The sequence below is a fragment of the Rutidosis leptorrhynchoides genome, chromosome 3 (genome assembly GCF_046630445.1).
Source record: "Rutidosis leptorrhynchoides isolate AG116_Rl617_1_P2 chromosome 3, CSIRO_AGI_Rlap_v1, whole genome shotgun sequence".
Taxonomy (NCBI): Eukaryota; Viridiplantae; Streptophyta; class Magnoliopsida; order Asterales; family Asteraceae; genus Rutidosis; species Rutidosis leptorrhynchoides.
This window is the reverse complement of record NC_092335.1, coordinates 520,788,100-520,860,188: the sequence shown is the minus strand read 5'-3', so window position 1 is coordinate 520,860,188 and position 72,089 is coordinate 520,788,100. Positions and strand designations below refer to the sequence as shown.

The following is a 72,089-nucleotide window of genomic DNA, read 5'->3' as shown; positions in this document are numbered from 1 at the left end:
CCCACCTATTCTAGATAAGTGTTCCACCATGTTAACGCAGTACCCGTGAAGGTATGCGTAGCGTACTTTACTTTGTCTTCTTCAGTGCACTTACTTATGGCAAACACCGATTCAACCTTCTCAGTCCACTGTTTTAATCCGATTGGACCCTCGGTTCCATCGAATTCCAAAGGTTTACAGGCAGTGAATTCTTTGTAGGAGCATCCTACATGAGTTCTCGTGGCGTTAGTTCCATTGCTAGATTTAGAGTTATTGTTATTTTGCATCGCAGCCTGTACTACGGCTATGTTTGCTGCAAGGAAAGCACGGAAGTCTTCCTCGCTCATGTTCAAATTCTGACGAGTCGTCGGTGCCATTTCCTTCAAAAATAGCTCAAAAGAATTAAGTTAATCATATAGAATATTAAGAGTAGTCAATAGTATTTCGTAGCATAATATGAACTCATTTATAAAAGATTTTTCTTCATATTAGCTTTTTATAGTTTTAATTCGGGTAGTACCTACCCGTTAAGTTCATACTTAGTAGCTAATATACCATTCAACTACTACAATTCTATATGAAAAACTGATTATAATAATATTTCGCGTTCAAACATTTATACAATATTTTACAAACTTACAATACCGATATAATACATATAGCATGAAATATAGCACACAATAACTTTGATACAAAACAGTTGTGACAAGAATCCTAGTTAATACGCAAGTCGTTCAGCAAAGGCAATAAAAACACGTAATTCATAAGTCCAGAAACAAGTCATGCATTCTGGTTTTACTAAGACTACTTCCCATCCTTGGTCTTGTGGAACATAACCGTTGTGGCCGTTGGCAAGACAGCATGTTGTAACGTCGTCAAAGGTACGAGGGTTTCGTAATGCCCAACAGCCCTGTAATAATCTAAAAACTTTGTTTCTCACCCCAACTACTGAATCCGTCACTTGTGGGAGGGTTTTATTTAAAAGTTGTAATCCGATATTCTTTTTCTCACTTTGGTGAGAAACGAACATCACTAACCCGTAAGCATAACATGCTCTTTATGTTGCATGTTAGAAGCTCTTTCTAACTCACGAAGTCCTACGTTGGGATATGTTGAGTCAAAATAGGTTTTTAACCCGTAGCGTAAAATTGCATTTGGGTTCCCCGCATTTAACGCTTTAAAGAAAACACGGCGTAACTTACGGTGTCCCCAATGTGATATACCCTATCTTTCAAATGAAAGCCTTTTATAAACTAAGGCATGCCTGAAACGTTCTTCATATGTCCTACAAACTAATTTTGCCATAAATATGTAACAACCCGACCCGTAATCCATACGATAAATTTTTTTTTTATACAACACCAATACACGCCAAATAAATATGTAACCCATTTCACGAGTTCCATTTAAAACGCACAACAATTAATTGTTTACAAAAGGCATGAGGGCCACGAATAAAGTTTAGTACAAGTTTGACCCATTACAAATGATAGTTTACAATCCAAACGATACTTCGAGCATGGTTTGGGACTAAACTACCTAAAACGCTAGGCCAACGTCAAAACTCCAACAAAGCATCATCACGGGACACCTAATGTCCGATAACCCCCTTGCCCTTAACTACGCCTGCATCTAAAAAGATAAACAATGAGAGGGTAAGCTAACGCTTAGTGAATGCAATAATTATACATATACATATATAACCTACTTATATGCAATCACATACACAATTACCTCATACACGCTAGCAATTTAAAAGACATACCAACGCAAGGCATAACGCTAATTCTCCAAGACCACAAGCTAGCACAACGATAACATATATAACTCGAATAATGTGAAAACACCACACAACAAACACATAGCCATGGTTAACCAATAGTACGAGGAATGGTACTTCGAATTTCCCATTGGTGTTCCCAACAACCGTTAGTGCACAACAAATTATAACACTAACCCCAGAGTGGTATCGATCGCCCAAACTTTAAACCCACTCATCACGTGTAATGTGGTATCGAACGCCCGAACTTTAAACCCACACTACATGCCCACACACATATATGACAGGCATCGAACGCCCAAACTTAAACCCATTTCATATATTGACCCGATGTGGTATCGACCGCCCGAACTTAAACCCACATCGAATCTCGTACAAGTAAATACATTATATACACATATGCATAATCATTCCACTCACCTCAAGACTCTAAACCTTCAATGTAACGTACCTATTACATTATGCATTTTATTAACATACAATCTAGTTGAATTAAATGCCAACTTCTAACTCTTGAGCATTTAATGACCCGATTGCATTAAATGACTCAACTACCCAAAACCGCCCATTAATGACCATTCCTTGTCATAAATCACTAAAAGCTAGTGATTAGGGTCTATTAACATCAACTAACATAAACTTGGTGTATTTCATAACCATTTCACCCGATTAGGTCAACTAGTGCTCTTTTGACTCTTTGACTCACAAACCAAGTCCAACTTACACATTAAAAATTCTTTCATCCTTTTAAAAGTGCATTAGTGACTAACAACATCACTTAGCACTTACAACCTCAAATCATAAGACCAAACCCTAGATAATAGCTATTTAGGGTTTCCTTTTAACAATCTAACCCAAAATCCACCAATTTAACCCTCAAATGGGTCACACAAGTTCCATATGAACCAAACCCTAGCTTAAAATAAATGAAACTCAAAACTTAGAGTTGAGACTTACCAAAACTATCCTCTTGTAGCTAATAACAAGGAGAGCAACTTTAATTCTTGCTTCTAGGATTGATTCACAAAACTTCACCTTCAAATCTTGCGTTTAATCTAAGTGGGTTTTAGGATTTGAGAGGAAAATGTGAAAGAAAATGGAAAAGAGATAAGAAATGGAGAACAAGTGGCTGATATTAAAAGCTCCAAACAGATCTACACGTAAAAAGACCAAATTGCCCCTAAACCTTATTTAATTTGAGCAGAATTCGGAGTCTGATCTGTAGGGATGCTGCGGCGCGGCGCCATTCGTCGCGGCGCGACGAATCGAAGGAAAAATGATCACTCTTAGCCCTCTTTCTGATAATGGTTTGCTTCAATGGTCGCGGCGCGGACCCGTTTGTCGCGGCGCTTTGTTTGCCTAGGTCTGGTCACTTCGACAATTTAACATGAATCAAGGGTTCAACAACTAGCACACCTCATTCACCCTTCCTATGCATGTCTAAACTTCAACCTTAAGTCTCACACGACTCAACGCCATCACGTCACATTCATATACGCGTACACGCACGCATTCGAATATACCCATATATATACACACATATACATATATGCACTTACACCTAACTAACACTTTAGTTCATTTAATCACATAACGAATAAGTTATAAGCGTACTATTGATTAAGTACGTACCTTTAGACGCGCACGGGAAAACGGGGTGTTACAAAATAATTGTGTATATATATATGGGTATATTCGAATGCGTGCGTGTACGCGTATATGAATGTGACGTGATGGCATTGAGTCGTGTGAGACTTAAGGTTGAAGTTTAGACATGCATAGGAAGGGTGAATGAGGTGTGCTAGTTGTTGAACCCTTGATTCATGTTAAATTGTCGAAGTGACCAGACCTAGGCTAACGCCGCGCCGTGACAAACGGGTCCGCGTCGCGACCATTGAAGCAAACTAGGATCAGAAAGAGGGTTAAGAGTGATCATTTTTCCTTCAATTCGTCGCGCTGCGACGAATGGCACCGCGCCGCGGCATCCCTGTAGATCAGACTCCGAATTCTGCTCAAATTAAATAGGGTTTAGGGGCAATTTGGTCTTTTTGCGTGTAGATCTGTTTGGAGCTTTTAATATCAGCCACTTGTTCTCCATTTCTTATTTCTTTTCCATTTTCTTTCACATTTTCCTCTCAAATCCTAAAACCCACTTAGATTAAACTCAAGATTTGAAGGTGAAGTTTTGTGAATCAATCCTAGAAGCAAGAATTAAAGTTGCTCTCCTTGTCATTAGCTACAAGAGGATAGTTTTGGTAAGTCTCAACTCTAAGTTTTGAGTTTCATTTAGTTTAAGCTAGGGTTTGGTTCATATGGAACTTGTGTGACCCATTTGAGGGTTAAAACGGTGGATTTTGGGTTGGATTATTAAAAGGAAACCCTAAATAGCTATTATCTAGGGTTTGGTCTTGTGATTTGAGATTGGAAGTGCTAAGTGATGTTTTTAGTCACTAATGCACTTTTAAAAGGATGAAAGAATTTTTAATGTGTAAGTTGGACTTGGTTTGTGAGTCAAAGAGTCAAAAGAGCACTAGTTGACCTAATCGGGTGAAATGGTTATGAAATACACCAAGTTTATGTTAGTTGATGTTAATAGACCCTAATCACTAGCTTTTAGTGATTTATGACAAGGAATGGTCATTAATGGGCGGTTTTGGGTAGTTGAGTCATTTAATGCAATCGGGTCATTAAATGCTCAAGGGTTAGAAGTTGGCATTTAATTCAACTAGACTGTATGTTAATAAAATGCATAATGTAATAGGTACGTTACATTGAAGGTTTGCAAGCTCGGTTAGCTTCCACAAGAGTCTTGAGGTGAGTGGAATGATTATGCATATGTGTATATAATGTATTTACTTGTACGAGATTCGATGTGGGTTTAAGTTCGGGCGGTCGATACCACATCAGGTAAATATATGATATGGGTTTAAGTTCGGGCGTTCGATGCCATGTCATATATGTGTGTGGGCATGTAGTGTGGGTTTAAAGTTCGGGCGTTCGATACCACATTACACGTGAAGAGTGGGTTTAAAGCTCGGGCGATCGATACCACTCTGGGGTTAGTGTTATAATTTGTTGTGCACTAACGGTTGTTGGGAACACCAATGGGAAATCCGAAGTACCATTCCTCGTACTATTGTTTAACCATGGCTATGTGTTTGTTGTGTGGTGTTTTCACATTATTCGAGTTATATATGTTATCGTTGTGCTAGCTTGTGGTCTTGGAGATTTAGCGTTATGCCTTGCGTTGGTATGTCTTTTAAATTGCTAGCGTGTATGAGGTAATTATGTATGTGAGTGCATGCAAGTAGGTTATATATGTATGTGTATAATTATTGCATTCACTAAGCGTTAGCTTACCCTCTCATTGTTTATCTTTTTAGATGCAGGCGCAGTTAAGGGCAAGGGGGTTATCGGACATTAGGTGTCCCCATGATGATGCTTTGTTGGAGTTTTGATGTTGGCCTAACGTTTTGGGTAGTTTAGTCCCAAACCATGCTCGAAGTGTCGTTTAGATTGTAAACTATCATTTGTAATGGGTCAAACTTGTACTAAACTTTATTCGTGGCCCTCGTGCCTTTTGTAAACAATTAATTGTTGTGCGTTTTAAATGGAACTCGTGAAATGGGTTACATATTTATTTGGCGTGTATTGGTGTTGTATAAAAAAAAATTATCGTATGGATTACGGGTCGGGTTGTTACAAGTGGTATCAGAGCATGGTCTAAGGGATTTAGGTGACTTGAGATAGGCGCCTAGACTTAGACTTTTGTGTTGTGGAATTATATGCGGGACTTGTAGGACTACGGGTCAGTGCGGGGTTTGATTAGTTCTTTAATGCATAAGTGGACAACTATGCTATGTTATGATGTTACTAATCATGTGTTGTTGTTTTGAACATCGAGCAAGATGGTTGTGACACGTTTGAGCATGTCACGGCATGTGAGCTTAATAGTGAGTCGCGACCACTATTACGGTTGCACGTCAAGTCAAGCAAGGATGTGCGACAAGTATCGAGCTAGATGTGGTGTGTGTGCGGTCATATGCATAGGTATATATGTGTATTAAATTGTTGGTGATGTCTAATCCATTTTTAATCTTTAGAATGAAGACGAGAAACGGAACGAATACGAATGGCAATGGTGGTCCCTCTCATGTGGAGGAAGATGAGATGACTACCAAGATTGAGACCGCTTTAGAAAACTATGTTTCGGTTTTCTCACGAAGGGTTAAACAAATATTCGAAGAGTCGGTTTCGGAACAAATTGTCGATATGATTCAAGAACTGATGACTAATGTCGTTAAAGAAGAAGTTGAAAGGAGGTTTCTTAGACCTCAAAATGTGGGCGAGTTGGAGTTTAGCTATAAGAACTTCTTGGCGACTAAGCCTACTCACTTTCACGGGGATCCCGACTCCATGAAGAGTGTGGCTTGGATTTTCGATGTTGAAGGTTGTTTTTGCACGACCGAGTGCCCTCCAGAAAAGAAAACAAGGCTTGCTACTAGTTTGTTAAGGGGCCATGCTAAAGATTGTCTCGATGGCAAGATTGATATGGTGGGTGATGCGGCTTTTGTGGGGTTATCTTGGGCGGATTTCAAGAAGGAGTTTTTCCTTGAATATCGTACGCAAGCGGATCTTTCCAAATTGCGCAACGAGTTAAGGAACATACTTCAAGGGTCTTTTGACCTAAACACTCTTAAAACCAACTTTCTCGTTAAGGCGCGTTTTTGCCCCGAGTATGTGGGGAATGATCAATTGTTAATGGAAGACTTTCATGCGACCCTTGGAGATGATGTGAAGGGTAAAATTAGTATTGGTCATGTTGAGACCTTTGCTAAGCTTTTGGCGGTGGCGAAGGGGTTTGAAGTGCAAGCTCCGAGTCCGGTTAGTTATGCGCCAAGTAAACGAAATTTTGAAGCTCCTAATTTTTCGAACAAGAAGAGTAAGGGAGCATCCGAAAGTGTCGGTAGCGTGAAGAAGGGTGCTTCTAGTGGTCACATGGTCACTTGTTTCAATTGTGAGCAAAAAGGTCACTACTCTCGTGATTGCCCAAAACAGCGTACTAATGTGATCACATGTTTCAATTGTCAACAAGAAGGGCACCGAAAGTCGGAGTGCCCCGAACTCTGAAATGATCAAGTTAAGAGAATGGAGAAGGCGGCGGGGTAAGCTAGGGGACGTAATTATTTGATGACCAATGATGAAGCCAAGCAATCCAATGAAGTCGTTTCAGGTACTTTCATGGTTAACTCTAATCCGGCAAGGATTCTATTTGATAGCGGTGCAAATTTATCGTTTGTGTCTCCAAAATTTGTGCCTAAACTTAATAAATCCTTAGCTAAGTTAAGTCGTCCGGTAGAAGTCGAAATAGCGGATGGCAAGACGGTGCTAGTGGTTGATGTGTGTAAGAAGTGTAATGTTGTGTTTGGTTCCGAGAACTTTAATATTGATCTCATTCTGATGACGTTGGGTGATTTTGATATCGTGGTTGGTATGGATTGGCTAGATCATAATAGAGCTGATATTGCGTGCCATGAAAAATCTATTCGTGTGAAGACCCCAAGTGGGGGAGAGTTAATTATTCATGGTGATAAACGTAGAAGACTTATACCGGGATGCACTTTTGCACGGACACGTCGTTTCCTTATTAGTGGTGGCATGGCTTTTCTTGCCCATGTTGTTGATACTCGTGATGAGCCACCACCCATTCATGAAATTCCGGTGGTAAGTGAGTTTGAAGATGTTTTTCCGGATGAGTTACCGGGTGTTCCGGCGGAAAGACAAATCGAATTTCACATTGAGTTGGTTCCGGGAGCTACTCCCATTGCTAAAACTCCTTATCGTTTAGCACCGACGGAAATGCAAGAATTGTTGAATCAAATTCAAGAGTTACTTGAGAAGGGTTTCATTCGACCGAGTGCTTCGCCATGGGGTGCTCCAGTTTTATTCGTGAAAAAGAAGGATGGAAGTATGCGGATGTGTATCGACTATCGGGAGTTGAACAAGGTGACGATCAAGAATCGTTATCCATTGCCTAGGATTGACAATTTTTTTGACCAACACCAAGGTGCGACGTATTTCTCCAAAATTGACCTACGGTCCGGCTATCACCAAATGCGGGTCCGTGAGGAAGATATTGAGAAAATGGCCTTTCGAACGCGTTACGGGCATTTTGAATTTATGGTTATGCCTTTTGGTCTTACGAATGCACCGGTGGCATTCATGGATCTTATGAACCGAGTATGCCAACCTATGTTGGACAAGTCGGTAATTGTGTTCATTGACGATATTCTTGTCTATTCTAAGAGCATGACGGAACATGAACACCACTTGCGCGAAGTATTAAAGACGTTGAGAAAAGAGAAGTTGTATGCTAAATTCTCAAAATGTGAATTTTGGCTAAGGGAGGTTCAATTCCTTGGCCATATTGTGAACAAGGATGGTATTCAAGTGGATCCGGGAAAATAGAGACGGTGAAGGACTGGGGACGACCGACTACGCCTACGGAAATTCGAAGTTTTCTCGGATTGGCCGGTTACTATCGTCGGTTTATCCAAGACTTTTCCAAGATTGCTTCGCCATTAACTAAGTTGACAAGGAAGAATACGAGATTCAATTGGGAGAACGAGCAAGAAATCGCTTTTCAATTGTTGAAAGAGAAATTGTGTAAGGCTCCGGTCTTAGTATTGCCGGAAGGTGTAGATGATATGACGGTCTATTCTGATGCTTCTTTGAATGGGCTCGGGTGTGTTCTAATGCAACGAGGTAAATTCATCGCTTACGCCTCTCGCCAATTAAAGGAACATGAAAAGAGATACCCGACTCATGATCTCGAATTAGTGACGGTGGTCCATGCTTTGAAAATTTGGCGCCATTACTTGTATGGTGTCAAGTGTACGATTTATTCGGATCACAAGAGTTTGAAACATCTTTTTGATCAACGGGATTTGAATTATCGTCAACGTAGATGGATGGATGTGGTGAAGGATTATGATTGTGAGATACTTTATCATCCGGGCAAAGCGAATGTGGTCGCGGATGCGTTAAGCTGAAAGAGTCACCACCCGGCGTTACGATTGGGATTGTTACGTATGATTATTACTAACGATTTTCTTGAAAAACTTGGTGTGATTCAAATAGAGGCTTACGTTCACAACAAGCATGCAGAACGAATTATGGGGCAATCTGAATTCATTACGATGGGTTTGCGTGGTTTATTGTCTTTTCAAGAAAGAGTGTGGGTGCCTAAGATGGGTGATTTCCGAAAGGTGCTTCTTGATGAGGCGCACAAGTCTAAGTATTCCATACATCCGGGGGCGACGAAGATGTACCATGATTTGAAGAAAGATTATTGGTGGCCGGGCATGAAACGCGACGTTGTTAAGTATGTTGAGCAATGCGTCACGTGTTTGCAAGTTAAAGCCGAACACCAAAAGCCGTATGGTAAGTTGCAACCGCTAGAAATTCCGATGTGGAAGTGGGAGCATATTACCATGGATTTTATTACCAAGTTGCCAAAAACGGCAAGAACCCAATTTGATACTATTTGGGTGATTGTTGATAGATTGACGAAAAGTGCATTGTTTCTTCCTATTAAAGAAGCGATTACATCGGAGGCACTTGCGAAGATGTTCATTAAGGAGGTGATATCAAGACACGGCGTTCCCGCTGTAGTGACCCGAACTTTTCCATGTTTATATATATATTAAATGAAATTTTTATTTACATGATTAAGTGTTTCCAACATGTTAAGCAATCAAACTTGTTAAGACTTGATTAATTGAAATAGATTTCATATAGACAATTGACCACCTAAGTTGACCAGTGATTCACGAACGTTAAAACTTGTAAAAACTATACGATGACATATATATGGTTATATATATAGTTAACATGATTTTATTATAAGTATGTATCTCATTAGGTATTTTAACAATGAGTTATATACATAAAAATGAGACTATTAATTTAAGAAACTCGAAAACGATATATATAACGATTATCGTTATAACAACGTCTTACTAGGTACATATGAATCATATTAAGATATTGATACACTTAGTTAATTATGTTAAATGATAAGTAAATATATTATTAAGTGTATTAACAATGAAATACATATGTAAAAATAAGACTACTAACTTAATGATTTCAAAACGAGACATATATGTAACGATTATCGTTGTAACGACATTTAACTGTATATATATCATACTAAGATATATTATATATCATAATATCATGATAATATAACAATTTAACATCTCATTTGTTATAATAAATAATGGGTTAACAACATTCAACAAGATCGTTAACCTAAAGGTTTCAAAACAACATTTACATGTAACGACTAACGATGACTTAACGACTCAGTTAAAATGTATATACATGTAATGTTTTAATATGTATTCATACACTTTTGAAAGACTTCAAGACACTTATCAACATACTTCTACTTAACAAAAATGCTTACAATTACATCCTCGTTCAGTTTCATCAACAATTCTACTCGTATGCACCCGTATTCGTACTCGTACAATACACAGCTTTTAGATGTATGTACTATTGGTATATACACTCCAATGATCAGCTCTTAGAAGCCAATGTGAGTCACCTAACACATGTGGGAACCATCATTTGGCAACTAGCATGAAATATCTCATAAAATTACAAAAATATGAGTAATCATTCATGACTTATTTACATGAAAACAAAATTACATATCCTTTATATCTAATCCATACACCAATGACCAAAAACACCTACAAACACTTTCATTCTTCAATTTTCTTCATCTAATTGATCTCTCTCAAGTTCTATCTTCAAGTTCTAAGTGTTCTTCATAAATTCCAAAAGTTCTAGTTTCATAAAATCAAGAATACTTCCAAGATTGCAAGTTTACTTCCAAGTTTTCTAAATCCATTCCAAGTAATCATCCAAGATCAAGAAACCTTTGTTACTTACAGTAGGTTATCTTTCTAATACAAGGTAATAATCATATTCAAACTTTAATTCAATTTCTATAACTATAACAATCTTATTTCGAGTGGAAATCTTACTTGAAATTGTTTTCGTGTCATGATTCTGCTTCAAGAACTTTCAAGCCATCCAAGGATCCTTTGAAGCTAGATCTATTTTTTTCATTTCCAGTAGGTTTATCCAAGGAACTTGAGGTAGTAATGATGTTCATAACATCATTCGATTCATACATATAAATCTATCTTATTCGAAGGTTTAAACTTGTAATCACTAGAACATAGTTTAGTTAATTCTAAACTTGTTCGCAAATAAAAGTTAATCCTTCTAACTTGACTTTTAAAATCAACTAAACACATGTTCTATATCTATATGATATGCTAACTTAATGATTTAAAATCTGGAAACACGAAAAACACCGTAAAACCGGATTTACGCCGTCGTAGTAACACCGCGGGCTGTTTTGGGTTACTTAATTAAAAACTATGATAAACTTTGATTTAAAAGTTGTTATTCTGGGAAAATGATTTTTATTATGAACATGAAACTATATCCAAAAATTATGGTTAAACTCAAAGTGGAAGTATGTTTTCTAAAATGGTCATCTAGACGTCGTTCTTTCGACTGAAATGACTACCTTTACAAAAACGACTTGCAACTTATTTTTCCGACTATAAACCTATATTTTTTCTGTTTAGATTCATAAAATAGAGTTCAATATGAAACCATAGCAATTTGATTCACTCAAAACGGATTTAAAATGAAGAAGTTATGGGTAAAACAAGATTGGATAATTTTTCTCATTTTAGCTACGTGAAAATTGGTAACAAATCTATTCCAACCATAACTTAATCAACTTGTATTGTATATTATGTAATCTTGAGATACCATAGACACGTATACAATGTTTCGACCTATCATGTCGACACATCTATATATATTTCGGAACAACCATAGACACTCTATATGTGAATGTTGGAGTTAGCTATACAGGGTTGAGGTTGATTCCAAAATATATATAGTTTGAGTTGTGATCAATACTGAGATACGTATACACTGGGTCGTGGATTGATTTAAGATAATATTTATCAATTTATTTCTGTACATCTAACTGTGGACAACTAGTTGTAGGTTACTAACGAGGACAGCTGACTTAATAAACTTAAAATATCAAAATATATTAAAAGTGTTGTAAATATATTTTGAACATACTTTGATATATATGTATATATTGTTATAGGTTCGTGAATCAACCAGTGGCCAAGTCTTACTTCCCGACGAAGTAAAAATCTGTGAAAGTGAGTTATAGTCCCACTTTTAAAATCTAATATTTTTGGGATGAGAATACATGCAGGTTTTATAAATGATTTACAAAATAAACACAAGTACGTGAAACTATATTCTATGGTTGAATTATCGAAATCGAATATGCCCCTTTTTATTAAGTCTGGTAATCTAAGAATTAGGGAACAGACACTCTAATTGACGCGAATCCTAAAGATAGATCTATTGGGCCTAACAAACCCCATCTAAAGTACCAGATGCTTTAGTACTTCGAAATTTATATCATATCCGAAGGGTGTCCCGGAATGATGGGGATATTCTTATATATGCATCTTGTTAATGTCGGTTACCAGGTGTTCACCATATGAATGATTTTTATCTCTATGTATGGGATGCGTATTGAAATATGAAATCTTGTGGTCTATTGTTACGATTTGATATATATAGGTTAAACCTATAACTCACCAACATTTTTGTTGACGTTTAAAGCATGTTTATTCTCAGGTGAATACTAAGAGCTTTCGCTGTTGCATACTAAAATAAGGACAAGATTTGGAGTCCATGTTTGTATGATATTGTGTAAAAACTGCATTCAAGAAACTGATTTCGATGTAACATATTTGTATTGTAAACCATTATGTAATGGTCGTGTGTAAACAGGATATTTTAGATTATCATTATTTGATAATCTACGTAAAGCTTTTTAAACCTTTATTTATGAAATAAAGGTTATGGTTTGTTTTAAAAATGAATGCAGTCTTTCAAAAACGTCTCATATAGAGGTCAAAACCTCGCAATGAAATCAATTAATATGGAACGTTTTTAATCAATAAGAACGGGACATTTCACCCGTGTCTATCGTTTCGGATCGGGACACGCATTTTACTTCTCGATTTTGGAAGAAGTTTCATGAAGATATGGGTACGAGGGTAAATATGAGTACGGTGTACCATCCTCAAACAGACGATCAAAATGAACGTACGAACCAAACATTGGAGGATATGTTAAGTGCGTGTATCATTGACTTCGGTGGTAGTTGGGATGAACATTTACCTTTGGTGGAATTCTCGTACAATAATAGTTTTCACTCTAGTATTGGAATGCCACCGTATGAGATGTTGTATGGTAGAAGGTGTCGAACCCCGATTTGTTGGGGCGAAGTGGGTCAAAGGGAAGTCGGGAGCTCCGACTTGGTATTGGAGACAAATGATAAAATCGATATGATTCGGGAACATTTGAAAAAGGCGCAAGATAGGCAAAAGTCTTATGCCGATAAGCGTAGACGTTTGATCGAATTCCAAGAAGGTAATATGCTGATGCTCAAGGTTTCGCCATGGAAGGGTATCATTCGGTTTCGAAAACGGGGAAAGTTAGCTCCTCGGTTTATTGGGCCGTATAAGGTTTTAGCTCGTGTTGGTGAAGTCGCGTATCGTTTGGAATTACCCGAAGAACTTGCGGGGATCCATAACACATTTCATGTTTCCCACCTCCGTAAGTGTCTTGCGGATGATTCTTCATGGATGCCTTTAGACGAAATTGAGCTAAACAACAAGTTAGAATACGTTGAAGAGCTGATTGCTATACTCGATGAGAAGGTAAAAATGTTGCGTAACAAAGAGGTGAGGACCTTTAAGGTCCAATGGCGTCGTAGTAAAGGTTTCGAGTTTACTTGGGAGCCCGAAAAATTCGTGTTGGTTTACCTTCCCTCGTGTCATGCGGCTTGGATCGCGAGGACGCGCTCCGATTTAAGTGGGGGAGAGTTGTAATACCCCGTTTTCCCGTGCGCGTCTAAAGGTACGTACTTAATCAATAGTACGCTTATAACTTATTCGTTATGTGATTAAATGAACTAAAGTGTTAGTTAGGTGTAAGTGCATATATGTATATGTGTGTATATATATATATGGGTATATTCGAATGCGTGCGTGTACGCGTATATGAATGTGACGTGATGGCATTGAGTCGTGTGAGACTTAAGGTTGAAGTTTAGACATGCATAGGAAGGGTGAATGAGGTGTGCTAGTTATTGAACCCTTGATTCATGTTAAATTGTCGAAGTGACCAGACCTAGGCTAACGCTGTGCCGCGACAAACGGGTCCGCGCCGCGACCATTGAAGCAAACCAGGATCAGAAAGAGGGTTAAGAGTGATCATTTTTCCTTCGATTCATCGCGCCGAGACGAATGGCGCCGCGCCGCGGCATCCCCGCAGATCAGACTCCGAATTCTGCTCAAATTAAATAGGGTTTAGGGGCAATTTGGTCTTTTTGCGTGTAGATCTGTTTGGAGCTTTTAATATCAGCCACTTGTTCTCCATTTCTTATTTCTTTTCCATTTTCTTTCACATTTTCCTCTCAAATCCTAAAACCCACTTAGATTAAACTCAAGATTTGAAGGTGAAGTTTTGTGAATCAATCCTAGAAGCAAGAATTAAAGTTGCTCTCCTTGTTATTAGCTACAAGAGGATAGTTTTGGTAAGTCTCAACTCTAAGTTTTGAGTTTCATTTAGTTTAAGCTAGGGTTTGGTTCATATGGAACTTGTGTGACCCATTTGAGGGTTAAATGGGTGGATTTTGGGTTGGATTGTTAAAAGGAAACCCTAAATAGCTATTATCTAGGGTTTGGTCTTGTGATTTGAGGTTGTAAGTGCTAAGTGATGTTGTTAGTCACTAATGCACTTTTAAAAGGATGAAAGAATTTTTAATGTGTAAGTTGGACTTGGTTTGTGAGTCAAAGAGTCAAAAGAGCACTAGTTGACCTAATCGGGTGAAATGGTTATGAAATACACCAAGTTTATGTTAGTTGATGTTAATAGACCCTAATCACTAGCTTTTAGTGATTTATGACAAGGAATGGTCATTAATGGGCGGTTTTGGGTAGTTGAGTCATTTAATGTAATCGGGTCATTAAATGCTCAAGGGTTAGAAGTTGGCATTTAATTCAACTAGATTGTATGTTAATAAAATACATAATGTAATAGGTACATTACATTGAAGGTTTGCAAGCTCGGTTAGCTTCCACAAGAGTCTTGAGGTGAGTGGAATGATTATGCATATGTGTATATAATGTATTTACTTGTACGAGATTCGATGTGGGTTTAAGTTCGGGCGGTCGATACCACATCGGGTCAATATATGATATGGGTTTAAGTTCGGGCGCTCGATGCCATGTCATATATGTGTGTGGGCATGTAGTGTGGGTTTAAAGTTCGGGCATTCGATACCACATTACACGTGACGAGTGGGTTTAAAGTTCGGGCGATCGATACCACTCCGGGGTTAGTGTTATAATTTGTTGTGCACTAACGGTTGTTGTGAACACCAATGGGAAATTTGAAGTACCATTCCTCGTACTATTGGTTAACCATGGCTATGTATTTGTTGTGTGGTGTTTTCACATTATTCGAGTTATATATGTTATCGTTGTGCTAACTTGTGGTCTTGGAGATTTAGCGTTATGCCTTGTGTTGGTATGTCTTTTAAATTGCTAGCGTGTATGAGGTAATTGTGTATGTGATTGCATGTAAGTTGGTTATATATGTATGTGTATAATTATTGCATTCACTAAGCGTTAGCTTACCCTCTCGTTTTTTATCTTTTTAGATGCAGGCGCAGTTAAGGGCAAGGGGGTTATCGGACATTAGGTGTCCCGTGATGATGCTTTGTTAGAGTTTTGATGTTGGCCTAACGTTTTGGGTAGTTTAGTCCCAAACCATGCTCGAAGTGTCGTTTGGATTGTAAACTATCATTTGTAATGGGTCAAACTTGTACTAAACTTTATTCGTGGCCCTCGTGCCTTTTGTAAACAATTAATTGTTTAGCGTTTTAAATGGAACTCGTGAAATGGGTTACATACTTATTTGGCGTGTATTGGTGTTGTATAAAAAAAAAATTATCGTATGGATTACGGGTCGGGTTGTTACATTTTGACCTCTATATGAGACGTTTTTCAAAGACTGCATTCATTTTTAAAACAACCATAACCTTTATTTTATCGGTAAAGGTTTTAAAAAAAACATTACGTAGATTATCAAATAATGATAATCTAAAATATACCGTTTACACACGACCATTACATAATGGTCTACAATAAAAATATATTACATCGAAATAAGTTTCTTGAATGCAGTTTTTATACAATATCATACAATCATGGACTCCAAATCTTGTCCTTATTTTAGTATGCAATAGCGGAAGCTCTTAATAATCACCTGAGAATAAACATGCTTAAAACGTCAACAAAAAATGGTGGTGAGTTATAGGTTTAACCTATATATTATCAAATTAATATAATAGACCACAAGATTTCATTTATTCAATAATCTTACACTCGCAAGTGTATAAAAATCATTCTATGATGAACACCTGGTAACCGACATTAACATAATGCATATAGAATATTCCCCGCATACTCGCAAGTATGTCATAAATTGGCAATCGCAATCACCATATAAATCAAAGTATTAAAGCATTTCAAATTCCAGAATGGGGTTTGTTAGGCCCATAGATCTATCTTTATGATTCGCGTCAATTAGGGGTCATTTCCCTAATTCTTAGGCTACCAGACTTGAAGGGGTAATATTCGGTTTAATAATCCAACCATAGAATGTAGTTTCGCATACTTGTGTCTATTTTGTAAAACATTTATAAAGCTTCATGTATTCTCATCCCAAAAATTTTAGATTTTAAAAGTGGGACTATAACTCACTTTCACATATTTTTCCTTCGTTGGAAATAAGACTTGGCCACTGGTCGATTCACGAACCTATAACAAATATGTACATATATATCAAAGTATGATTTAAATATATTTACAACATTTTTTATTACGTTTTTATGATTTAAGTTTGTTAAGTTAGCAGTCCTCGTTAGTAACCTACAACTAGTTGTCCACAGTTAGATGTACTGAAATAAATCAATATATATTATCTCGAATCAATTCATGACCCAGTGTATACAAGTCTCAGGCTAGATCATAACTCAAAGTATATATATTATTTTGGAATCAACCTCAACCCTATATAGCTAACTCAAACATTACTGCATATAGAGTGTATATGGTTGTTCCGAAATATATATATATAGATGGGTCGATATGATATGTCAAAATATACGTGTCTACGGTATCTCAAGATTACATAATATGTATAATACAATATAAATTAGTTAGGATATGTTTAGTCTAGATTTGTTACAAAATTTTCGTAGCTAAAACTAGCAAATTTATCCAATTTTGTTTTACCCGTCATTTCTTCGTTTCAAATCCGTTTTGAGTGATTCAAGTTGCTATGGTTTCACAATGAACTGAAATTTATTAAACTAAACAGAAAATGTATAAGTTTATGGTCGGAAATACAGGTTACAAGTCATTTTTTAAAGAGGTAGTCATTTCCGTCGAAAGAACGACATCTCGATGACCATTTTGAAAAACATACTTCCACTTTGAGTTTAACCATGATTTTTGGATATAGTTTCATGTTCATAAGAAAAATAATTTTCCCAGAAGAACAACTTTTAAATCAAAGTTTATCATAGTCTTTAATTATCAAACCCAAAACAGCCCGTGGTGTTACTACAACGGCGTATGTCCGGTTTTACGGTGTTTTGTGTGTTTCCAGGTTTTAAATCATTAAGTTAGCATATCATATAGATATAGAACATGTGTTTAGTTGATTTTAAAAGTCAAGTTAGAAGGATTAACTTTATTTGCGAACAATTTTAGAATTAACTAAACTATGTTCTAGTGATTACATGTTTAAATCTTCGAATAAGATAGTTTTATATATATGAATCGAATGATGTTATGAACATCATTACTACCTCAAGTTTATTAGGTAAACCTACTGGAAGTGACAAAAATTGATCTAGCTTCAAAGGATTCTTGGATGGCTTGAAAGTTCTTGAAGTAGAATCATGACACGAAAACAAGCTCAAGTAAGATTATCACTCGAAATAAGATTGTTATAGTTATAGAAATTGAACCAAAGTTTGAATATGAGTATTACCTTGAATTAGAAAGATATCTTACTGTAAATAAGAAAGATTTTTTGAGATTGGATGATCAATTGAAATGGATTAGAAAGCTTGGAAGTAGACTTGTAAACTTGAGAGTATTCTTGATTTTATGAAACTAGAACTTATAGAATTTATGAAGAACACTTAGAACTTGAAGATGGAACTTGAGAGAGATCAATTAGATGAATAAAATTGAAGAATGAAAGTATTTGTAGGTGTTTTTGGTCGTTGGTATATGGATTAGATATAAAGGATGTGTAAGCTTGTTTTCATGTAAATAATTCATGAATGATTTATAATATTTTTTGTAATTTTGTGAGATATTTCATGATAGTTGCCAAATGATGGTTCCCACATATTTAATGACTCACATGGGCTGCTAAGGAGCTGATCATTGAAGTATATATACCAATAGTATATACATCTAGAAGCTGTGTATTGTACGAGTACGAATACGGGTGCATACGAGTAGAATTGTTGATGAAAATGAATGAGGATGTAATTGTAAGCATTTTTGTTTAGTAGAAGTACTTTGATATGTGTCTTGAAGTCTTTCAAAAGTGTACAAATACATCTTAATACACTACATGTATATACATTTTAACTGAGTCGTTAAGTCACCGTTAGTCGTTACATGTAAGTGTTGTTTTGAAACCTTTAAGTTAACGATCTCATTTAATGTTGTTAACCCATTGTTTATTATATCTAATGAGATGTTAAATTATTACATTATAATGATATTATGATGTATGAATATATCTTAATATGATATATATATATATATATATATATTAAAATGTCGTTACAACAATAATCGTTACATATATGTCTCGTTTCGAAATCCTTAAGTTAGTAGTCTTGTTTTTACATATGTAGTTCATTGTTAACACACTTAATGATATACTTAATTATCATTTTATCATGTTAAACATAGTGTATCTATATCTTAATATGATTCATATGTATTTAGTAAGACGTTGTTATAACGATAATCGTTATATATATCGTTTCGAGTTTCTTAATTCAATAATCACATTTTTATGTATATCACTCATTGTTAATACACTTAGTAAGATACTTACTTATCATAATCTCATGTTAACCATATATATATATATATATATATATATATATATATATATATATATATATATATATATATATATATATATCATCATGTAGTTTTTACAAGTTTTTAACGTTCGTGAATCGCCGGTCAACTTGGGTGGTCAATTGTCTACATGAAACTCATTTCAATTAATCAAGTCTTAACAAGTTTGATTGCTTAACATGTTGGAAACATTTAATCATTCAAATATAGTTTTCATTTAATATATAATCATGGAAAAGTTTGGGTCACTACATTGCACTACTTTACCCAAACCACACATTAATCCCGCATGTCAAAGCATAAGAAACTAGCATCATCAATCTTACCACAATATTCTCGTTTATCAAAGCATAAAAGCTAGTAACGTCAATCGTACCGTGATTACCACATATATCAATTTGCACAAGCTAGTATCATCAAAACCGTACAACTAGCTACATCATTAGCATAATAATCATAATAATAATTAAATGCTAACATCAATAATTATAAACCATGGTTAACCAATCGTACAAGGGAATGGTACTCAAATTTCCCATCGATGTTCATAACAACCGTTAGTGTACAACGAAATATATTACTAACCCCTGGGTGATTCGGACAACACATATCCATTCATAGCAACCGTTAGTGTACAACAAAATATATCACTAACTCTTGGGTAGTTTGGAAAAACGCATATCCATTCATAGTATCCGTTAGTGTACAACGAAATATATCACTAACTCTCGGGTAGTTTGGACAATGCATATCCATTCATAGTATCCATTAGTGTACAACGAAATATATCACTAACTCTTGAGTAGTGTGGACAACGCATATCCATTCATAGCAACCGTTAGCGCCCAAAACGGCTTTGGTATACTAAACCCCGAGGTGTTCCAAGACGGTTATGGCATCACCCCCAAGTGTTCCAAAACGGCTATGACATCACTTGATCATCGTATGAGTATAGATGAGCTAATACTCACACCATGTGCACAAAACGGCTATGTACACAATTATTAAGTGTGGATAGAACGGCTATGCCTCACATCTACAGTCACGAAACGGCTATGTGAATCATGGTCAAATAATAGCATTATAATAAATATATCGGGTCTACAAACCTTATGTCGCATGTAGTGCACAAAATCCGGCTATTGTGTCACTATTCCCCAAGGTGTCCAAACGGCTATCGTCGCATCGATGTGCATCAAAACCCGGCTATTGTGCACATCGCGCACAAGCAAATAAATTATATACATACACGTATAATTATTCCACTCACCTTGAAGTCTTGATGAAAGCAAGCCAAATCTGTTGCTCCGCCAATGAAACGTACCTAATCCATTATCATAATAATAAATAACACAATTAGGGTGGATTACAAACCAACCCATATTGACACCTAGTGCAATACCGACCCGATTGTACTTCCAAGCCCAACCAAAGTCCAAACTCACCAATAATCACTAAGTAGAGTGATAAAGGTTCTAGTAACGCCAAACCCAATCATAAGTGTTAAACACCTATCTTGCCCAATTCGACACATAAACCCTAATTTTGACCCAATTCCAAATTTGTCAACCAAATACACCCAAAAGGTTTCCAACACTTCCATAACCACTAAACTAAGTGATTACACCCAAAATCAAAGCCTAATCATGGCCAAAACGTCAACCAACCCAAAACCCGCCAAGTACCAAAAATAACTAGTCACAACAACCCACTTCATCATCTAAAAGGGTTTCACAACTAAACAAGCTCAAACCCTAACTTGAATATCAAATCAACAACATGAAATTCAGAGTTGAGACTTACCAATACCACCAATATGTTGTCGTTGACGAGATGAACAACTTTAATACTCGAGCTTTGACCCGATTCACTCTTCCTCTTCTCCAAATGGAGCTTTCTCTCACTAAAACACTTCCTCTCTCCAGGGTTTGAAGATGAGAGTGTTGGTGGGTGAAATGTGATCCACAAATGAGATTGGATCAGTTTTAGAGGCTCAAAACCGACCCCCAAGTGAAAAGACTCAAATACCCTTCATTAAAATATAAAAAATTCCAACAGCTGGCCTGTCAGGCCATTTGGACGGTGTCCAAAATGGCTGGACGGCGTCCTAATGCACTGGGACTGAAACAACACTTTGTTTTGCTCATAACTTTCAAACCGTAGCTCCGTTTTTTATGAATCAAATATCGTTGGAAACGTAATGAGATTTACTATCCAATGGTAAGGTTTTAGAACATCAAATCTTACTTTATTTGGGATCCAAATATACACTTACATGCCTCGTAATTCGAATGACGTCCAAAACAACGCGTAACAGAAAAACGGGGTGTTACACTTTCAACAAAAATAACACACGTCTTCTTATCTGCACAATCATACTATCCACCCTTCTACCACCACTCGGTGTTTGTCTTCGATACGGTTGTCGCTGCATGCTAAGTACTAATTTCATTGTGCAAATGAACTGTTTGTTAAAATGTTGAACTGAGATTTATCGTTTATTTTCATGTTGAGTTCTTTATTTGTTTAGCGTTGACTATTTTGGGTTTTTTTTCCTGAGATAATTTATGCTCTCTTTGCCATCCTTTGTGTTACTCCATAGCGTAATGGTGATCGTTATGAGGCTCATGCTTATTCATGGTTAATTGGTTCTGTTTGCAAAGGGATATACGTTAATTTTAGTATGTGATTTGTTTGTGATCATGTTTATGAGTCTATTATGATGTGATGTTTGATCAAATTGTTTGCTACTATGGTATGATGTGCTAGTTTTAGCTTCTAAATGTGTTTTTTAATTTGTACATTTCAGTACTTGTAAATGTTTTGAACTTGATGATGAATTGTGAAAGTGTTTATATCTTTTTGTTGTTATTGACTTATTGTGATTCATGATTGATGACTCATATGTGCTGTTATAATTACATCTTTATAAAAGTACTTTTCTTCTCCGGGTTGTCAATAGGGAAAACCGACTGATTACTCTCGCAGCCAATACGAATTAAGTTTCCTCCTAACGTGTGTATGGGTGACATATGATCGCGAAGGTAATTAAGTTCCCTCTTAGTGATGATGATACCGGCGTTCGAAAAAAAAGTGTAAACTTTTTGTTATACTACAACGTGCTTCTTTACTTTTGTATTATTGGGATAAATGTTATATATGGATAATTGGGTCATTCCTTTTTTGTTTACTTGAGACTTATTTGTTGACCTAACTTAGGGTGTGTTTGTTTGCTTCTGAATTGAACCATTCAGATCTGAACACTGAATAGTTAAGTATTTATTATGTTTTATTTGTATCTCCGAATGAAGTGTTGTGCTGAACGAGAGAAAAAAATCCTCTGAACCATTCACCTTTTAATATCTCTCTAAACCGTTCAGTGGTTGCATTTTTCCCTTAATACCCATTTTATTTCTCTTTTCTTTTAATCCTCACATCTCTTCCCTTCTTCCTATCGATTGAACTTTCACTAGGTAAATTCATACTTCCATCATTTTTCTTTAAAACCCTAAAGTTTATTTAGCTCTTATACTATCTACATAATAAGCTTTGATAAGATTGAACAATGGTGATTAAAACATATGAACGAGAACAATTGAACTCATCTGTTTCATTGAAATGAAAAACGTAATTACAGAAAGAAGCCCTAATCTCCTTTTATGACTAACGGGGTTAACTGCCACTAACAGAACAACTAACAAACTAACTAACATCAGACTAATTTACAAAACTGAACCTTCAAGAATTATAAATTATAGAATACCCCCTGAACTCTTGTATAACACTAATACTCCCCCTCAAGTTAGGAAGTAGATGGACAAGATACTCCTAACTTGCGAAGTAAAGAATTATGCTGCTCCACACTAACCACTTTAGTAAATACATCAGCCAGCTGTGATTTAGTGTGAACATAGGTAGGTTTAACAGTGCCATCCTTCAATTTGTCACGCACATAATGACAATCAACTTCAATGTGTTTAGTGCGAGCATGAAAAACTGGATTAGCTACTATTTGTAATGCAGCCTGATTATCACACAAAAGCTGTACAGGACCTAAATCATTTATCCCTAGATCTTTTAATAGAGTGACTAACCAGGTTATCTCACAACATGTCAAAGCCATTGCACGATATTCAGCTTCTACTGATGATCTAGAAACAACTCCTTGTTTTTTTGATTTCCAAGACACATGAGAATCACCTAACAAAATGCAATATCCAGTTGTAGATCTTCGAGTCATGGGACAACTAGCCCAATCAGAATCACAATAGGCTTTAAGTTCAACAGCAGAATTATTAGCCAACAAGATACCCTGTTCAGGAGCAAGCAAAAGGTATCTAAGCACATGTTTAACAGCCTGCATATGTACTGAAGTAGGTGACTGCATGAACGGGCTCAACAATTGCACACTATAACATATATCTGGACGTGTAATTGTGAGATATATGAGCTTGCCAATGTACTTTCTGTACACTTCTGGATCCTAAAGAGGTGTTCTAATGTCAGCTTGCAACTTTAGAGTGGGATCTAAAGGAAGTTTATAAGGCTTATTATGCAACACCCCAGATTCTTTTAATAGATCTAAAGTATATTTCCTTTGTGAAATGAAAATACCCTGTTTTGACTTTGCAACCTCCAAACCAAGAAAATAACTAACTTGCCCTAAGTCTTTCATAAGAAATGTTGACTTGAGTTGACTTTTCAATTTTTCTATATGATCTTTACTGTTTCCAGTAATCAAAAGATCATCAACATACACCAAAATGGCTGTGAATTGTTCACTATCCTTTTTTGTGAACAATGAATAATCAGCCTTAGATTGAACAAATCTAAAAGATAACAACGCACTTGATAATTTTGCAAACCATTGCCTTGGAGCTTGTTTTAATCCATAAAGAGACTTCTTCAATTTACACACTTGATTCAAAGACCTTGTTATACCATTATCATTCTGAATTTGCTCCCCCTTACCAACATATCCCAATGGCATTTTCATATACACCTCTTCTAATAAATCTCCATGTAGAAAAGCATTTGATACATCCATTTGACATATATCCCAATTGTGCATAGCTGCAATAGCAAGTAAAGACCTTATTGTAACCATCTTAGCTACTGGAGCAAAAGTTTCAGAATAGTCAACTCCTTGTCTTTGTCTATTTCCATCTAGAACAAGTCTGGCCTTTTTTCTATCTACACTACCATTTGCCTTAAGTATGGTTTTAAAAATCCAGTGACAACTAATGGCCTTTTTCCCTACTGGTAAGCTAGTAATTTCCCAAGTACCATTTTCCTCTAAAGCTCTAAGCTCAACATTCATAGCTTCACACCATCCAACATCATTGATGGCTTCTTTAAAATTAGTAGGATCAATAGTAGCCAATAAAGCAGTGACATATGAATGAAATACATTATTAATGCAAGGAGAAGACACCTGATTTGCTCTAGGAATATGACTTAAGATGTAATCTTTCTGTCATACAGGTGGTTAAGATGTCCTAGTTGACCTTCTAGGATTCAGTACAGGTGCAGATGCAGATGAAGGAACAACAGGAGGAGATTCTACCTCTTCTGGTGGAACAATGGTGTGTGTAACATCAGGTGTATGTAGAACATCACAATCATACACAACATCCTTATTTGAACTGAAGATAGGCAATGAAGGTGTTGGTTGAAGAAAATGATGAATACTATTACTTGAGAAGGGAAAAATATTCTCATGAAAAATAACATCTCTTGACACAAACATGGAATTGTTGAGAAGATTTAATAACTTGTAACCTTTTTGAGTAGAACGATAGCCCAAAAATACACATGGTACCCCCTTTCTTGAAACTTATCAACAGTTCTGTTAGGGTTATATGCCATAGCAAAACACCCAAATACTCTTAAATGATCATAAGTGGGAGATTGATTAAGTAATACCTCATATGGAGTTTTGTTATTGAGAACAGAAGAAGAAAAATGATTTATCAAGTAAACAGCAGTAGTAACACAATAACCCCAATATTTCAGTGGTAACTGAGCTTGAAATCTTAAAGCTCTGGCAATTTCCAAAACATGCCTATGCTTTCTTTCTACTCTACCATTCTGCTAAGGTCTATCTGTACATGATGTTTGATGTTCTATTCCCAAATTTGCTAAATACTTTCCCAACTGTCCCTTAAAAAACTCTAATGCATTTTCTGACCTCACAACTTTGATATCTTTCTCAAACTGCTTCTTAACAAACTTCAAGAAAGATTTAAACATAGCAAAACAATCACTTTTATTCACAAGAAAGTATACCCAGGTAGCTCTACTGCAGTCATCAACAATGGTGAGAAAATATCTAAACTTACCTTCAGTGACAACCTTATATGTGAAAGGACCCGTTCATATACATTATAAACGATTCACAATAGTTGATTACATCGCGAGGTATTTAACCTCTATATGATACATTTTACAAACATTGCATTCGTTTTTAAAAGACAAACTTTATTCACATCTAAAGTTGACGGCATGCATACCATTTCATAATACATCCAACTATAATTGACTTAATAATAATCTTGATGAAATCAATGACTCGAATGCAACGTCTTTCGAAATATGCCATGAATGACTCCAAGTAATATCCTTAAAATGAGCTAATGCACAGCGGAAAATTTCTTTCAAACCTGAGAATAAACATGCTTTCAAGTGTCAACCAAAAGGTTGGTGAGTTCATTAGTTTATCATAATCATTCATTTCCATTATTTTAAATAACCACAAGATTTTTATTAAACATAATTCCAATAGCAGAATCCTCTCGTCTGCATAAAGGTAAAATCATTTCCAATAATATAATAGACCACAAGATTTTCATTTTTCATAAACATAATCCTCAAGCAGAATCCTCTTGTCTGCATTAAGGTAAAATCATTCATATGGTGAACACCTGGTAACCGACATTAACAAGATGCATATAGAATATCCCCAAAACAGAATCCTTTCGTCTGTATAACAGAATCCTCTCGTCTGTATAAAAATCGAAGTACTAAAGCATCCGTACCTCGAATGGGGTTTGTTAGGCCCATAGATCTATCTTTAGGATTCGCGTCAATTAGGGGTACTGTTCCCTAATTCTTAGGTTACCAAGCTAAAGGGGTGATATTCGATTTCGATAATCCAACCATAGAATGTAGTTTTGAGTATTTGTGTTGATTTCGTCAAACATTTATAAAAACAGCGCATGTATTCTCAGTCCCAAAAATATATATTGCAAAAGCATTTAAAAAGGGAGCAAATGAAACTCACAATACTGTATTTTGTAGTAAAAATACATATGACGTCATTGAATAAGTGCAATGTTGGCCTTGGATTCACGAACCTATATTAATTATATATATTTATATGTTTAATCAATATCTGTCTAACAATTTAGGTCAAGTCGTAGTGTATCACAATCCTAATGCTCGATACTAAATATGCAAAAGTCAACAAAAGTCATATTGACCAAAATGTCTTCCAAAATTTATACATGATTATTATATAGTTTAAATATAATCGTTTTATTTATTTAAATATTTTTAATAGATTTTATTAAAGTGAATAATATAGATCTTTTATTAATAAATAAAATTTTATATTAAAATTTATATAATAAAAATATACTTTTATATATCTTAAGTAATAAAATTTATAAAGTTCATTTAATATCATAAAAATAATATAATAGGTATTATTAATGTAATTATATTATACGTAGTAAAATATCTTTGTATCACATATTTATTTGATAAAATAATATTGATAATAATAATAATAATAAGTAAAAGTTGTATTATTTTGTAATAATTATTATTATTCTACTAATAAAAATAACAATAATTATATTTTCTAAAAATGATAAAATGATAATTTTTATTAACAATAGTACTAAAATGATAATAATAATGATGTTTCATATTAACAATGATATTTTTATTAAAAATAATAATTTTAGTAAAAATGATAGTTTTAATATTAATAATACTTTTAATAATAATAATAGTAAAATAATGAAAATGATATTTTTCCTTTAAATCAATATCTTACAATATCTTAATTTCATCATGATACTCATACTCATTATTTCCTAATCGCTTCGTTTAATAGCTTTTAGTCGTCTTTTATATCGCGTTCATATTAATAATAATAATAGTAATCATAATAATTAGATGTTACTAATATTAGTTTTAATTATAATAATACTAATAATAATAATAATATTAATGATAATAATAATAACTATTTGAATGATAATAATAATAATAATAATAATAATACTAATTATAACCTTAACGATAATAACGATAGTAATAATAATAAAATTAACAATAATATCTTTTATTAATAACGACAATGATAATAATAATAATAATAATAATAATAATAATAATAATAATAATAATAATAATAATAATAATAATAATAATAATAATAATAATAATAATAATAATAATAATAATTAGATTATAACGACGATAATAATAATCATTTTTAATAATAATACAAAAATTCAATTGACTATAACTTCTAAACCGTTCATCGAAACCATTCGATATCTAAATAAAAAGTTCTCAAATTTTTGCTAGCTTTCCAACGACATGCATATCATATACCTCATCTTAATAGCATATGTATTTAATTCAAGATTCGACATAACCTATCTAACGACAATAACGAACGTATAAGCATGCATAATCCTATATATATACTCGAGCACTAGTCAGGGATACACTAATAATATATAAAAGTTAAGTTATGAGTGCTCACGTATCAATATTGAGATTCAATATTGCATGAAAAGTACGTAGACGCAACGGAGATGATAAACACTAGTTTGACTCACGAGCAATACTCCCGAACCATACCCATAACCTCCATAGCTATAACCCATAATTTCCTTAGCTCTATCCCGCTCGAAAAACAATTTCGAAATCACTCGGACAGCACTCCGTCGTAATATTTTATGTATACTAATAATATCTTGAAATAATACGGAGTAAATATATATATGTAAATCGATTGAGAGAGTTTAGAGAAAAATATTTACAAGTTTCTATGAAATAATGAAACCTATTGAATTCTATTTATAATAGACTTTTGAATTATTAAAGTGAATTATTAAAGTATGAATTATTAAAGTGAATTATTAAAGTATGAATTATTAAAGTGAATTATTAAAGTATGAATTATTAAAGTGAATTATTAAAGTTAAAGTAAAATAAAAATAAAGTAAAGGTAAAGTTTAAGTATAGTAAAAGTAGAAAACTATGTACGTATAATACGCGTATAAATATATATAATATTAATTTAAATCGTTATATATATTTAATAAAATAACATATAAATATCGTTATCTTTATCATACTGGTTAAGTAATGAGTTGTCAAAAGTGGTTCTAGATATTTATAAAAGTTATATACGTTTTAATAATAAAGTTCTTTTTAAACTGAAAATAATTTTGTACGTTTGAAACTAAATCAAATAAATATGATAATTTTGTTTTCCAAAACTAAATATATTTAAGAATCATTTTGTTTAAAGGTTAAAATAATGGAAATCGTTATATCATAAAACGTTTTAGAAAAGTAGAATCATATATATTCATAATAGGTTTCAAGTTTTTAAATTATAGTCTGTTAGTGAAGCATGCGATAAAATTCAAAGGTTAAATAAAATTATGAAATCATCTTAATGAAAAATGTCGAGTTACTTAACTTATCGATATCCAACATCTAAGTTATTTACACTCCACGTTCTTACTTATAAATCATTTTACCATTTTCCGAATGTTGTCAAAAAGAATAGATTTCTTAAATCACAGTGGACCTCATAACATAGACCTGTAATCATATCACAATGTATCTAATAAATCACTCATTTGATATTATCTTCTAATTCCATCGATAAACATATTGAAACAAATACGTTCATGTAAAGTATTATACGTTTAATACTTTATTAATATTCTCAAGTTATAATATATATACATATTTATTTATATATAACGGTTCGTGAATCGTCAGAATTTGGTCGAGGTTATAATGAATGTATGAACACAATTTAAAAATTCTTGAGATTTAACTTAACAAGCTTTGCTTATCGTGTCGGAATAATATGAAGATAAAGTTTAAATTTGGTTGAAAATTTCCGGGTTATCACAATATGGCCCCCAAATATCTATGTGCACAAGTTGAAAGCATTCAGTACTATGTGAATCACTTAAACTGTAAGGTTGTTTAGTAAGTTTAGCCATAGGACATAGCATACATACATCAACATTATCTCTTACAAGTTTAGATTGTATAGAAGGAATGAGCTTCATTTTAGAGTCAGATATATGCCCAAGTCTATTGTGCCACAAACTGTAAGGCTTTACAAGAGTACTTGAATTTGCAATACAACCATCCTTTATTGAAAACAAACTAGAATCATTAACAGAAGATGAAAGCAGTTATAGCAACCTCTTATCAACTTGATCAAGAGGTACATTCTCCAGATAGTAGAGATCTTCTTTCCTTCTACCCAGTCCTATCACCTTCTTTGTTTTCAAGTCTTGGATAGTACAAAACAAATAATAGAAAGTAACCACACAGGGTTGATCTCTAGTTAACTTGGACACAGATAGCAAGCTAAACTTAAAAGATGGTACCACTAATACATCTTTTAGTACCATTAGATTCTTCAACTTAACTTTTCCAACATGTGAAATAACAGATGTATTACCATTTGGCTGTCTTATATGAGGTTTAAAGAATAAACTTGTAGAATCAATAAGACTACTAGACATAGGTGTCATATGATCTGTAGCCCCAGTATCTAAAATCCATTCATTATTTAATGAATTTTTAGAAAGTATACCTGCAGCAAAATGATGATCCAGTTCATCATCTGAATTAGCTACAGTACACTGAACCTCATTTTGTGTCATTTGTGGTAAGAACTTCAACAACTTTTCAAACTGCTCACTAGTGAAGATCACATTGTTTCCTTGAACAGCAGCAGCAGTCTTCTTGACATTATTTCCACCTTTTGGTTTAAAATATCCAGACACCTTTGATTGTGACTGCTGTTTATACTTGTAATGCCATGGAGGATATCCAATCTTTTCCCAGCATTTGTCAGGTGTATGATACTTATGACCACAAATAGTACATTTTTGATCAGAACTGACCTTGCTGTATAGGGCAATTGACTCAACAGATGTGAACATCTCTCTTTGTAATTCTTCTTGTTGAATCATTGCACAAGCAGTTTCCACATTAGGTAGAGGATTCATTAGCAGCATTTGACTCCTAAGAGCACTAAACTTATCATCTAAGCCATTTAAGAACTGAAACAAGTGTTCCTCTTCCTTTTGCTTGTTTAAAGCAGTTAGAAATGCCACAACCTCAGGAGTAACATTACTAATTCTAGACAATTCACTCAAAGAGTCTAGTTCTTCCCAAATGCACTTAAACCTAGTATAGTAGTCACTAACCAGGTTTCCTTGCTGCTCATTTGCATATGTATCTTTATGCAATTTGTATTTCCTAGAGCCATTGCTTAAAGCAAATCTCTTTTCTAATTGAGTCCAGATCTCAGAAGCAGTGCCAACAAACATAATAGACTTGACAATAGTCTCAGAAACTGAATTCATAATCCAGCTAATTACCATATTATTGCATGTATCCCATGCCTCAGCCTTAACTGGATCATTTTCAGATCTAACAACAGTACCTGTAACAAATTCGATCTTCCTTTTGGTTGACAAAGCAATTTCCATAGATCGACGCCATGATCTATAGTTTTGAGCTCCAGTCAACTTCTCTTGGATAGATAGAGATCCAGGTCCGTCAGAAGGATGAAGAAACAATGGATTTTGAACCAATTGAGGATCCATATTACACGAGGAAACGAATTATTCTTCAATTTGATTAAGCAATTCACGAACTCAGCAAACACAAGACTGAATTGAACAGCTACGTAATCGAAATTGAATCAACAATCAAAGAAAATCAACCACTGTTACGCTCTGATACCATAATAAGCTTTGATAAGCTTGAACAATGGTGATTAAAACATATGAACGAGATCAATTGAACTCATCTGTTTCATTGAAATAAAAAACGTAATTACAGAAAGAAGCCCTAATCCCCTTTTATGAATAACGGGGTTAACTGCCACTAACAGAACAACTAACAAACTAACTAACATCAGAATAATTTACAAAACTGAACCTTCAAGAATTATAAATTACAGAATACCCCCTGAACTCTTGTATAACACTAATACTACACACGCACTATCCTCTATAGAGATGTATAGACATAATTTTTAATTATTCTTCCACCAAAATCACGATTGGAATATATATGTAATCCATGTACAATAGTGAAGCTTTGATTACCTGATTTTAATAATTTCTTAAAATTAAAAAGTTTAGGTTTTACCCTCTGTTTATTATAAGTTTTTTTCTTGTTTCAATTGTTAAATATGATTTTTTTTTTTTTAATGCTTTCCAAGACTACAAGATCTATAATGTTTTTTCATGCTTTCTGGGGCTACAAGATCTGTAATGGTTTGAAACCAACTGTAGTAAATTATACTTCGTAGTTCACTATTGAGTTAACTTAGTGAAGCTCAGATGGTATTCACATAGTTGAAAGTTATAGATTTATGCCAACTACAGATATGGAATTGTTAATTGATTGCTATTGTATATTTTAAGTACTCCTAAATAAGTTTATGTATATTTAAAGTATATTCTTAAATAATTCATCAATTTAACGGATCAAACAAAAGTTTATTTTTTAACCACTAAATAATAAGGTTATAAGAATTTGCGGGCATAGCCCAACGGTTCTCCCATATACTTTATGTCATGGGATAGGGAGAGGTCATGGGTTCGATCTTTATGGATGACATGATTTTCTTTAAACCAATTGAACACCAATAATGGTGGTATATATTGACCCTATAGGGAGGTTTTACCGGATTCGTTCACGGACCCCTACCCGGAACCACTGCCCGAATGGATGTGTTCTCGGGTACCGTCGATCGGGTTTGGGTTTTCGCCCAAACGTGTGTGTTACATGCAAATGATGAGGGTCGTTGAAAGAAATGATCTACTGATGCCAAAAAAATCGCCGTTAAAAAAAAAGGTTATAATGGTAATTTTATGTCATTGAGAGCATTGAATCAGAGTCATTATCAAACACTAGTTTTTCATTCAGAATAATATTGATTCAGAGCTTTTTAACCATTCAGGACTCTAAATCATTCAGTGCTAAATCATTCAGTGCTATTAAACGCGCCCTTAGCCCACAAATTATTCATAATTAAAAAATTAAATGTATGTTGTCCCCAATATAACTTATCTTTCCAACAAAACCCTCCTCCTCTAAACTACAAAGTACTTCACATAATTATTTGGTTGTCTTTCTCTCCCTATCCTCACTTTATTTTTATTATCACAAAATTTGTATTTAGGTTAATTTCCCAATTTTTACCAACATTATGATAAATACGATTAACCTATTGAGGATCTCTGTGGGTGCAAATCAAAGTTTCACATTGGTCACATGACAAAATAAATTTATGCATATAAGTCTAAGGGGAAGTCTCTCTATTACCAAATGATTTTAAAAAAAAGGATGAAATTTTAAACTTATATTGTAAGACATGTTTTTGAAATATATCAATCCTATTAGTGGTATCAGAGCCAGGCTATAGCCGAATGTGGTGGACAACGCAGGTGGCGCACCTCTCAGCGCATGCATGCGCACCCTAGCGACGATGAGTCGCTCCTGGAGCCTTGTACCGAAATCTCCCTAATCCTGGACCCAATCAGGTGGAGAGTTCCGACCCAATTAGGTGGAGAGTTCCGAGGTTGCGGTTCTAAAGGTTGGACCGGACTATCGTTGGAGGGGAGGCCCTATGGACTTAGGTTTGAGGGGAGGTTTGTGAGAGTGCAAACCAAAGTTTCATATCGGTCACAAGACAAAACAAATGTATGCATATAAGATTAAGGGGAACTCCCTCTACTACCAATTGATTTGTGACAAGGGCTTATGATTTGTATGACTGAATATGTTTTTTGTGAATTATGTAGTTTTTTTGACAATAGAACTTAAACTCGTATATGTGACACTTCGTGTCCATATAACAAAAAGTACTTTCCAACAACATTCAACTGAATTCTTAATTGAGACAAGACCTATTTTCATTAAATTAAGTCAATCTTTAGGACTGCCGTTAACATGTTTAAAATGACTGTACATGAAATAGATAAATAAAGTGTTCGGAGCGACTCGATATTGGGTTTGGAACGTCTTTATCGACGAGCTGGGTTAGATCTTGAACTTAATGTGGCAGTTATTCAATGATACAAACTTCCTTATCTGTGTTAAAGATAGTAGATGGAAATCCAAAAATAATGAACAAAATCTCATATTTAACGGAGTTTGTTGGATTCAATTATTTGTAACCGGTAACTAAAAATCGAAAGATATTTACATATAAATACTGACACGTGTCTGGATAATAAGCATACAATTCGTTGAACCCGCGATTTTCTACAATTTATATTAACACAAAATAAATAAGAAAAATACAAAAACAGATAACTGAAAACCATCATATTCAACTACCGATGGCCGCCACCAACAACCACCGTGAACAACAATCCGGCGAGTCGGAACTTTATTCCGGATGGGCAGATTTAACTCAAGAGATTCTTCTCAACATCCTCAACCGTCTCGATTTCGAAGATCGATGGAGATCAACCATGTTTGTTTGCAAATCATGGTTTCAGGTTTCAAAGGATCCTTGTCTTCATTCTGTTTTTGATCTCGAATCTTCTTTTGAATCGCGTCAATCTGCATCTGTTCGTTGGTGGAATCCTGAATTTGAAAGGAGAATTGATAATATGATTCGATCAGTTGTCAATTGGAGCGATGGTGCTCTTGCTGAAATTAGGGTTAGACATTGCTCCGATCGCGCAATTTCACTTGTTGCTGAAAGGTATATACGCTTTTATTAATCCTAATTTCATCATTCCTTACTGAAATTTAGGGCACATTGTTTGACTCAATTATTAAAGTCAAAGATCCGCTCTCATTTTAGCAATATTTTCAGGATAATAATAATAATAATAATTAATTAGTATGTAACCTAACTTGATGAATTTATATCTGAAAGGCAAATATTTTATTTCCTGAAAATTATAGATGCAACCTTTAAAATTTCATTTCGTCTATATTTAACTTTTAATGTGTAGTGTAACCTAAATTATTATTTTTTGGATTCACTTTCGGCTCGAGTTTCCGGCTCGTTTTGCTAGCCGGCTAATCTCGAGGCGAAAATCTGATTTGCAAGCTGATTGGAGTGGTGCATGGTGAACCTATTACTTAATTGTCAACTTGACAGGTGTCCTAACCTTAAAGTATTATCGATCAAGAGTTGTCCAAATGTTACCGATGAATCAATGGTGAAGTTAGCATCTGGGTGCCCCAAACTTACAGAACTCGACATAAGCTATTGTTACGAAATTTCGCATGAATCTATAGTTATGTTAGGAAGAAAATGCACAAACATTTTAGTGTTAAAACGTAACCTAATGAACTGGTTAGACCCTTCACAGCACATAGGAATTGTACCAACGAGCTATCTAAACGCTTGTCCCCAAGATGGGGACTCGGAAGCTGCTGCAATTGGAAGCTTAATGCCTCAACTGCTTCACCTTGAACTTCGATTTTCTAAGTTAACTGCGCGAGGCCTTGGTTTGATTACTGAAGGGTGTAAAAACCTTGAGTACTTGGATCTATCGGGCTGTGTGAATGTAACTAGCCGGGATATTGCAAATTATACGGCGAATTTGACCAATATGAAGAATCTTAAGAAGCCTAATTTCTATATTCCTAGATCGGTTTTTCATACTGAGAGATATGGCCATTGGAGGCTGTATGATGAACGATTTCAAACGGATGCTTTTCGTATTTGATTTGGCAAGGAAAAGTGATGGACTTCCCTGCTTATATTTTGGTGTTTCAAACTCTCTCTTAGATTATTTGTGCATCTTATTTTTTTGTAATGGTGTTGTAATATATTATATGTTGTGTTAAAAACATCTTCATTATGTTTATGTAATTATAATTATATAACTATATCATTATGTCATGATGATTGTTGACGGTTTGCATAATTTCTGCCCTCTTTTGTTTGTTGTATCTCTACCTTTACATAATTCATGATATCTTTGCTGTTTTGCTCATTCTTGTAGCTTTTATCACCTTGGTCTATTTTACTTAGTTTAACTGTATTTTACTCGGTACTTATTTACTTGGTAATTATTAGGTATTGTTTTAATCTAATTCCTTAAGCTAAGCTGTATATTACATTTAATTTTTTATTTGATATATCCTTGCTGCTTTCTTGTATAAATTGATTTACTCCGTACTTATTTACATTTTATAGGTATTGTTTAATTTTTCGTAACATTAAGCTGTATATTAATTATCTATTAGATATATCCTTGTTGCTACTGTTATTATACTACAAGTGTTTATTTTTTTGTTTTTGTCTTTCGATCGCGCGTTATAGGTTAAGATAGACACTAGGCGTTCTCATGATTACTTGAGGTCATGTCCTTCTAGCTCAGGGGAGGGTAGGCTTACAGGGCCTAGGAACGGCAACAGGTTAGCGAAGCCGGTAAGGATTAGAGTGGGTAGTTGGAATGTGGGTACTTTAACCGGTAAACGGTACGAACTAGTTGAGACTTTACGTAAACGTAAAGTGGACATTTTGTGTGTCCAAGAGACTAGATGGAAAGGTCGGGGGGGCGGTTAAGACCAATGACTACAAGTTGTGGTTCTCGGGATCGCGGGTAGCTAGAAATGGGGTAGGAATCATTATAGGCCCACCGTATTACGAGAATGTTGTGGATGTGTGTAGGCGGAGCGATAGGATTATGTCGGTTAGGCTAGTGATTCAGGAGGTGACCCACACTGTCATTAGCGCTTACGCCCCGTTTGCGGGCCTTGGAGAAGCTGAAAAGAGACACTTCTTGGAATCGTTAGACGAGGTTGTGAGGATGTGCCCCATGGACCATCGATTAATTATTGGTGGAGACCTTAACGGGCATATAGGAACAGATGTTGAGGGATATGCGGGAGTCCATGGGGGCTTTGGGTATGGAGTAAGAAATGAGGAAGGGCTCTCTATTCTTGAATTTGCCGTTGCTCACGATTTGATTGTTGCGAATTCGTTTTTCAAGAAGACAAATGCTCAGTTAGCAACTTTCCATAGCGGGGGTCATAGTACTCAGATTGACTATTTGTTAATCCGTAAAGGGGATCTTAGGAATTGTGGTGACTGTAAGGTCCTGACTGACTTGACATGCTCCTCCCAGCACAGATTGTTGGCCATGGATTTGGTTCTCCAGAGACGGGTTACCAAGAGAGTGAGGTCCCCCCAACCTAAAATCCGGTGGAAGAAGTTGAACGGAGAAAAGGCAGAGACTTTTAAAACTTTAGTGCTAGAAAGAGTTGATGCAGGAGTGGAATTGGTATCTCATGAGGACGCAAATCATATGTGGAATTGTCTGGCGTCCACCATTAGAGAGGTAGCCAAGGAAGTCTTAGGTGTGTCTGTAGGAACATCGAGAGGACATAGGTCTGATCGTGAATCTTGGTGGCTTAGTGACGAGGTTCAAAGCAAAGTCGCGCTCAAGCAACAAAGGTTTAGGGAGCTCATCACTTGCCGGGAAGGAGATCCGATGGATAGAACTAGGGCTGAAGAGGGATATAAAGAAGCCAAAAGAGAAGCTAAGAAGGCTGTAGCCCGTGCAAAAGATAAGGCATATGAAGTTTTGTATAGGAGACTAGACTCCAAAGAGGGAGCAAATGATATTTACAGGATAGCCAAGGCTTGGGAGAGAAGGCGCAGGGATCTAGATAACATCAAGTTTATCAAAAATGAATCTGGTCAAACTTTAGTAAAGGAAGACGAAATTAGGAAAAGATGGGAAGGATACTTCTCATCTCTTTTCATTGGGGGAAGACCCGAGCATCATGAAGATCTACAAGACTCTGATATAGAACAACCCCAGAACAACATGGACTGTGGGAGGATCAACCAAGAGGAAGTACGATCGGCACTACGAAAGATGGGGAGAAACAAAGCTGTGGGACCGGACCAGATCCCCATTGAGGCATGGCGGTGCCTTGGCGACGATGGTGTTAGGTGGTTGACCGTTGACTTGCCTTTTCAGCATGACGTTTCAAAGCGCTAAAATGCCTATGGAATGGAGACTGAGCGAGACTATTCCCATATGTAAGAACAAGGGGGATGCCCAAATTTGCAGTAACTATAGAGGCATAAAATTACTTAGTCATACTATGAAGCTCTGGGAGAGAGTGATTGAGACTAGACTTCGACGCGTAATTAATGTTTCAGAGAACCAATTTGGTTTCATGCCAGGGCGCTCCTCGATAGAGGCAATACATATTATTAGGAACCTTATGAAAAAGTATAGAGAAAAGCAAAAGAACTAAGAGATGATTTTCTTAGACTTAGAAAAGGCCTACGATTGTGTTCCACGAAACTTGATTTGGAAGACCCTTAATGGTAGAAATATCCCGTGTAAATATATTAGTGTTATTAGGGATATGTACGAAGGGGCGAAATCTTGCGTTCGAACGCCGGTGGGAAATACCGAAGTTTTCCCAATAGAAGTAGGCCTGCATCAGGGATCAGCCCTTAGCCCTTTCCTTTTCGCCTTGATCCTAGACGAACTTTCGCGAGGGATACAAGAGTGTATCCCCTGGTGCTTGATTTTTGCCGATGATATTGTGCTTGTTTTCGAATCTAAGGAGGAGCTTAATAGAAGACTGGAGCAATGGAGGGTAGCCTTAGAAAGTAATAGTCTACATATTAGTAGACAAAAGACGGAATATCTTAGATGCGATTTCGATAGGAAGGATGATGACCAACGTGATGGAGTGAACATCTGCATTGGAGACCAGATCTTGCACCCACAAACGTCTTTTAGATACCTAGGCTCGGTGCTCCACAAATCCGGGAGGATAGATGAAGACGTGTTGCGCCGTATTAAAGTAGGGTGGGTGAAGTGGAGAGCGGCGACTGGAGTCTTATGCGACAAGAAGATCCCCCTTAAGCTGAAAGGGAAATTCTTTAAGGTGGCAGTTAGACCTGCCATGTTATACGGATCAGAGTGTTGGCCAATGACGAAGGCGCAAGAGAGAAGGATGGAGGTGGCAGAGATGAGGATGCTTAGGTGGACATGCGGTAAAACCTTGTGGGATATGATCCCAAATACTGTTTTTAGAGAGAACCTGAAAGTTAGAAGCATCATCGACAAGCTAAGAGAAGAACGACTTCGATGGTTTGGACATGTGAGGAGGCGACCTCTTACCGCCCCTGTTAGGAGGGTCGAGGCACTTACAGTTGATGGCGTAAGGAGAAGGGGTAGACCTACTCGTAGGTGGGAGGATAGAATAAAGCTCGACCTAAAGGATCTTCTATTGACCGAGGACATGACTTCTGATAGGAATGCATGGAGGACTAGAATTAGAATAGACGAGTAGGTTTTTTTTTTTTTTTTTTTTTTTTTTTTTCAGGTAGGTATGTGTATATGTAGGTATATGTTTTGTGTTTTATCTGGTATGTACCTTCAGGAAGACTTATTCCCCACTCATATGGGATTTGGTTTGGTGTTGCTGTTGTTGTATCTTCATGAAGTGTGTTCTATGCTTTTTCGCGCTTTGCTTCTTACCCGGACCTCGTCTTGGTATGGGTATGTATGTGTGTGCATATATGTATGTGTATGTATGGATGTATGGGTACGTTTACATGCTTGTTGGTGTATGCATGTTTATGTTTGTTAGAATGTGGGTTTATATGTTTGCTTTATGTATGTCTATTGTTGTTTATGCATGTTTCGGTATGTATGCATGTAGGCCTAGGTATGTATGCGTATGTAGGTATGTTCGTATGTATGTATGTTCGTTTGTGTGTATGTATGACGATTGTATGTATGTATATATGTAGGTGTGTATGTATGTAGGTAGGTAGGTATGTAGGTTTGTTTGTGTGTATGCGTGTATGCGTGTATGTGCGTATGTGTGCACCTAGGTATGTCCATGTATGTCTGGGTATGAATTTAGGCATGTATGTATGTATGTATGTTTGTATGTATGTATGTATGTATGTATGTATGTATGTATGTATGTAGGTAGGTATGTGTATATGGATGCTTGTATGTAGGCTTAGGTATAGAGTTTTGTATGATTGTTTGTTTGTGGTCATATTTGTTTATTGTTCTTTTAGTGCAGCATTTATTGATATGAATTGAGGTCCGCATCGACTCTAAGGTACGTTATATATATATATATATATATATATATATATATATATATATATATATATATATATATATATATATATATATAGGGGGGCAGGATCAATGGGGAAGTAACCAATCGGGGAGAAGCGGGGGGAAGGAAATTTTTTTTTTTTTCGTTTTTTTGAAAAAAAATTCCGGCATCAAGATTACACAAAAATATGAACATTTAGAAGAGACACTTCGTGATGAATGTTATTATTTAGGCGGGAAAACGATCGACAAAAATAACATTCAAGATAATATTGTTCGTGAAGAATATGAACTTTTTTTTTCATGTTTTGTGAAGTAAAATTTAGCCCGATTTAGAGTTTAGGGTTTAGGGTTAAGCGTTTGGTGTTTTGGGTTTATTCCATAAACCCAAAACACCAAACCCTAAACCCTAAACCCTAAACTCTAAACCGTTCGTGTTAAAAACTCAATCTAAATCCTAAATCTAAACCCTAAATCTAAACCCTAAACCCTAAATTTCTAAACCCTAATATCTAAACCCTATAAATCCTAATATCTAAACCCCAATAGCTAAAACCTCAAAATACGCTCGAAAAACACGATAATTGTTATATATTACTTCTTCGAGCGTTTTCCCGCCAAAATAAAAACATTTATCACAAAGTGTCTCTACTAAATGTTCATATTTTCATCTCATCTATAATGTTCGTGAACAAAGTTTTTTCAAAAAACGAAAAAAAAAGTTTTTGCTTCCCCCCGAATGGTTACTTCCCTCTTGATCCTACCAATATATATATATATATATATATATATATATATATATATATATATATATATATATATATATATATATATATATATATATATATATATATATATATATATATATATATATATGCTCTATTAAGCGAGTCAACAGTAAGCGTCGATTTATTGGCGACTTGACTGTCGTTTATAGCCTAAATTGAACTCCAGGCATGCTTTCAAACCCATGAAAATTTGATACTACCATTTTCATGGAGTCTCTTTTGATTTAATTGCTTATTTTTCTTTTACTCACTTTTATAGTTTTTTTTTTTCCTTGCATTTTTTTTTTTCTTTCTTCTTCTTTTGGCCGGAGGTCCTCTTGGAAGCAATCTCTTTATCCGTCGGATAGAGAGAGGGAGGACTTTCTCGATTCTTGGAGTGTTTCACTCAGGGTAGAGAAATGACCTCTCTTTATTCAAAGATAGAGGTAGGATTGTCTACGTCTCACCTCCCCCATACCCCATGCATGTGGGATTGGGTATGTTGTTGTTGTTATTGTTGCTGATGATTGTTGATGCCTATTGGAGTTTAAGCTTTAACTTATGCTTACTATGTACTTATTTTTAATGAATACTTGGTTTTTTACTTGGCTCAAATTATTTTTAAAAATGAATATAGGGCTTGGCCATTGTAATCTTTGTACAACTCTTTGTATGCTTTCACTCTTATCAAAGAAGTTAACCTTCCAATACTTATAATTCATCATTCATATAAAAATTGGATAAATTTGAGTACATGTTAAAATGGGTAAGGTAACAGTTGGAAAAAAACATATCTTTGAATTTACAACTAAATAACTCATAGTGTTAAATATGGTTATATACATACACACGGAGATATCAGGGAAGTGCTCATTTGGAGAAGGTGAAACGGAAGATACAACCCTCCATTTCCCCTCCCAAAGTTTAACAATCTCGTCTTCCACTTGTTTTTTGCTAAAAGAGGAGGGTCGTATTTTTTAAGATATCTAGTAAGTTGACCTATCAAGTTATTTTTTTAATATTCATTTTAATGAATTTTAACTTTATAAGAATTTTTTAATATTAAGCACTCAAAATGTTAATTCATAATGAACAATATTAACTTAACGTGATTTTGATTTTTGTCACCTAAAATGTTACTGTAATATTTATCCAATGAACTAGAATTCCTTCCCCTTCCCAAAATAAACACCTCCCAAAATCACTTATCACTTATATACTACTCCATAATAAAGTTAGGTTAATGTAAGTTAAATACTTCTGTCATGGTTATAAAGAAAGTTAAAAATATGGACAAGTCATTTATTTTCTTTATTCTAATTCAAGTAAAACTGTCCAAATGAGCATTTTGATAAAATTATCAAATAATGCACTTAATTTATGTACTTTTCATCAATGTAAAAATAAAAAATAATAAAAAAAATAATAATAAAAAAGTTAAATCGTAGGGTCTAGTCATACTTCATATATCAACATCTTCTAATTAATATCAATATCAATATCAATATCAAATATCAATGCAATTGACATTGTAAGCAACCCTTTTTATTTGGGAGTGTTCATAGCCAAGAGTTGTACAATCCGAGTAATTGACAGAAGTTATATGTATAACGACATAAATACATATCATTGAATTTTTGAAACACAAATTACAAAATAGGTAAACGGAAAACAAAAATAAGATTTCATATATTACATTTATTAACATTCTCATATCGTTTATGCATCACTAAAAACCGTACAGGCATTCTTCAAACAAAGCCATATGATCAGGGTCCAAACACACAGCCAACGACACGCTTCGATCACCACTAGGGCTCGGTATGATGTAAATCGTACCCTCGTAAAGTATACTCGCGGGCCCCATAAAAATTGGTCGACCCCAACCGAAGTCAGATTCATATATCGGTAATCGAGTCCAACTGTTTACATTCAGATTAGGACTCGCAAAGTATTTCGGCCCTCTAACAAGGGACGAAATATCATCTACCGTCTCTAAATAATCGATTGCTGACCTAAGATACACGTCATTCATTTTACCCAACTCATTATGAATTTTCCTTGCAGTATCCGCCAACGATTCAAATTCGAAATCACCCGATTTAGCAACCGGAGTGGCGGTAAAAACTACATTCCCAAGGTAACCCGGAGGAAGTGGCGGGATTAATCTTGACCGTCCATCCGTTGCCACATACAATTTCGTTGGTTGATCGTTTGGTAGTCCACGAGCTTTGCACGCACATCGCCATAGATGAGCGGCTAAGATCTCGTACGTACTATGGAACACGCTCCCGTCGCCTTTACCCTTTAATTTAAGATTGTTGATTTGATCGAACGTGAGTCGTAATATTGAGGTTGACGCGCCTTTTTTAGGTTGAGACGGAGTGATTAGCGACGGTGGTGGATGGTATTCGACATGGTCAAACGAAGGAGTTGGTGGATCACGAGCTGGAAGAAGCAAGCGGTCAATTGACGGTGGGATTGCAACCGATAGGCCTCGAGCTATATCGGACCATGTGTTGAGGAAGTGAAGGGCTGAAAGTCCATCTGATAATGTATGGTGTAGTGCACAGCCTAACGAAACTCCGCCACATTTGAACCGTGTAACCTAAAACCAAAACAAATTGGCAATACGTTCTACTTATATACATTTGTGCTAAAGTATACAAATTAATACTACATGAAAATATCCCAAGTACATTAAGAACACACTATCATGTGCCAATAAACAGGATCATGTTGATTTGTTAAGCACTCTCTGCATACTTGTACCACGTACAGATATACGCTTCACATACTTGTAAAATTTACAAGCATTATTTGTGACAAAAAAGTTAAATCAATCGTGTATTAAATATTTTTAAAGGGTTTTGAAAAATAGATTATAACTGTGTATATTCGTGAATAAATTCAGGTGTGATTGTGTGAGTTGCCTTTAAAATTTACTAGTAATAAAAAAGAATCATATAACGAAAGTATAAAATTCTAAGAACACCCCCTATGGTTAGTTACCTGCCCATTACCCGCTCATTACCCAGTGCTTTTTATTGTTGGACTTGATGTTTTATTGCTTGTACGTTGTATATTAAGAGGAGTATATTGTTTTAGCCATGAAAGGGAGTGTTTAGTTATGAGTTAGTTATAGGATATTGGTGTTGATGTGGCGCTGATGTGGAAGGTTAAGAGGATGAATAGTTTAGTTACGATATGGAGTGACCTAACAGATTCAACGTAACTCTTTTTATCAGAAAACTAGTTATCGTATAAGGGATATATTCAATATTCTTTCATATTTAATTTTGCTTGAAAACCGGGATATAAATCACAGCCCTTGAATCAATATAATTAATGGTTATGATCAAAAACGCGGAATAATCACATGTGATTGGTTAGAATAAAAAATTTGGAACAATCACATGTCCTGACAATCACATGTAAGTGTAAGATTTCAAACAAATTTATGAATTCAAATGAATATTTCACTATCGTATAAATTAAAAATAAATAAATAAATAAATAGAAATGTTGTTACTACTATTACTATCATAGTAACAATGCATACCTAAACCTTCCCTCGTAATTATAATTTCAAATTTACCTCACTAATAACAAGTGATATCATATAACGTAAGTAAAAAATTCTAATAAATTTAATGTAATCTTTTTACATAATACTTCGTTTGCTAGGTGTGATAACTTTTCAAATTTTAACGAGGTAATTTAGCTCAAACTAGGTTTCGAATCCTCGCTTCGCGCCGGAGGTTCGGTTTTTAATGTATTTTATTGCGTTTAGTTTGTAAAATTATTTCGTGGCTAACGATGATGTCGGTGAAGCGCAACTCGAGTCGAACTAAAATGTATAGCTCGTGAAAGATTTAAATGTTATGTTCAATTAACAATATGTGTACATCTCCGCGTTTCGCTATGAAATTGTCGACTTTTAAAAATTTAACGCAAAATCAACCTATATGAAAAGTACCTCAAATATTTAGCGTTTTTTAAAAAGCGTCCGTTTTGCGTATAGTTAGTAACATTGAGTTCCTAAAATTATTTCGAGTTTGACAATGGTGTCGGAAAAATTTAACTCGGTGCGAGCGAGAAGATATGACCCGTTGAAGATTTTGGGGGAGTTTATTTAAGATTTTTTTATGAAATTGATCATTTGACACTTTACCCCCTGTTTGGGGGGTCGATTTAAATTTTTTGAAAAAGTCTGAGGGTCTTTGTTGGTGAAATGAAATGTAAATAGTAATAAAAAAGAGTGAAAAGTCGAAAATACCCTTAATCACTATCAACCTGAACTATATCATTTAGATATATAGATATAATATAATAGTTAATAGTTGCGATATATGTGACCTGTATAGTGCTAAAAGTGCTAAAAAAATAAAACTTCACAGGGGCTGTATTTACAAATTAAATAAAGCTACTTAACCGACGTATACCTGTGTAATAAATAACGGATAAGAAGACACATCACCCGAATAGTCCACAGTCGGCACCAACTTCCGTAACTCCGGTGACGGAGTAATCTCACCGAAATCATCAATGCAATAATCAGCTTCAGCTTCCACGAACAAAACACCCTCACCGTTACAATTAATTACAACTCTGCCATCACCTTCCTTACTCAACCGTCCGGCCATCGGAAAAAAAGAAACTAAAACGTCGGTGAGAGCCTTTTTTAAAACCATGGAATCAAAGAAATTTGAAGACCCATTTGGTTTGTAAAAGTAAACGGTTAGTATATGGATCCGACCCACCACTAAATCAAGATTTGAGGTCCATATTTTCTGACATGGTGTCGTTTTGGATGGTTTTACTATAACTGATTCCTTCATTGCTAGCTTCATTTTTTAAACTTTTTGAAATTTTTCCAACGATCTTTTATATAAAAATAATGATTTTTATAGTGGGTTTGTTTTTATGTTTAACAAAGGTAAACAAAAATTGAAGATTTTGTTGGATATTGAAAGTGTGTCTAAGTATGGCAAAAGGTTGTGTGATGAAGAATCACATATTAGAATAGACAATGTGTGAGGCTTGTTGGATTTATAGTTAAACGTATTAAAAAACATAAATAAATAGGTTAATAACTGTTGACGTTGCTCATCTTGTGGGGTGAACTACAATAAATTGCGATTAGGACGTAAAATTATTAAGATTCAAGCCAATTAACTCAAAAATCGAATCATATTCATATGAATATCTAGAAAGAATAAAATGTGAGTTTTCAGCATCAAATTTAAATTCGATTTTATATCAATTGCGTGAATTTGTGGCTACACTGCTTTTCTTGGCCGGATTATGCTCCCAGGTTAGCTTTATTATTGATTTCATTTTTCATTGTTTTCCGTTTCTGTGTTTGTTTATGTTGCAACTGAAGACAACATTATGAATGACAGATAATGCATATCAACTGTTCGATGATATGCCTACTAAGTGTTACGAGTTTTTGTTAACGAAAATTTGATATCATTGTTTTTTAATATGAGAATTTCGAATGAGAGGAATTCTTATTCTTATGTTGATTGAATAGATCAATTTATTAACAAAAATCTATGGCTCTATGTGTATATTCGATACTTTTACTTTTGATTTTTGATGTTTGATTAATCATAAATGTTAACACCTCCTAGATGCTAAGTAAAATCAATGTGTATATACAAATAGTTATAATCCAGTTTAAAATTTGTTACTTTCAGGTTATTTATAGAGTTCCAGTTGAAGTTGAAATTTGCAATTGGTGTCTTTTCTTCATTAGGGTTAAGCGTTTTGTGGTTGCTATTACTATTGGATCTTACCCATTGCAGTATGTTAATATTTGTTTTTATATGAAGATGGCGAGCCTTTGATAATATGTGATCCGATGCCCCGATGGTTTTTTTTTTTTTTTTTGCCTGCAACGATTTAGATTTAACCATAGGGTTTTGGATTTTGTGGCTTTTTGTCTGTGCGATTATCATCTAACTTTAGGGGTTTTGATTTCCGGTAACCGGTCTGTTCGACAACGGATATACTTCTCAAGTGACTTTTACAAATTGCTAATGGATTTTGCTATGTTTGTTGTTGTTCTTCATTATGATATTTCCGAATATTGTTCCTGAGTCTTTTTTGTTGGTGTTCATCAGTTAATGCAGTTCAACAATGTGTGTCTCGATTTAGTCGACTTTCAAATCCTGAATTATATTTTAGTCGAGTTTCAGAATTGCAGGTAATCTTCACTTTCAATGTGGGTCAACTGAATGACGCAGCCATGATACGACTTCATCAAATCTTTAGCGGTATAAGGATAAGCCAACAAAGGTATAGCACCAGGATAATATTGGTAATATTTAATATTAATATAACACCACGAAAGAATGAAAAAGTTATAAAATTTCAAAGCTAACATTTGAAAATAGCTGTACATAGTACATTGTGCATTCCTTTTGACCCTTTGATTATCTATCTGCTTAGGATTTTTAGGTAAGTTTGGACTTTAGAATTTCTTAGGTTTTTCGATCTGATATTTGTTTTTGTGTTGCTTTTTGTTTGTGTGGAGTTGGTTTTTGTTTGTATTTTGGCTTTACTGTGGTCATAAGTACGTATTATAATGCCTCCTAAAAAAGATTTAACTGTTATAATATATAAATATATATATAATATATATAAATGGATAGTCAATTATTGATACACAAAAGTAATATTATTGTATTACCTAAACTTGTGATATTTTTGCTATAAATAGCCATGAATGCAAGCATTAAACTTGCACCATTTCTCACACTTACAAAGTGTTTCTTTCTTTCTCTCCATTATCATCTTTGTTCTTACACTTCATTATTAGTATTCTTAATCAAGAATCAAATCACTAAAGGTAGTTATAAGCCTACTGAATTATAACATCAAGAATCAAACCACTAAAGGTAGTTATAAGCCTACTGAATTATAACACGTTATCAGCACGATAATCTTAATACTAATTATGGTTGGCTCTGCCACCTAAATGATATATGGTCGGTTATACCACCTGAATAATATATGGTCGACACTGTCGTCTAATTATCATTTATGTTACTAACATTTATATTTCAATTATCTAACATTTATATGGCCGACACTGTCGCCTAATTATCATTTATGTTTACTAATATTTATATTTATGTTATATAACATTTATTAATGATTGCTTACATATGGTCGACACGGTCACCTACTTATCATTTATGTTATATTAAATTTATGTTTAATGTTTATATACTTATGAATATAAAGTGACTATAATTTATCATGTTGTTTGTTTTAATAGAAAATGTCGAATCTGGAAAAGCTTAAATTTACTCCTTTAGAATCAACTGAAAACAACTACATGCCATGGGTTATAAAAATAAAAATGCATCTTAAATCAATGGGCATTCTTGAAGCCATAAATGAAAACAACACTTGTTCTGAAAAAGAACAAGCAACGGTATGTTGCTTTATTCATCAACATATTAATGAATGCTTACAAAATAATTATGTGACTGTAGAAGATCCCCATGTTTTATGGGAAGGTCTCAAAAGCAGATTCAATAATCAAAGAGAAATTTTACTTCCAGCTGCTATGGAACAATGGAGAACATTAAGGTTCCAAGACTTTAAGAAAGTAAATGAATATAGCTCAGCTCTGTATAATACATGTTCACAACTTAAATTCTGTGGACATGAAATAAGTGATGCAGACATGATGGAGAAAACTTTCTCCACAATGAATGCTGCAAACATCACAGTGCAAAGAAATTTGAGAATGCTAAAGTTCAAAACATATCCTGAACTTAATTCATATCTCTTAGTTGCAGAGCAAAATGATGAGCTATTAATGAAAAATCAACAATCCCGTCCTACTGGTACACTTGCAATCCCTGAAGCAAATACTGCAAATAATTATAAACAGGGACAAGGACGCGGGCAAGGTCGTGGTTATAATAACCATCACCATCATCATGCCAAAAGCCATAACTATGGTAGAAACCATCCTTATGGTAATGGTAATGGGCGAGGACGTGGTCGTGGTCGTGGCCGTGGTGGTCAAAGAAATAATAATCCACGAAAATATAAATATCAACCACAAAACAAGCCTACTAAACAAGATGTTGAAGAAAATTCTTCTAAAAATTCTGAAGAATCTTGCTACAGATGTGGTAGAATGGGCCACTGGGCTAATACTTGCCGAACATCTAAACATCTTGTTAAGATGTATCAGGATTCGCTGAAAGATAAAGAAAAGGAAGTAAACTTTGTGGATAACGTCGATCTAACAGTCACTGAGAAACCATCTGATTTATATGAAGATTTCTTGAATGTTTAAGTTGTGTGTTTTTCAAAAAATAAACGATTTAATATCGTCTGTCTTTGTCATTATGTTTGCTAAATGTTTCAGTACTATCTATTTGCATGTAAAATATTGTGTAATATTAATGTACTCACTATTTATTTCTTATATATGAAGTTCAATATGAATTTTGCTGGAATACAACATCAATCAAGTGGTGGAGATCTTTGTATAGCAGACAGTGGAACTACACACACTATACTTAAATCCGAGAAATATTTTATTGATCTAAAACCAACGGAAGGAACTATACATACAATATCAGGACCTGCTAACTTGATAAAAGGGATAGGAAAGGCAAATTTCATACTACCAAATGGTACAAAATTTTTAATAAATGATGCCTTATTTTCTCCCAAGTCAAGCAGAAATTTATTGAGTTTCTCCGACATATACCTTAACGGGTATGATTATCAGTCAGTGACAACAGAAAATGAGAAATATTTAAGTATCACTGACAAGAGTCATGTGGTTGAAAAACTGCCAAGACTTAGTTCTGGATTACATTATACACATATAAATGTACCAGAAATACATATGGTAGTTAACGAAAAATATATTGATCCTGGTATATTCAGTTTATGGCATAACAGATTAGGCCATCCAGGATCAACAATGATGAAAAGGATTATTGAATGTACTCATGGACATCCACTAAAGGATAGAAAAATCCATCATGATACAATGGTTCCATGTACATCTTGCTCTCTTAGAAAATTGATAACTAGACCCTCACCACTTAAGGTTGAGAAAGAATCACCAATGTTTCTTGAAAGAATTCAAGGTGATATATGTAGACCAATTCATCCACCATGTGGACCATTTAGATATTTCATGGTTCTAATAGACGCATCTAGCAGATGGTCTCATGTTTGTCTGTTATCAAGCCGTAATGTGGCATTTGCAAAATTTCTTGCCCAAATTATTAAATTGAGAGCTCATTTTCCTGATTACACCATTAAAAGGGTGAGACTTGATAATGCTGGTGAATTTACATCTCAAGCATTTAATGACTATTGCATGTCTATAGGAATTGTTGTTGAACATTCTGTTGCTCATGTGCATACACAAAATGGTTTAGCCGAGTCATTGATTAAACGTTTACAATTAATCGCTAGACCATTGATAATGAGAACAAAACTCCCTGTATCTATATGGGGTCATGCAATTTTACATGCTGCTGCATTGATTCGCATCAGACCAAGTGCAAGTCATAAATATTCCCCCCTACAATTTGCTTTTGGTCAAGAGCCAAATATTTCCCATCTTAGAACATTTGGTTGTGCAGTGTATGTTCCAATTGCGACACCACAACGTACAAAAATGGGTCCTCAAAGGAGGTTGGGAATATATGTTGGATATGAAACATCTTCAATATTAAGGTATATTGAACCTATGACAGGTGACGTTTTTACAGCACGTTTTGCTGATTGTCATTTTAATGAAACATTGTTCCCTAGATTAGGGGGAGAAATGAAAAATAAAGAAAATGATGTTTCATGGTGTGAACCTCAATTAAAGTATCTTGATCCTCGCACAAAAGAATGCGAGACAGAAGTTCAAAAGATAATGCATATACAAGAACTTGCAAATCAATTGCCTGATGCATTTACAGATACAAAAACGGTGACAAAATCATATATACCAGCAGTAAATACTCCGGCTCGAATTGAAATTCCAAAAGCTGGCAATAACGTCACTCATGAATCTTTGCCACGTCAGAAACGTGGAAGACCAATTGGTTCAAAGGATAAAAATCCTCGAAAAAGAAAATCAGCTGATAATGAAGTAAAAGAAAGTGTTCAAGAAGAACCACAAATCAGTACTCCTACTGCAGAGGAGATTGATGATGTCAATACAGAAATTGCAATCAATTATGCATATTCAAAAATATTATGGAACCGAAATGAAATGAAAAATCTTGATGAGAAATTTTCATTTAATGTTGCATATGACATCATGAATAATGATGATGATCCAGAACCAACATCTATGGTTGAATGTCAAAATAGACATGATTGGGCTCAATGGAAAGAAGCAATACGAGTTGAATTAGAATCACTCAATAAAAGAAAAGTTTTCGGATCCATCATTCTCACTCCTAAAGATGTGAAACCTGTAGGATACAGATGGATTTTTGTCCGAAAAAGAAATGAGAAAAATGAAGTTACAAGGTATAAAGCTAGACTTGTAGCTCAAGGTTTTTCTCAAAGACCGGGAATTGATTATGAAGAAACTTATTCCCCTGTTATGGATGCAATTACTTTTAGGTACTTAATCAGCCTGGCAGTTTCTAAAAATTTAGAAATGCATCTCATGGATGTTGTGACTGCTTACCTATATGGATCACTTGATAGTGATATATATATGAAGATACCTGAAGGATTTAAGGTACCAGAAGCATCAAATGCAAAACCCAAAGAAATGTATTCGATTAAATTACAAAGATCTTTATATGGGTTAAAACAATCGGGACGTATGTGGTATAACCGATTAAGTGATTACTTGATAAGCAAAGGGTATACAAATAACCTTACTTGCCCTTGTGTTTTCATTAAGAAAACAACATCCGGATATGTGATCATAGCTGTTTATGTTGATGATCTTAACATCATAGGTACAAATAAAGAGATCTATGAAGCCATTCAACTTCTAAAGAAAGAATTTGAAATGAAAGATCTCGGAAAAACCAAGTATTGCCTTGGTTTACAAATTGAGCATATGCCTAATGGTTTACTTGTACATCAAACAACATATACTGAAAAGATTTTGAAACGTTTCAATATGGACAAGGCAAAACCATTAAATACTCCTATGGTTGTTAGATCACTCAATGTTGAAACTGATCCATTTCGTCCATGTGAAGATCATGAAGATATTCTTGGACCAGAAGTACCATATCTTAGTGCAATTGGAGCTCTTATGTATCTTACAAATTGTACAAGACCTGACATTTCTTTTGCAGTTAATTTGTTGGCAAGGTTCAGCTCTGCTCCTACCAAAAGACATTGGAATGAGATCAAACACATATTTCGATACCTTCGAGGAACTACTGATTTAGGATTATTTTATTCTAACGAATCAAAACAAGATTTGGTTGGTTATGCTGATGCAGGTTATTTATCTGATCAACATAAAGCTAAATCTCAAACTGGATATGTATTCCTAAATGGAGGTACTGCAATATCATGGCGTTCTCAAAAACAAACACTTGTTGCTACATCATCAAATCATGCCGAAGTGATTGCATTACATGAAGCTACTCGGGAATGTTTTTGGTTGAGATCAATGACACAAATCATTACTGATTCTTGTGGACTAGAACGCGATAAAAGTCCAACAATTATCTATGAAGATAATGCAGCTTGCATAGCACAGATGAAAGAAGGGTATATCAAAAGTGACCGAACCAAACACATACCTCCTAGATTCTTCTCATACACTCAAAATCTCATTAAGGACAACGAGATTGAAATGAGATATGTTCAATCCAGCAAAAACTCTGCTGATCTTTTCACGAAAGCACTTCCAACTGCTATTTTCAGAACACACGTTCATAACATTGGCATGAGACATGTTCAAAAGATGTAACAACCGAAGCGATGTCTACTTGAGGGGGAGTCAACTCCATGCTGCACTCTTTTTCCCTTAGCTAAAGTTTTTCCCACTGTGTTTTCTTTAGCAAGGTTTTTAACGAGACAGTAACTTACAGTTGATCTTCAACAAACAAAATTGCTATCCAAGTGGGAGTGTTATAATATATAAATATATATATATAAATGGATAGTCAATTATTGATACACAAAAGTAATATTATTGTATTACCTAAACTTGTGATATTTTTGCTATAAATAACCATGAATGCAAGCATTAAACTTGCACCATTTCTCACACTTACAAAGTGTTTCTTTCTTTCTCTTCATTATCATCTTTGTTCTTACACTTCATTATTAGTATTCTTAATCAAGAATCAAATCACTAAAGGTAGTTATAAGCCTACTGAATTATAACATCAAGAATCAAACCACTAAAGGTAGTTATAAGCCTACTGAATTATAACATTAACAAATTTCTGGAAGCTTTTTCACCATCTATTCATGGGGTATAGTGATGAAAATAGTGTTGTTACGTTATTCGGAGAAAGTAAGCAAAATCAACAGAAATTGCTAACACTTTTACTGAGAGTTCATCATGCAAGAAGATAATACTATTGATGAGATATTTTAGTTATCTATATGGTTATATGTTGTTTTAAAGTTCATATATTGATTTTTATTTTATACATTGTTCTAAAGAACTATGAAAAATAGATATTGTAAGGACCAAAGTAACGTAATGTATATGATTTTTAAGTGCTTATTTTCATGTAGAAGTTTTGTTTCATGCATTCAATTAAAAGTTCAGTTTTTATTTCATGAAAATCAGTCCATAAACGAATAAAACAGGACCTCCTGTATGCTGATTTGTAACAGCTGCAATCAGCTCTTGAAGAAACTGTTTTGGGCTGATTTCAGGCTGATATCTGGGCTGAATTTGGACAGCCTTATAGGCTGCTGTTTGGACTATTTTTATGGGCTTATGATGTTTAAACTGCATGTATAGTAGATATAATATTTTGGAAAACTTCTTGGGTCGAGTTTATGGGCCAAAAATATGGTTTTCTGGGCTAAGTTTTATTCTGAAAATAAGGTTTACCGGGTTGGATATTTATGCATTGGATTGTAAGTATTTTCGAAAATGATTAAAACCAATAAGGTTGTATTTTGAGCTGAAAATGTTGTATTTGAGCTAAAAATCTGCTATAAAGTGACTGTTAATGTATCGTGATTACATACTGGACAGGCGGATCTTGAACGACTTTAGTGGGAGGGCCAAAATCGTTTCAAAAACTTATCAATTATATTAAAAAGAAATTCTAAAATTTTGGAGGGGCTATTATATGAAATATTTATATTCTAAATCCAAATAATATAAAATTTACACTAAGAACATAAAATTTTGGAGGGGCCACTGCCCACCCCTGCCACCCCAAAGATCCGTCCCTGTCTGGACCTGCTCAGATGGCAAAAGTTTTTATTATATGTATAAAGCTAGCTTAAAATACTACTTCGTACTTACCATCGAGTGTTTAATTTGATTGTTAACGAAGGATTAATTGAATCTGACATATGCAGGAATCTTCAATGGCTAAATGCATAATATATAGCAGCAGGCAGTGGAGAAAAGACTTTGAATATAGTTGAAAATGTATACGCACTAGACAAGGTTAAGATGGTGGCGACTGACAACTCTGATGGAGATGAAATAGCCATCAACTGCAGTGGTGGTAAGCCGTTGAAGGTCAAGAGTGTGAAAAAAGTGGGGTTGAAATGGGCGGGTTTGTGTCATGGCAAAAAAAGGCCTGATCTTTGGTCTTTAGAAATGGTTGTTTTCAGTTTTAAGATCAGTGTCGGTAATGATGAAAAGGTGGTGTGGAAACAGACACTGTGTCAGCATTCTTATGCATTGCGTGGTCCACCTAGACCTCTTCTTCATTCGTTACAGGTATAGTTTCATTAGTCAACATCATGTTTGGTTTTGGTTTAACTTTCAAGTAAAGAAAATTGCATATTTATTTCAAAAAGCCAACCATAAGCTTGAGTGGATCCTGTGTTGAAATGTCTAGGATACTAATTGTTTAGTTTTTTGGTGCAATGAAATTCAATTGTGCTTAAAATCATTTCTTGATTCTGACAAGCGCTTAATCAGACGCTCCCGTTTATTCAACGCTCTTTCACCTTTTAGCAAGATGGTATGCATTCTTTCTTTTACATATTTTGTTTATAATTTTGTAATTAGTTGTTGGGAATCATAGTTCTTTATTTATATAGGTCTAAAGTTCACGAAAAATGCATTCGATACTAATTTTTCCAAATATTTTATATAACAATACTTTTGTGAATAGGTTTTAATTAAGTTTATTCAAGTTAGTAATATACATTAAACAGTAACTTCAGACTATTTGTTAGCAAATCGAAAGGCTAAATTGACATTTGTATGCTGTTTTACATCGTTGTCTATGCAACATATATGTATTCATAGACGATTGTAGTGTTTATTTAACTTTGGAACTGTAGATAAAAAAAAATCTATACGAACATGCTAACGTCTTCTTAATAAATCCAGAACTGAATGTCCTCTTTGCAGACACAATCAAAGGAACTATTATAAACAAACTTGAATAAACATTTATTTCATCTGTACATCTTTTGTTGATATGTTAGTTTTTATCTGCAATAATTAACACAACTCATAAATAACCATTCAAAAACTAATGATAGTTATTCACATCTTCCTTATAGGGACAGGATTGCCAACATGAACTACAAAAAGACCACTTTGAAAGAATTCTGCACCCCAACTCAGCATAGAAGACGATTTCAAAGACTTTTTTTTTTTTTTTTTTTTTTTTTCTAAAAGCAAACTGATTTGTTAAACTCTAAAAGGCAAAAGCCGAATGCATCATTGGCACACCAAAGACTTGAAAATCCCAGCCATTTTGTTATTGTGAAATCAAATTATATTAGCCACCACGTAATATTCATTATGCGTATAACATCCTCAGGTATTACGAATAAGAACCAACATCCATCCAAATGCAACCGCCGCAACGCGCGGTCCGACATTTTTCTAGTTAAATGTAATAGATGTATATGATAAAAATACCATGATTTGTACAAATTCATATCAATCTTTTACAGCATCGATCCCTTTCGACTAGGGAGCTGATTCGTACACCGGTAATAATTAGCCATACACCACCAAAACTGTCTGTTTTACTAGGTTGTACAGTACAACATTCTAATGCACGTTTGGTGGTGTATGGATAATTTTACCGGTGTACGAATCAATACCCTTTCGACCATAGCTCAGCATGTTCTATTGTACGTAAACAAGGTTATATACTTGCAGAGGTCATTTAGTTTTATAATATCAAAACAAATTTGAATAGATAGTGCGTGAGAGAGACAATGAGGAGAGAGAGTGAGTGTGAGAGGAACAACAATTCGAGCATGGATAGAGATCGAGATCGACATAATGGAAGATTTCAAGACCGTTTAACAAGACTATTCGGGATCCATCTGACTTCCTTCATGTTCTTCAATTTCCCGGAAGATTGGAATGTGACGAATCTATGGAGGTCTTTCAAAAACTTTGTTGATTTGAGAGATGTGTATCTTGTTTGAAAAAGACTCAAGAATGGTAAGAGATTTGCATATGCACGATTTGCAAATGTGTCGGATGTGGACAGAATGTTATCTTCACTTCAATCCATCTCTTTTGATGGTGCACTCATTCGTGTTTTCAAAGCGACGGCTAGGGTCCCTGCAGCCCACACAAATCCACCCCCACATGGGAACATGAACCGTGAGAATAATGGAGAAAGCAACAGATCTTATCACGGTAGCTTCCGGGATGGAAGAAATTATAGAGACGCTACCTATAGTGGTGCTACTGATCTCAGAGAAATGTTGAGGAAAAAAGATCTTCGTGACACAATATCCAGGATCCAGGAAGACCGGAGAAATAATTGCATTAATATTCGGGTTAGATCTGAGGAATGTAATCGTTTATCAACAAAAAGATCCATCATTGGGACTGTTAAGGAGTGGAAATACATCCAAATCTTCCCAGATTTATGTAAAGCTGAAGGCCTGATCAACTGTGAACTAAAATATCTTGGGGGATTGGACATCCTAATTTTGTTCGGCTCTTCGGTTGAAGCTGAACAGGTTATTGATAATCCAAACCACGCGATTCATAAATGGTGTTCCTGCTCCAAGATAACAGATTTTTCGACTGTTGGTTCCAAAAAACTTCTATGGATTGAAATTTTCGGTGTTCCTGTGTTAAGTTGGAACGAACACACTTTCAAAAAAATTGCAGGAACTAGGGGTGAAGTAATTGAGACTGTAAATTGTTCGCTCACTACGGAAAACCAAAATCTTATCTCAGGTTTTGCTCTAATTCTCACAAACTCGTCACCAATTGCTTTGCAAGGATCTGTCAGCACTGGGGTGGACAAACATATTTTTCGAGCATATATTTCCCATTGTACCAGTTTCCCAACAATTGGTTTCGATTCGGCTGAAGATGATGTTGATCGAGAGACGGAAGAAGAAAAGAATGGTGATGATAAAGAATTTGTGGATGATACTTTTGAAAACTCAGACGATGATGATCTAGATGATGATGATGATGATTATATGTCTGGTGTTGATAGTACCCTAAACCCTTTCGAGAATCCAAACCTTGACGCCGGAAAAAATGGAGGACACGATGGAATCAGAAACGTCCAGTCAAATTTCCAACCATAAGTTGAAGAATCAAATTCCATCGGGACCAAGAAACTTTTCCAGGAAAAAATTAATGATGAGGAGACGTGTTCTTCAAATGGCGCTGATAATTCCAATACACGTGCTGTCGATGCTGACTCCCCATGCAATGACGACCCATCACCTTCAACCCCCGTTAGCCCACACTTGGTAAAAGATACCTTTGTTGGGCCTACCTCATCCTCTCCAAGTCAAGTAGCCCAATCCCCACCCCTTTCCCCAGCCCATAAACCCTCCCCTATCGAAAATAACCCAACTCACCCCATGCCAGCCCAACCTCCATTATTTTCTTGTAGCCCACCACATGCCCAATCCCCTACCCGTTCTCCTACCCAGCTACCTAAAAATGTTTCTGTTACCTCACAAATTCCCCCACCTATTGCCAAACTCCAAAAAAATTCGAAACCTACCTCCACCTCCTCATCTTGTCATCAATGCAAGGGAATTGGAAATAAAGATTGCTGTCGGTCCAACATTTGCAAATGGAAAACCTCATCTCGTATGATGAACATCAAACACACTGCTCGATGCGTCGTCCCACCAATCAAATCTACTTGCTCCTCGTGTAGGTTGAAAGGTAAATCTAATTCTATGTCCTCTTCATCTAGGCAGACTTCATCTCGAAGGGGTGTCGAAGCTACTAGTCAACCTGATATTCCAATTGGGATTCGAGTTTATGGAGACAAACTTGGTCTCAAATGGAAAAAGAGGGATACCCCTCCTTTGTAAGCTTTCATCCTTCTGTCTTTTCTTGTTTAATTATTAGTTAATTATGAAGACTATCTCTATTAATATGCGTGGCTTTGGGGGTGGTAATTGGGTAAATAAAATCGGGGATGTGAAAAAGCTACTGCGAAAAGAAAAACCCTCTTTCTGTGCTTTTCAAGAAACGAAGCTAATATCCATTACTCAAAACTGGGTTGAAGATGTGATGACCCGAAAATTTTCGACCAAATTTAAACTTAATCTTTATATGTTTTCGACACGATGAACAAAGTCTGTAATGTTGAATCTCTAAAAGTTTGAACTGTTTCATATATTCAATTGACCTTTGACTACTCCCGACGATTCACGAACAGCTAAAGGTAAATAGTTACATATATATATATTTGAAATATTATTTGAAATAATATATGATTTAATTGTGGGAAATAAATATGTATATATGTATAAATGTAAGGACATATGATAACTGAAAATAATAAAATATAATTTAAACAATTAAAATTAAAATGTAAAATAAAATACCAAATAATTATGTTGTAATTTAAAATGAATATATATATAAATAGTTATGATATCTATGTATAATTATTTGTAATATATATGTATAGTGTATAAATATTCAATTAATAATCGGTAAACATTATATAAGTAATAGATTGTAATGGTAATATATTAAAAGAATTACAAGATAGTATTCAACATTATGATTATTACCTTCATTGTGATTAAAAATAAAAATATTAATATTAATATCAGTATTATTAATGTTACTATATAACATAGATATAAAATTTGATGCATTTAATTTTTGTTATCATTGTTATTAGTAAAACCATAATTTTAATTATTATTATGATTATTAAAAGTATTATTATTAATTTGATTACTAAAATTATCATTTTATTTAAAATTATTATTATCATTAATACTAATATTATTATTAATAAAAAAATACTAATAAGATTAATAATCACTAATAAATTAGTAATATTATATAAATCAAATAAAAGATATATTTATTAGTAATAATATATATATATATATATATATATATATATATATATATATATATATATAAGACATATTTATTAATTAATAATTAATACTAATAAATTAGAGAGAATAATGAATCAGTTATAAATCAACATCTGATGTATATATTTTTTTGTCTGCTTTCAAAATTTTCTCGTGATTCACTTCCTTGTCGACCATTACAACACAACAATGCAAACCTGTGATTTAACAGTGTTTCTAATTCAATTATCAGTTCATTATATATTACACCTTTCATTTACAGGAATTAAAACCAAAAAGCTTGAAATAAACTCCAATATCTCTGTTTTTTTTTTTTTTTACAAAACTCGAAATCAATCTAGTTGTCAAAGTCTCGAATTGCAGAGTTGTTAGGATTCCTCTATTACAACTATCTACAAATTTACAAACTTTAATTCACAAAATCAAGGAAGAATTTCAAGGTCAAAGTTTTGAAACATAAAAGTCAACTTATGTTCTTCAAGCAAATTCGAAGCTGTTTTAATGTTTTTGTTTAAATTGATGATTGGAAAAGGTTTTAGGAATGAGTTGAAACAATTTTCGTGTTGTAACATTCGTCCAAAACAAGCCCGAAATCAAAATCAATTTTTTTTTCTTATGAACGTCGAACAGCAGTTCTAGTTTTATTTTTTTATATTTTTTTTTCTTTTTTTTCGTTTTTCCTTGTTTAATTACAAACTTATTTAAAATCTTAATTCCTATTGTAATTTGGGTTATTGGTTTTGGTTGATTTCGATTTAGTTTAGACTTGATGAAGGAGATGAACATGGAAGGGAAATAAATGCGGGATTTATAGTTTTGTTTTCGATATTAATTCAAAAAAAAAGGGCAATAGCCCAATGGTTTAGAAGGGTGTCGGGAGAGCGTGAGGTCTCGGGTTCGAGTCCCACCTAGTGCATTTCATTTTACTTGAAGTTTTAAGGGTATACACACTTTCTTTTACTTTTATTATTATTATTATGATTATTACTATTATTGTTATGATTATTATTATTAGTTATTAAAGTTATAATTATGATTATAAATTGCTATTGTTACTAGTATTATTGTTACTAGTATTATTATTATTAAAGGTATTACTAATAGTACTAGTATTATCATTATAATTATTAGTATCACCATTATAATAATAATAATTATTATTATTATTATTATTGTTATTGTTATTGTTATTAATAAGTATTAGTATTGTAAGTATTATTTTTTTTAAGTATTAAGAATATTATGAATATTGTTATTAGTATCATTATTATATTTATTATTATTACTGTTATTAGTAATATAATTATTAAGGATAGTATTTTTACAAATATATGTATTATGATGGGGAAATCCATTTATAAATACAAATATGAATATCATTATTATTAATGTATTTATTAATATCATTTAAAATATAGTTTTAACATTTTTCCACTAGTATAACTATTATTATTATTAATACGACTAGGATTATTATTATTATCAACAAAAGTATTATGAATATTATCATGTTTTACAAAAAGTAGTATTTTGTTATTATTAAAACTATTATTATTATTATTATTATTATTATTATTATTATTATTATTATTATTATTATTATTATTATTATTATTATTATTATTATTATTATCATTATTATCAAGTATTATCTATATCATTAGTATTAAGACAATATTATTTGTGAAAGTAAAACTTTTAAAACGATGTTGTTAAGATTATAAGTATTAAAATAAAGATTATGGATATAAAAATATATTTATATTATATAACCTAACAAATTTAATAAATACTATATATAAAATGAATATATATAAATAATTAATAAAACTTATAAATTATTAAATATAACAAGTACATCACTAATAATAATATATAAATTTACTTGATTACAATTATGTATACTAATAAATATACAAATGATATAGGTTGGTGAATCCGAGGCCAACCCTGCATTGTTCAGTATCGTCGTATGCATTTTTACTAAAAAATATCGTATAGTGAGTTTCATTTGCTCCCTTTTTAAATGCTTTTGCAATATATATTTTTGAGACTGAGAATACATGCGCTGCTTTTATAAATGTTTTACGAAATAGACACAAGTAATCGAAACTACATTCTATGGTTGGATTATCGAATCGAATATGCCCCTTTTTAGCTTGGTAGCCTAAGAATTAGGGAAATGGCCCCTAATTGACGCGAATCCTAAAGATAGATCTATGGACCTTGACACGTCCCATTCGGGTTACAAATGCTTTAGTACTTCGATTATCATGTCCGAAGAGAGTCCCGGAATGATGGGGATATTCTATATGCATCCTGTTAGTTCGGTTATCAAGCGTTCACCATATGAATGATTTTTATCTCTATGCAGTTTGCGAAATGCCTGATATGGGATGTATATTTATGAGAAATGGAAATGAAAATCTTGTGGTCTATTAAAATGATGGAAATGATTATTTATGTTAAACTAATGAACTCACCAACCTTTTGGTTGACACTGTAAAGCATGTTTATTCTCAGGTATGAAAGAAACCTTCCGCTGTGCATTTGCTCATTTTAAAGATATTACTTGGAGTCATTCATGACATATTTCAAAAGAAGTTGCATTCGAGTCGTTGAGTTCATCAAGATTATTATTAAGTCAATTATAGTTAGATGTATTACAAAATGGTATGCATAATGACAACTTTCGATGAAAAGAAAGTTTGCCTTTTAAAAACAAATGCAATTTTTGTAAAATGTATCATATAGAGGTCAAATACCTCGCGATGTAATCAACTATTGTGAATCGTTTATAATCGATATGGACTTCGTCCGGATGGATTAGGACGGGTCTCTACAGTAGATCTTTGGGGGTCTGTGGATTGTGATTTTATCCAGCGTGAAATGGTAGGGAAGTCGGGGGGGGGGGGGGGGGGGAGCTACTTATTTGGGATACTAGTCAATTCGAAGCAGAAAGTACTATCTCCTTCGAATGTGTCATTGGGCTTAAGGGAAAATGGCGTCATCTTGATTGCAATGTAAAAATCGTAAACGTTTATGGGCCTCATGATGATGATGCCCGGAAACAAAAATTATGGGATGATCTTCTTAATCTTGTTTCGTTACATGATCAAGAATGGCTATTGTGTGGGGATTTTAATGAAGTGCGTGACAAATCGGAAAGATTTAATTGTGAATTCGTGGAGTATAGGGTGAAATGTTTTAATGACTTTATAAATGATGCCCGACTGATTGAAATACCTATGGGGGAAGGAACTTTACAAGGGTTAGTGATGACGGTGTCAAGTTTAGCAAACTTTATAGGTTTTTAGTTTCAGATAAATTTTTGAATCTCTGGAAGGATCTTACCACAACAATTCTTGATCGGTCTTTCTCGGATTATTGCCCCATTATTCTAAAGGATGATGAAAGGTATTTTGGCCCGAAACCCTTTAAAATTTTTGATGCTTGGCTAAATGATGAAGGTATATCTGAAATCATTCGTGAAGCTTGGGATGAGGTGGTACCGAATATTAGTAGGAAGGATTGTGTGTTTAGAAACAAACTCAAAAATGTCAAGACGGCGATTAAAAATTGGAGCAAGTCCAACTTTGAATCGATTGAAGCTGAGATTGAAGCTGCAAAGGCCACGGCTAACAGGCTTGAATTACAAGCAAGAACTAGCAGCTTGGGACCATCGGATCTTTTGGCTTGGAAAAATTCTAGAAAATTATGGATTGAAAAAGAAAATCTAAAAGCCGATATGTTAAAGCAGAAGGCCTGGGTGAAATGGTGTGTAGAGGGGGATGAAAATACTAAATTTTTGCATTCGGTCATCCGTAGACGAAACAATGTTAACAATATTCGGGGTCTAAAGATAAATGGGGTATGGAATGACAAGCCTTGTGACATTAAAAATGAAGCGTTCTCTCATTTCAAAAAACGATTCGAAGAAGTCAAACTATGATAGGCCAAGTCTTGAAGACCTTATGTACCGATCCATCTCCCCCTCTGTGGCCGTAAGTCTTGAATTGCCTTTTGATGAGAAGGAAATTCATGATGTGATTTTCGAGTGTGGTAGCACAAAGGCACCGGGCCCGGATGGTTTTAACTTGAGATTTTTTAAAAAATTTTGGGAAGTTATCAAGGTCGATCTCATTAGTGCCTTATCGTGATTTTGGGAAAAAGGTGAGTTTTCTAAGGGATGTAATGCTTCATTTGTAACGTTGGTACCAAAGAAAATCGATCCCACTTCCTTAAACGACTTTCGTCCGATTAGTCTAATTGGTAGCTACTACAAAATAATCGCGAAAATCCTCTCGAATAGACTTCGAAAAATCATTCCGGATATTGTTGGGTCGGAACAAAATGCATTTCTAAAGAATCATTTTATTCTTGACAGGGCGTTGGTTGTAAATGAAACTATTGATTTTGTGAGAAGTAATAGGTTGAAAAGTATGCTCTTCAAAGTTGATTTCGAAAAGGCATTTGATTGTCTCAATTGGAATTTTCTCCTAGATGTTATGAAGTGCATGGGGTTTGGGTATAAATGGCGGAAATGGATATACTCTTGTCTTAGTTCGGCATCCATATCCATTCTTGTGAACGGATCACCTACAAATGAATTTTCCTTGGAACGTGGAGTAAGACAAGGGGACCCTCTTTCACCATTTTTATTCCTTTTAGCTACGGGAGGACTAAATATAATGACTAAGGCGGCCTTTGAAAAGGGGATTTTTAAAGGAATCGAAGTTGGACATGATAAGATCCCTCTATCCCACCTACAATACGCGGATGATACCATATTCTTTGGTGAGTGGGGCCTTGAAAATATTGAAAGTCTACAAAATAACTTTCGGGATGGAGAATGAGATCATTGTCTTATGGTGGTAGTTTGGTTCTTATTAAATCGGTTCTCTCTAGTCTTCCATTGTATTATTTCTCACTCTTTCGTGCTCCGAATTGTGTGTTAAAGGTTCTCGGGAGTGTAAGGCGATCTTTTTTTTTTTGGGGGGGCGGGGCGGATTCGGGTTCTAAAATAAATTGGGTTAAATGGGATAACGTTATCACGACTTATGGGAACGGGGGGGTTAAACATCGGGTCTCTAAAAAATAAAAACCTTGCTTTACTTGAAAAATGGTGGTGGAGGTTTAAAACCGAAATCGATGCGCTTTGGGTTAAAATTATTCGAAGTATTCACGGTTCTTTTGGTGGCCTATTGTCGGGAAGTGACTCACCTCGCTCCTCGTCGATAGGTACTTGGTATAACATTTTTTTGGCAGGAAAGGCAATTGATGAGCTCAACATTGATTTCACCAACTCATTTATGAAGTCTGTTGGGAATGGCAAATCGACTTACTTCTGGCATGATGTTTGGATTGGAGGCAGCAGACTCAAAGAGAGATTTTCGAGGTTATACTGTCTTGAAGCCGAAAAGGATTGTCTCATTAAAGATCGAATCTTGGGAAATAACACATCGGGTATGACTACGTGGAACTAGTCTCGAGCACCAACGGGGCGGACAGCAAGTGAACTTTCTGATTTTGAGTCGCTGATTGCGGGTACACGTTTAACATGTGAAGTTGATGGTTGGTCGTGGTCTCTTGGTAACAACAATATCTTCGCGGTAAAAACCCTTGCAACATTGATGGATGAAATCACGCTACAAACGGGATACGGGGACTCAGAAACAATCCGAAACAACTATATTCCAAAGAAACTCGAACTATTCGTGTGGCGAGCAATCAAAAAAAGACTACCGGTTAGAAGCGAACTCGATAAAAGGGGCATCGATTTACACACTATACGGTACCCTCTTTGCGATGATGGCATCGAATCAATTGAGCACACCTTAATCTTCTGTAAGCATTCAATGGATGTTTGGGTGCGTGTGTTCAATTGGTGGGGCTTCGGGCACTTCAAACCTTAGTCTCAATGAAATCCTTCGTGGAAATTGCCCGTCTCACCCTTCACCTTTGGGGAAAAAAATACGGCAAGCGGTTGAGTGGGTTTCCGTCTACCTCATTTGGAAGAACCGAAACAATATGGTTTTCAATGGTAAATCGTGGAGTGGTCCGATGGCGCTGAATGAGATTCAAACAAAATCTTTTGAGTGGATCTCAAGAAGATCGAAGAAAACAAAGATCGTATGGTTTGAGTGGTTACATAATCCGATTGGCTATCTAAATTGTTAGTTTTGTTCTTGTAATTCTTTATTTGGTTGCATTCTTAGCAACCGTTTCGTTGTTGCTAGCTCGAGATTTAGTTGTATGAATACTCGTTGTAACTTTTTCGTGGTTCTAATATAATTTTTCTTGCTTTTCAAAAAAAAAAGTTTTATAATATCATTTTTATAGATCAACTAAATTTGTATATTCTATTTTTTTTTTTTTTTTTTGATAGCAACAATATTTTATTTATAGAACACCACTCCCCCTAGCAAGAAATTAAGGAGAGTAAACAACTTGAATTTGTATATTCTATACTATACTAATTGTCAATACATTCTATACTATACTAATTATATTCTATTCTATTCTATTCTATTCTATTCTATTCCTTATAATACTCATAGTAAATGTTGGTAGAAAGTGTAATATGGGGCTGACGTCATGTTGACGTGAGCATGACGTTAACTATTTTATCTTTTAGCAATTTCTTTAAAAAAAAAACATTTATTTGAGCCATAGACCTCCATCTAGTTGTGAATATATGATAAACAATAATAACATAACCTCATTCTATTTATTTCTTATATATCTATATTTTTAAATTAAAACTAGTTATCAGAATTTATGCCATTTGCACTTCAACCCTTCCTTTGAGTTGACTCAATCAATCATATTAACTGAAATAGATATATATGAATTAACATTGTGATTTGTACTAATTAAAATCAATCTTTTACAGAATCGATCCTTTTCGACTATAGCTTAGCGTGTTCTATTGTATTTAAACATGGTTATATACTTGCAGAGGTCATTCAGTTTTAAAATTCCATTTGTATAGATCATTTAAATTTGTATATTTCATACCATACTAATTGTGAATATATGATGAACAACCTTAGTTGATTTTTCTTCCTTTAATCATGACAAAACCTGGAAAAAAGCCTCCTGATCCTCTTATTTCTAAAAAATCAAAGAAAACTAAAAAGAATAAACCCACAAATGTTGCAGCTAGTCCTCAAATTAGGGTTGAATCTGTTCTTGATAATCCACCTCTGGTAGTGGATAATGCTTCTGCTGATGTGAATCTTCCCTCTGTGAGTATGAATCAGCCTTCTGATAGCTCGATTCAAGGTTTGATTTCAAAATTTGAAGCTAGGGTTCCTGACACACTACCTGTCAGAGACGAACCAGGTGAAGAAGATGTTTTTGCTATGGATTCTGATGGTAGTGGAGCTATTGTTACACCTACTGTACCTTATATTGCTAATGCTCTCAATGAATCTGTGCTTCTTCCTCTTAACCACCTTGAAGGTGTCTCTGCTCAAACCAACATACTTAAACGAAAAAAGAGGTTTGTTAGTGGTGAAATTAATGTTAAACAACGTAGAACAGGTGGTTATGGTAAGAATTTTAAGTCAAATTCGTTTCTTCAGTCCACTGATGAAGTAAATGTGATTCAAAATGTTGCTTATGTTAAAGTGAATGGTGAGAGGAAGCAGGTTACTCCTAGAACTAAAAAGCTGTTAATGGCTATTAAAAAGCAGAATGTTAGAGCTGGAGGCATTGTTTCTCCTGCTGAGAAGATGAAGTTTGGTAATGTTGTTAGTGATGAATTTAATGCTACCATGAAATCTGTTGATCTTTCTTTTGATAAGGGTATTTTGAGTCAAAAGGCAACTAAGAAGATGGATAAGGCTAAGAATGCTTCTGTTGTTGATGTTAGTCCTTCTTCTATTGTTGAAAATGTTGCAGCTGGTTTTAAATCTGCCCTTGGTGAGGAAAAAAAGAAGGATAACCCTTTTGCTAATATTAAACCTGTGGCATTTACTGGTGGTATTAATAATAGTGATGATATGGTTATGGAAGAATTATCTAAGTCTTTTGCTGATGCTGTTGGTGATAAAAATAATGTTATAGACCCTACTAAAATGGTGTATGAGCCTCCTATTGTTATGCCAAATGGTGAAGAGGTGGTTCATTTAAAGGGTGAGTTCATGGAAATTACAAGTAATGCTTATACTAAGTCATTGTATGGTTATTTTGTTGGTGTTAATTTGAATTTTGCTGTGGTTAACTTCAACTTGAAGAGGATGTGGAGGGTGTATGGAATAAAAGATATCTCTGTTAACACCTCAGGATATTTTTTCTTTAGATTTGAAACTGAAGAAGGTATGTTAAATGTGCTTGAATCAGGTCCCTGGTTAATTGAGAATGTTCCTATGTTCCTAAAACGGTGGGAACCTGCGCTATGTCTAGAGAAACCAGAACCTGTGGTTATTCCAATTTGGGTATCTTTAATTGACTTGCCTATTGAGCTATGGAATGGTGGGAATATTGGGCAAATTGTTAGTAGAATTGGTAAACCTATTGCTATGGATAGGGTTACTAAAGAAAGATGTACGAATCACACTGGAAGGGCAGGTTATGCTCGGATTTTGGTTGAAGCTAGTGCTATTAAAGGTTTTCCAAATTCTGTTAAGGCAGTCTATCCATCTGGTTATCAGAATGCTGGTAAAATGGTCAATATTAAAGTTGGGTATCAGTGGAAGCCTCCAAGGTGTTCCCATTGTCAAGTTTTTGGTCATATTTATGATAAATGCAATGTTAGACCCCTTACTGAAGAAGAAACTATTGCTAAGAATAAGAAGGAAGAGGAAGATAAGCTTAAAGAAGTTCAAAAAAGTTTGAAAGTAGATGAAGGTTGGAAGACAGTGGGAAGGAATAATAGAATAATTAAGGATGTTGCTGGTAGTACTGTGATTAAACCTCCTCCTACTATTAATAGAAATACTGGTAATGGAAGAAATGGGCTAGGTTTTGGTGGAGGAAATCAAAGGCAATATAGTGGTCAACCATGGAGCTTTAATAGAAATAATAATAGGCAATTTTTTAATGGCAATCAAAAGAAGGGCAATGAGGGTGTTAAGTTTAATGAATCTGGCAAGAAGAATATTCAACAAAGTCAGCAATCTCAAAAAAGCCAAAGTCAAAATGAATTGAAGAAAGGTGATAAGGGTAAGGACATTGTTGATGAGGGTATTAGTGGGAATGTGAAATCTGATGTGGGAATTGAAACAAGTAATGCTTATGCTGCTCTGGAAGATGATGAAGGTAATGATAATAATATGGTTGAATTTGATGAACATTGGCAGTTATGGGACACTCAAAAAGCTTTTATTCTTTCCATAGTAAATAAAAAATTAAGGCCTGGTGTTGATACAATTGCTTCTTGGAACCATAATGAAATCAGATATTTTAAAGCTCAGTGTGAGATTGCTGGGATAGAATCTGGTATAGTTTTTGAAGATGAAGAAGATGTTGAGTCTGAAGATGATGAGACTGCAGCATTTGTTAATGAGGATGTTTTGAGGAATAGTACATCAGGGCAGGGGCATCCTGTTTCTGATTATTCTAAACCTGTTTCAAATGTTTAAGTTATTATGTTGGAATGTGAGGGGACTTAATGAAGTCTCTAAGCAAAAGGATGTTAGTAGAGTTATTGTAGATAGTGGATGTTTTATTTTGGCTAGTTTATGTAATTTTGTTGGCGCTAAATCGCCACTGTTATCCTCTCTATCCCGGCTTGTTCTTTCAAGTTCTTATTCCCTATTTAGTTTTAACGGTCTTCGTTGGTTACCAGCGATATTATAGCCTCCAATATTTGTAATTCCGTTCTAATATTGTATAGATATGTATAGGGACTTGTAACTCCATTTTTATTAATAATAATTAATTTTGCTTTTCAAAAAAAAAAAAAAAAAAAAAAAAAATTGTGAATATATGATGAAGAGTAATAGCATAACATAATCTTATTTATAATTTTTATATTAAAATTAGTTATCACAATTTATGCCATTTGCCTTTAACCATTCCTTATTCATCACAAGTATTCATAACTACATCCCAAACTCTCATGCAACGCCTACTAACTTCTTTGATAGAATTATATGATTTTTTAGTAAATTCAAATTGAGTTTAAAAGTCAACTCTTCTATACTCTTATCACTTTTCATATATTATTATTTTGAAAACTTTTTAGAAGATACATTGGTTTTATTTAAAAATGTTTTTTTTGTTTTCTTTTTTAAACTCTTTAAGAGTATATATATATATATATATATATATATATATATATATATATATATATATATATATATATATATATATATATATATATGGGCAGGATCAATGGAGAAGTAACCAATCGGGGGAAAGCGGTGGGAAGCAAAATTTTTTTTTTTTTTTTTGGAATTTTTTTTTCAGGCATCAAGATCACACGAAAATATGAACATTTAAAAAATACATTTCGTGATGAATGTTATTATTTATGCGGGAAAACGATCGACAAAAATAACATTCAAGATAATATTGATCGTGAAGAATGTTAACGTTTTTCTTTTTTCATGTTTTGTGAAGTAAAATTTAGCCTGATTTGGAGTTTAAGGTTTAGGGTTTGGTGTTTTGGGTTTAGTCCCAAAACCCAAAACCCCAAACACTAAACCCTAAACTCTAAACCGTTCGTGTTAAAAACTCAATCTAAATCCTAAATCTAAACCCTAAACACTAAATTTCTAAACCCTAATATCTAAACCATATAAACTCTAATATCTAAAACCTCGACATACGCTCGAAAAACACGATAATTGTTATATATTACTTCTTCGAGCGTTTTTCCGCCAAAATAAAGACATTTATCACAAAGTATCTTTATTAAATGTTCATATTTTCATCCAATCTATAATGTTCGTGAACAAATTTTTTCAAAAAACGAAAAAAAAAGTTTTTCACGTAGTTATAGTTAAGTTATAAAGCGAAATCATTTTTCACGACAATGCGTAAACACTTTATTTTTCGTTGTTTACTAAATCCGATTGGAGAATATTAAAACACACAAATACTTATATATTCGGTATTATCTAACACCACTATTTATATTTATATAATTTTTTCAAATACATGAATATTTGAATTTATAGTATCATATAAATCTCTAAAATGATGATTTCATAGATAAGAATTATTCAAGTTTAAAAAAAATTCAAAAATATTGAAAAAATTTCTATGCCTTTCATGACGATGTCATTAAAATAATTAATTATATTTAATAAAAAAAATGGCATGTTCATTGTATAATATATAAAGCATTATGTACAACTTTATGATAAAACACTTCATAACCATATGTACAATATTTGAAGCATTATATACAACCTTATGATAAAATACCTCCATGACCATATTTACAATATTTGAAGCATTATGTACAACCTTATGATAATACATTCTCATAATCATATGTACAAACTTTAAAACAAATTTTACAATCTTTTATAAAACACCCTCATGAACACATGTACAAACTTTGAAGCATATAGTATATCTTCATATAATAATTGTATTTTAAATTAAAAAAAAAATTAAAGAGACATTTGTTATTACTAATAATTATTATTAAAAATATAAATACTCAATTTTAAAGCATATTTTATTATTATCATATTATTATTATTTGAATATGGGTTCTTTTTACGAGATTAATTACGTTACATATATATACGAAATACATGTTTCAATAAAATATTGTAATGTAGGCTTTTATGACAAAGAAAATAGTAATTGTGATGAAAATTGGAAGAATGTCGTGGGATAATAAATGTAGTTCATTTATTCTGACCAAGTTAAGTATATCAATAAGTTTGTAAAAACAACGACAACTTTCTTAGTCGGAATTTGTGGTTTCACGAGTCATTAAACTAAATGACTTTAGTATTTACGTTCAATTAATACTTAAAATATATCATTAAACTATTTCGTTTAAACAACCCCGTGATTCCACGAGTCATTTCACTAATATATTTCCCTATGAGTTTTTAGTTATATTAGGTAAATATGCAATAATATACAAATTGGTGTCTTAAAAACGTTTTTGAATAGGATTAAAATCTTCTCCAATTTTTGGCAGCATGGCATAGCATTAATCGTACGCATATTTGACTTTCTTTTAACAAGTTGTCTAATTTATCATGCTACTTGTGACTTGCCCATTGCTTTGGTGTAGAAACAGAGGCGAAACTAGGATTTTTTTTACCGGGGGCAAAAAAAAAAATTTAAACCGTAGTAATTTTTTGGACAAAATTTGAAGAATTTGGGGCGAAAGTTGGAGATTTTGGGGCAAAAATTGAAGATTTTGGGGCAAAAGTTGGAGAATTTGGGGCAAAATTTGAAGATTTTGGAGCAAAATTTGTAGTTTTGGGGTAAAAAAAAAATCCATCAGGGGCAAAGTCGAAAAACCCAAAAATTTTACACTGAAAAAAAAAAATCCATCAGGGGCAAAGTCGAAAAACCCAAAATTTTTACACTGAAAAAAAAATCCACTGGGGGCGGTCGCCCCCCTCTGTGCCCCTGCACACCTTCGCCCCTGTGTAGAAATCCTTTTGAAAATTTTATTTCCGTAAGAAGAAAAAACCTAACCTAACACGATGGCTAGAAAAGATAAATCATAAGAAGACGTTATGCTGTCAATCAAAAGTTCAAAACTAAAAAACTTAACGATAGATTACAAGAATATAACACGTAAATGCTATAAGAAAATGAGCATTTTTAGAAATTATAGACTTTAAACTTATATTTTATTGATATATTGATATTTCTAGGTGTAGCTGAGCCACCACCTGAAAAGATAATTGAAAGATTTAGAGAATTCGAAATGTGCCCGAATACATATGGCAGAAATGAAAGGATCGTTGTTTAGATCACCGGTCGGAAAACAATCACAAACGAAAATCTTTAATGGTTCACACCCTAAGATTTTCCCTCATCTTAATTGCTTCAAATATACTCGAATTTGATAAGAATATTATCTTATTCAAATCCCTCTCTTTCCTTTAGTTATCCCTCTCTTTTTCCTATAGTTATCTGTGTGTAATGTCCACCACCACTTCCTATTTTTTTTAAAAGACCAGATGAGATTTCTATTAAAAAAAAAAAAAAAAAAAAAAAAGGAATGTACATGTATGAGCTCTTTAAATAGGGATAAAACCTAAAACCTAAAACAAACGATTATCATCATACATACGGACGAAATAAATTTACAGAAATACTAGAAGACTCGATACATCAAAAGAGAGCAGGAAAAAACTCAATACGC

General features: G+C 34.2%; 3 protein-coding genes and 1 long non-coding RNA gene across 4 annotated transcripts; 3 read left to right on the top strand and 1 right to left on the bottom strand.

Moving 5' to 3' along the window:
- Positions 1–33,717: 33,717 nt before the first annotated feature.
- Positions 33,718–35,264, top strand: LOC139898325 (F-box protein SKIP1). The gene is made up of 2 exons (XM_071881050.1): positions 33,718–34,159; positions 34,565–35,264. Exons 1-2 carry the CDS (start codon positions 33,789–33,791, stop codon positions 35,136–35,138), a joined length of 945 nt encoding a protein of 314 aa, XP_071737151.1. The 5' UTR covers positions 33,718–33,788; the 3' UTR covers positions 35,139–35,264.
- Positions 35,265–35,316: 52 nt separating this feature from the next.
- On the top strand, positions 35,317–37,427 carry LOC139901882 (uncharacterized). The gene is made up of 4 exons (XM_071884552.1): positions 35,317–35,361; positions 35,738–35,845; positions 35,952–37,099; positions 37,196–37,427. The coding sequence occupies exons 1-4, from the start codon at positions 35,317–35,319 to the stop codon at positions 37,425–37,427; spliced, it is 1,533 nt and encodes a 510-aa protein (XP_071740653.1).
- Positions 37,428–41,839: 4,412 nt separating this feature from the next.
- Positions 41,840–45,332, bottom strand: LOC139898324 (shikimate O-hydroxycinnamoyltransferase-like). Its single transcript, XM_071881049.1, has 2 exons — positions 44,743–45,332; positions 41,840–42,905 (listed from the first exon to the last, which is right to left on the bottom strand). Exons 1-2 carry the CDS (start codon positions 45,148–45,150, stop codon positions 42,027–42,029), a joined length of 1,287 nt encoding a protein of 428 aa, XP_071737150.1. The 5' UTR covers positions 45,151–45,332; the 3' UTR covers positions 41,840–42,026.
- Positions 45,333–46,307: 975 nt separating this feature from the next.
- On the top strand, positions 46,308–55,242 carry LOC139898323 (uncharacterized). Its single transcript, XR_011776963.1, has 3 exons — positions 46,308–46,603; positions 53,825–54,441; positions 54,992–55,242. It is a non-coding gene; the product is annotated as an uncharacterized lncRNA (long non-coding RNA).
- The last annotated feature ends 16,847 nt before the right edge of the window (positions 55,243–72,089 follow it).

Coding starts and splice junctions, on each gene's coding strand:
- LOC139901882 (XM_071884552.1), top strand. CDS start 35,317: ATGATTGTTGACGGTTTGCATAATTTCTGCCCTCTTTTGTTTGTT. Junction 35,362..35,737: donor TCTGCCCTCTTTTGTTTGTT/GTATCTCTACCT, acceptor CGCGCGTTATAG/GTTAAGATAGACACTAGGCG. Junction 35,846..35,951: donor GCAACAGGTTAGCGAAGCCG/GTAAGGATTAGA, acceptor TGTGTGTCCAAG/AGACTAGATGGAAAGGTCGG.
- LOC139898325 (XM_071881050.1), top strand. CDS start 33,789: ATGGCCGCCACCAACAACCACCGTGAACAACAATCCGGCGAGTCGGAA. Junction 34,160..34,564: donor ATTTCACTTGTTGCTGAAAG/GTATATACGCTT, acceptor TCAACTTGACAG/GTGTCCTAACCTTAAAGTAT.
- LOC139898324 (XM_071881049.1), bottom strand. CDS start 45,150: ATGAAGCTAGCAATGAAGGAATCAGTTATAGTAAAACCATCCAAAACG. Junction 42,906..44,742: donor ATCCGTTATTTATTACACAG/GTATACGTCGGT, acceptor TTTTGGTTTTAG/GTTACACGGTTCAAATGTGG.